The sequence below is a fragment of the Vanacampus margaritifer genome, chromosome 2 (genome assembly GCF_051991255.1).
Source record: "Vanacampus margaritifer isolate UIUO_Vmar chromosome 2, RoL_Vmar_1.0, whole genome shotgun sequence".
In the NCBI taxonomy this organism is placed as follows: domain Eukaryota; kingdom Metazoa; phylum Chordata; class Actinopteri; order Syngnathiformes; family Syngnathidae; genus Vanacampus; species Vanacampus margaritifer.
This window is the reverse complement of record NC_135433.1, coordinates 42600038-42672126: the sequence shown is the minus strand read 5'-3', so window position 1 is coordinate 42672126 and position 72089 is coordinate 42600038. Positions and strand designations below refer to the sequence as shown.

Genomic DNA, 72089 nt, shown 5'->3' with positions numbered 1-72089 from the left:
ACATTCTAAAAGGTAACCATGGAGACACACGCAAGACGCATGAACACTATCATGTAAACTTCTGCAGTAGTAGTGACCGTTTATCTTGCCGAGCAGAAAAGTGTGTTTCATGCTAAATTAATTGCTGTTAACAGTAAGTGAGCTCATTGATGACAAGACCGCCTGAAGGTGCTGCAAGCTACCACACGTTGAAGCACGCACCCGAGACACAAGGTTTAACCTGCCGTGTCTGGTCGGTGCTGGATTTCACTTTCCTTTCTTTTCTTTGGTCCTTCCTCGGGTCTCCTGACGGCCTCACGACTCTGGCTGGAAGTGTTTGGTTTAGGTGAACGGGATGGGATTTTTTAATAGGTTTTAGGTGAACTGATGAATACACACACACTCGCATGCACGCAAGCACATACACATACTCACCCACATTCAAAAAAAAAAAAGGAGCGCAATGATAATGACATGTCAAATCGGTAAAATTACCGAATGAACAATACTGAGCTCTCCAGAAAAAAATAAATAAATAAATAATTGAATTGTCTCCAGTATTTGTGTGTGTGGAACAGTGTGACGCTTAATGCCATAAACATGACGTCACCTCCCCACACCATTGTTGTTCAGTATGGGGTTTTTTAATAGGTTTTAGGTGAACTGATAAATACACGCATGCACGCACGCACATACACATACTCACCCACATTCAAAAAAAAAAGAAAAAAAAAAAGGAGAGCAATGATGATGACATGTGAAATCGGTAAAATTACCGAATGATCAATACTGAGCTCTCCGGAAAGAAAAAAAAAAGGTTTACCTGCCGTTGACAATGACAATGAGAATAAACGACGTGAGATGCACCCACTCCATTTTAGAGGGGTCCCATAATCCCATAATTCAATGTATGAATTATTGTAATGAATACAAAACATTGAATCAGCAGAAACACCTGCTTATTATTCCTTGAGGATTTATATGTTCCACAATTTAAACTTGTTTTTAGAACACAGGTGTCAGACTTAGATATGAGCGTCAATGTCGGTTGCCGCAATCTTTCCTTCACTTCTGTTTAAAACTAGTTCTCCGTCATAAAAATAAGAATCAAATGATAAAAAAAAGAATTAAACACTCAGCTGTAACTTCACTTATTCATGACAATATGTTTTGCAGATGCACCTCAGATGCCTCATTAAATAAAATAAAATTTGTTAAAGTAAATGCGGAAAAACTTTAACCACTGTAAAAATGGAAAAAATGTGGTGAAGCTGGGGTCTTACTATTTTGAATGTGATTGAGCTTACGTCATGTGTAACGATCCTTAAGTTTTCCTGCAGTGTTCGTAATGTTGATTTTCTCAATACAGACTGGAGATCGGTGAACAGGTCCTTCGAAGGATTTATTTTGCAGAAATTTCTGGACACAGACAAGATACAGCCAAAATCGCTGGTTCTCCTTGTGTGTGTCTCTCCCTCCCACTTGTAGTTGCACTTTATACTTTCAGCATCCCAGCCCCCAAACCAAAAAAAAAAGTTCAATTAATTTAACGTATCATTGCATGACTATTATTATTAGGGATGCTTGATACCACATTTTTCAGACCGATACCAGTACCAAGTACTGTTACTACTGGTACTTTTATTTAATGCATAAATTCCCCCCAAAACGATGTCGGATCATTTTAAAGAAAAAACGATATATCTCAATAATGCATTTTTTCTTAAAAATGTGTGAAATTAATGGCAATTTTCTGTTGTTGATTTTAAAATGAGGCTGCTATTGACATCGATACCGTCACTAATTAATATTATTATTATCTCCATTAGTATATTTTCAGGCCTGGCTGCGGCACGGGGGTTACACGTGGACATGAACAATCGGTGTGGAAGTTGGTGTCTAAGTGCCCACTTCACAGCGGTGACCTGTGGTCGCCCTGGCCAACTTGACATCATCCACAAGTCCATTTAAAGGGAATGAGAGAGGCTGCCTACATTGGCCGAAAAGCAGTTTAGCTGAGTTCACATCACGCCCACAACGGTGAGTATAACAAAACTGAGCGCATTTACAAAAATGCCAAAAGAACAAAAACTCCACCCATTAGACTTGCACGAATATCGAATATAGCGCCCTGTAACGTTGTTGGCAAGATGTGTGTTCATGACTAGAGCAGATCTGAATATTGATCAGAAGGCTTCAGTGTGCGTGCAGTTAATCTAATAATGAAATTCATGAACATGAATATGAAGCTCCGAGGATTGGGAAAATTCCTTAAATAAGGCCAGTCATTGACTCATTGTTTAAGCCACAGTTAAAGCTTGGTAAAAAAAAAAAAAACATTATACAGTATATAGACTGGTACGACGGCGTATTAGGGCCACGTATAAATATATTTTTTTCAGAGGGTGGCAATATTCCGAGAAAAAAAACTCGTAAATTTGGAAGATTTGTGAGAAAAAAACTAAGGAACTTACAAAAAATACACATAGTGTACTACTACTGTCAGGTTTTCAAATAAGGAGATAGTATTTGCTTTAGCAGAGATTAGCTCATTCCCTCCCAGCCATTTTCACTAAAGCAACCCCATTCGCTCCCGACTTTTTTTTACTGGATTGTGACTGATCTTGCAAGGCCCACAGAATAATGTATTATTTTGCTCTAAAAAGATGGAACCTGCCAAAAGAAAGATTAGAGTCTCTTCTTTCAGGAAATCAGGAAAAAAAAAAATATTTGTATCTGTTTCAGTTTTGCAGCAATTAGCATTAGAATATAGCTACATCATTAATCACAAACCTGTTGAAACACTGTGGAAAAGAGCTTGTTGCAACATGGCTCTGGCTGATCTCTTATACTTTGCAGCCACCTGCTGGTCATTTTTTGTAATAACTACCATTGCTGTAAGCGACCTCTTCAGGTCAGAAGCTGCATCAAAGCCCTCTGTTTGCCCTAGCATTAAAAAAAACGTAAAAATACGTTTTTGGGTTTGAATGAGTTAACCATATCATATTAAGTATTCGCACTTTGAAGCGTTGGGTACTGCCAGTGACAAAGACGCCTCGCTTTGCCAAGGTCCACACACTGAGGATCAAGTATTTAAGTTAAATTGTTAAAATGGATATTTACCTGTACATTTATGTTTCCAGAATTATTATTTACATGTTAATTCATATATTTATTATTTATTTTGTACAAGTACAGTATAAGTTGATTTTTCGAATCTGCTGTTCTCAACCATTCACTTGCATTTACCCAAAGTATGCTATCTTCTGATTGGTTAGTGTTAGCCAGCTAATAGGGGGTCAGGAAGTGTTATCGCTCTAACTGTCGCGTATGATGAGTAAAGATTAAAAAAAATAAGAAGGAAATCGTCTCCCATCCATCGAGTCCGGGCTTCGGCCTTCCTGGGTGGACTTTGCATGTTCTCCCCGTGCTTGCGTGGGTTTCCTACGGGTACTCCGGTTTCCTCCCACATTCCAAAGACATGCATGGGAGGTTAATTGAACACTCTAAATTGTCCATAGGTGTGATTGTGAGTGTGGATGGTTGTTCGTCTCTGTGTTCCCTGCGATTGGCTGGCAACCAGTTCAGGGTTTTCCCCGCCTACTGCCCGAAGCCAGCTGGGATAGGCTCCCCCCGCGACCCTTGTGAGGAAAAGCGGTTAAGAAAATGGATGGATGGATGGATCGTCTGGATCCTGCCTTTTCATTTTATTTAAAAAAATCCTTACGTTAGCTCCTGGTGGACAAAAGCCAGTACCTCGTCCAGACTATAGCTACGCTATGGATTTCTTGCAAATTGCAGAATTTTTTTTCTTGCAAATCTGCCACTTAATAAAGTGGCAAATTTGCCAGTTTTTTTCTCTTGGAATATTACACCCCCCCCCCCCCCAATAAATTATATATATATATATATATATATATACATGGCACTAATACGCTGTCGTAGAATAGTAAGAATGAATAGTATTTCTTCATTTTTTTATTTTTTAAAGCAATTCATACTTTCCACTATATTGCTGGGGGGTTGTGGGCGGCGGTTTGGCTGTGCGGTGCTTAAACATGTACAAAATTGGAATGATACTCACAGTGCTGAAGAAAAGCCTGATTATGAATGTAAAATAATGCTCATATTTGTTTGCTTTCTTATGAAATTCTTGTGAGAACACGATGCACACAGTGAGCGTTGCCAATGCAGCCGTGTCGATGCCATTTCTCTGAGTCATTCAGCTCTTAGTGTTTTCCTAGTCATGCAAATGTGATTCCAACATGCATCTCCCGCTGCAAATTGATGCTTGTTTGGACTCCCACCCACAACGCATGATTTTATTTTACTACGTTACGCATTCGTCACAAGCCGAGTGCATCAGGGTGGTGGGAATGGGTTTTTACTGTGACGTCAGAGGAAATAAAAACAAAGGTGAAGAATTATTCCAGGTTCAAATCACAACAATATACATATGAGTTACAGCATAATAAAAGCAAGTGTTTGGATGTGAGAAACGGAGAGCGTGCATCCTTGCAGCGTTTACGATCTGGTTAAATGGAAACCGCTTGAACCTAATTTGATGTGGCATTATTATTGTATTCCTACTCGATTTGTCTCTAATGGACAAATTGCACTTCCAATCCTGTCATCAACAAGACTGCTAAGTGTAAAATCCTAGAGTCAATAAATAAATACAGGAAATTACTCTGCACACGGGGCTCGAATAGCCGACTTCATACGGCCGAGTTGGGTTCATTCTTAAAACCTTACGGGAAGCGTTTGATCTGTCGGTGTATATTTCTTTATAATCTATGAATTACATGCAAATTGGTTCGAGTCATGGGAAGCTGCAGATGAAAGATGCTTTCAGTAGAAAAATACTTGTACAATTCGAGTGGGGAAAATGATTGATATGAATATAAAATATTCATTAAATTATCGATATGCTACGGTTTTATGGGAGAGAACAAGTTTAGACTTTTATTATACTTGTTTAGCATTTTGTTGACAGTGCCTTTTGCTACATGTAATAAGCAATCGAGGTTCTTTTTATTTTTTTACTTCATTAATTAAAGTATCACGTGTAAACATACAGTAGTAAATTTCTTAGCTCACCACCCAATGGAAGGTTTATGCCTAAAATAAATAATATTAATAGTAATGCAGAAAAACAGCAAAGCACATTTTAGGCAAGGAAATGACTTTTAGTGAAACGTTTTAAGGGAAAGAAATCTACATTGATTGATGGTATTGACGTGTCATTGGTTAAGCAAATCATTAACTGTGTAGTAAAAAAGCCTTTGTGCATATATGTAATCAATCCTTGAAAACTGCTGTTTTTCCAAGTAAAATGAAAACAGCCAAAGATTGTCACATTCTTTCCAACTATAAACCGGTTTCTTAAATAAATAAATAAATATTTTACATAAGACTATACGACTTCATCAATAAGCATAACATACTTTATGATCAACAATATGGATTCAGGAGAAACAGGACTACCTCAATGGCCTCATGGAATTTGTGGAAGAGATAACTACTGATGTAGAAAAAAGGAAAATATGCAGTGGGAGTGTTCTTCGATTAAAAAAATTAATAATAATTTTTGACACGGTTTGATCACAACTTATTAGTAATGAAAGTACAGAAATATGGGATACGAGGGATAGCACTTGCATGAGTAACAGAAAACAGTATGTACAAATAGGCTTGGGAAAATCACAACTCTTAGGCGTTAAGTGTGGGGTTCCTCAGGGATCAGTGTTGGGGCCATTGTTGTTTATTGCATATATTAATAATATTTGTGAAGTCTCTGGTTCATTAAAATTGACATTATTTGCTGATGACAACAATTTGCTCTGTTGTGGGGACAATTTGGAAAAACTTTTGGATGAAGTTGGTGATGAGCTAAAAAATAATAATAATCAAAGAGTTGATTTGGATTAAATAAACTAACTAGTTTAGCCAAAACAAAATGTATAATATTTGGAAACCGTTGGAAACTTGTTCAACTAAAAAGTTTATGATAAATGATATAGAGATCGGAAGAGTATCTGAAAAGATTTTTTTGGGTGTTATAATATAGATGAGAAACTGGGATGGAAATCTCACATTAACTACATCAAAGGAAAAAATAGCAAAGTGAGCAATAAGAATTATAAATAAATCCACCTACCGGGAACCAACAAACCAACTCTTCATCAAATGAAATACATTCAAAATTAAGGATCTGGTTGACTATAAAGTAATCCAGGTTACGTATAAAGTTAAAAATCAGCAGTTACCAAAATAGCATCCAAAGGTTTTTTTCAACTGAGAGAAAGCAAACATAATGTCAGAGTAATTTTTATTTTTTTAGTTTAAAAAAGCAACCAGTTCCTACTTCACTGTGTCTCAATGAAAGGATTTACACTATGAAGCAGCTGCAGTGATGAACGGAAATCATGTAAAACAATAGGTAGGTTGAAATACATCTTTAAAACTGCAATATCAAACAGATACAGAGAAGAAAAAGAATAGAAAAACAAATAAAATGAACATCAGGAATCCTAAATGATTTGTATCCAGCGATGTGAATTTTTTTATTTTTGCTTAAATTTGGTGTTTTATAATGTTATTTGCCTGATTTTTGTTACTGTATTTGCAATCGAAATGATTTGTTATAACCAAGACAGGGTTTCAGGGTGAATGTGAGTGGTACATTTTTGACTAGGAATAAGGGGTGGAACTAGATAAGTCATTTTACTTCTTCCTACATCTTATTCAAACAGAATATATATTTTTAAATGATTACTGGTAGAACAATGATGGCATAGCAAAAAAAAAATATATATTATGTTGTGTATGTACAATTGTTTACAATACTTGATTCATTTCTGACTTCTCAGTGAGCAAGTCAAATTGGTTATAAAAAGATGTAGGGTTTGAAATTCTTTATTCGGGAAAATGGTCAAATGTTGAGAGATGAATGAAAACAAAAGCGTTCTCATTCAACGACTTTATGATGCTGGGTGGTCTCTGAGACCATTAACCGTGGTGGTCTAATGTGTTAAGTGCTGTCCACCCACTACCTCTGAAAAGGATCTATGTGCCCTCATAATCTCCTTTTGGCGCAAAGCACAGATATTGGTCTTAGCTCAGCAACTTGGTTTGAAAAGCTGCGAAACCTTGGACCACACAATGGAAAACACCAATGATTTGCTGAATAGGAAAAGCATTGGCACAATATGCTACCTGATTAAAAGTATGAAAAAATCAAGTTGGGGTATTTAAAAAAAATCTTATTGACAAGTATGTCATAGTGAATTTGTTTCTTTTATAGGTAACAGGTTCAACTTTGTGGAGTATGAAATCTTTGGTTAGTACTGCAAAGAGATATTTAGTATAAACAGAGAACGACTGGGAACAAAATTCTGCCCGGAAAAAAATTACGTCAGTGGGGGTGAGGCGGGAGGTTAGGGGTTACGCGGGGTTGCGGACAAAACGACAGAGATGGACTATTTATCGTTTGTCGCCGATTAATATTTAAACTCCTATCCCAATAATTAAGCTCAACTTGATTACAATCATCATTCTATTGTGATATTGACAAAGAAAGTCCAATAAGTTTAATTTTCACACGTTTCCTCCCACCGGGGCTGAAATGGTGCAAAAAAAAAAAAAAAAAATCATCCCTGGCTTTTCAACTTTGACCACTCGCCAACCTTCCAATCAAAGCTGACACTGTGTTGCATACCGCAATTAATGGCTCATTCATTCGAATCATATCTAAAAGGTACGATGAAAATCTCATCATATTTCTAAATGCTGCTTCTGTTTTGTTTTTTTTACATTTTTTATTTCTCTTTTTTTTCTACTTCTATTATTAATGTATAGAGCAAGGTTCTGGAGTGCGTGTGTGCATTTTATTTCATGAAATCAATTACTTCTCAGCCATGCTTGCTATGGTGTGAAAATAATGGATATAGGCCTAATTGACATTGACTGCAAGAATCCTATTCTATTCAAAAATATGATTATTATAAAAATTGTATTCAGTTTTGACTCCTAACCACTGCTGGCTACCGCATAGCTCTACCAATATTAATTGGTTTAGTTTTCTGTCTCTATTTTAACTCATTTGCTCCCAAAAATGTATAAACACGTTCTATTTTAAATATTGCCATGGTCCCCAAAATGTATAAATTTATTATGTATTTTTTTATGCTAGAGCATTACAGAAAGCTTTGATGCAGCTTCTGAACTGAAGAGAACGCTTAAAGCAATGGTAGTTATTACAAAAACGACCAGCAGGTGGCAGTAGAGTATAAGAGATCTGGAAAAAGGCTCTTTTTCCCCAGTGTTTTAAACAGATTTGGGAACAGTGATGAAACTTAGCTATATTCTAATGCTAATTGCTGCAAAATTGAAACAGATAGAAATATACTTTTTTTTCCTGATGAAAGAAGAGACTCTTAATATTTATTTCGGTAGGTTCCATGTTTTCATAGCAATGAAACACAATATTCTGTGGTCCTTGCAAAATCAGTCAAAATCCAGTAAAACATCCGGGAGCGAAGGGGGTTGCTTCAGTGAAAATGGCTGGGAGTGAATGAGGTAAATGCAGTGTTGCCAACTTCCTAGTAAGGAAAGTAGCTATTGGCTGTAGCTAAAAGTAGCTAGAAGTTGCTAACTGACGTCATTGCATAAATGGCAATATGAATATAATAGTAATGGACCTTGTAGGAGAGAGGAATAACGTTGTGGGGTAGGCAAAAAGTAAGTTCAAAAAATCCTGAACACCAGAAAAAAAGCTGCTAGATTTGTCACCAGTCACTTTTGACACACACAAAAAAGACGCGATGAAGCTTTAGAAAGTCGACAGACGCCGGCCCACCGGGTATCTCACTGTAGACCAGGCGACCAATCGAACTCTGCCTCCCACATTCCAAAAACATGCATGTTAGGCTGATTCAATCGTGAACACCCATTTGCCATTATGTGCCCTGGATTGATGGAATCATGGAAAGTTTTACCCATAACCTTTGCTTGCTTCATGTTCAGTGAAATAACTTAACACATCACAATAAACCACGTGACATCACACTCTTCTCTTATTAATTACAAGAGTGTATACAGGAAGTAGATTTTCTTTACCAACAAGAGAGTGCACTGTAAAAAAAAAACGATTTTGGAGAGAGGTAAATGTCATGTAAAATGTACCTGATTACTTTAGACAGCAAAGGAATTACCAAATACAGGGTAAATTTAACTCACATTATCTAATATATAACAGTAAAAAGTGTTACTGATAAAAACTGACTAAAACATACACAGAAAAATGTAGTAAAATATACCCAACAGTCTCCCCTCTGAACTGCGGTATGTGCGCATGCGTCGTCACCGAATGAGCTTGTGAACTTCTACTGGCCGACTCCGCCGGACTCGACTTGAGATCAGGTAAGACCAGTGGGTTTACCTGTCTAAGTTATTACATGACGATATATTTGGTGTGAGATTGTGTTAAGTGCCATGCATGCTAAAGTTTGAATTGGCGACTCGTGAGGGTTTGTACAGCTGCTGTTCATCACGAAACACCGGGAAAGTAGCAAGCTAGCTAGCTAGCTAGCTAACTGTTGTTAAAACTCTTGTGTTAATGCCAAAGCACTTGTTCTTTTCACATATCTCACCAACATTTCTTTCTTAGTTATCTTTTGACTTTGTATTTTGGTATTTGGTAGCTACACAATGAAATACTTTGTCAAAGAAACCAAAGCACATCTGAAGTTATGATAGCATCGGTCTGTGTTAGAAAAAAGGGGAAAACCCGGTGATCTGCATTGAAAATGTTGCATATCACTGGTGTCATATAGAAACCTCACATCTCCAAAATTGTTTTTCATGAATTTGACGAATAGATTAGTTAAATTAAATTTTAAAAAATTATAATAAAAAAGCCTGACGAAATTTGAGGAGAAATCAGAGGTGGCAGCCCAACACCAGAGATTCACTTTGTGTACATAATCGTGCGAGTTGTCTTTGATTTTGTATTTTTGTATGTGTACATTTGTTAGATTAAAAAACATTGAAATTCACTTGTTTAAAAGTGAATTTTTGGATCGTTATTACATTTGCTGAATGAGTAAAAGTTAGCAACTAATAGTAATTACTAGGGGAGGGAATCTTTGAATGTCTCAACTCCGATTTTTGGGTGTGTGATTGGATTCAGAATCGATTTTCGATTAAGAACGATTTTTGATTCAAAATGATTTGATTGACAATGATTTTTGCTTCAATTTAAAGATGTTCAAGGAATCATAATGATCTACTCCAGTCTGACTCGCTAATGCTAATTAGTGCTCTACTCGCGGCACTTTTATCACTCAAAAGAATGGCTCCACGCTGCAAAAAAACAACTTTTAATGGAATAACTTGATCATGACTTTTTCCTTCTACTCTCTAATGTGGTCTACAGTGTATCAGACCGCGTGGAACCACACTGCCCCTAAGTGGCCAAATCGGGTACAACATGAACAGCGCTCTAAATAAAGGCACACACAAACAAAGGGAAGACAGTATAAAATAATTTAAATAAAATCGATTTTGGGATATTTAAAATCAATTCTGAATCGTACTAAATGACAATCACGATTCTTATGAGAATCGATTTTTTGCCACACCCCTAGTAATTACTAAGAAATTGTGAGTATATTTTACCCAATTATTATTAGCAATTGGTTGTAGAAAGTAATCAGAAATGTTAGGTACATTCTATCCAGCGTAAGTAAGTATTTCATAATGATCAAATTTATATAATATTTAACCAAAATGTATAATTAAAATTTACCCAGTTAAAGTGGATGTTGTTAACTTACATAAAGATCTTGACAATCTAGCCGGCAAAAACTCTTAACAAATTGTCAGTTGCACTGTGAAACCTTGCTCAAGAGAAGATAAGAAGGTGCAAGCATGTTACTCAACAAAACAGCTTTAAAGTAATACATAACATTTTTAGATTGTTTTCTCATATTATCTTTTAATATGCCACTACAATTTCTACCAGATTTTTTTTAATTCTATGTTGAATTTGTGGTGTTTTCCCCCCGAATTTTTGCCACAAAAGGTTTAAATGAATGCTTTAATATCATGTTATGCATCCTCGTACAAAATGTGCTTATCACAACATTATTTACCTTTATGACTGTACCGGCTTTTCTTCTTTCGAAATTGTTGCAGGGGATTGTGTTTACGTGTGTTTGTGCCATTTGATGGTTTCCTTTCTATTTGGCCGACGAGATGCTTGTGTGAGTCTGAATGCTTTGTGTCCAGGGGGTGTCATTGTTTGTATACACAAAGCATTTCTTTAATTTAGCTTAGTGAAGCATGGGGACTTGTGCCTTGCATCAGTGTTCATTCATGTCATACTGCCATTTGGAACGCACATTCGGAATGCAGATGAGATTTCACAGTACAGTTTTGAACTTGATGTTTGGCTTTGTCCTAATGAGAAATCGCTAAACGGTTCCATTAGGATGGATACAGAGCTTAAAGACTTAAAGACACACGCGCAAGATCCCAGCCGCGATTTCACATTTTAGATCTGCGGATAAAACTCTTGTCGTTAGGTATGAATAGGATACGCGGTATCGATTTTCTTCAGGGGGGCAAAGCTGTTAGTGTGTCACAATGGGGGGGAAAAACTCCTCATCCTTTTGATGACTTCGTTCCATTACTACTCTATTTTGTGGCACTGCAAATGAAGCCGCACCCTGTGGGGCCACCACCGAGGCGCGCGCACTTCAGCGTACGCTCTCATACGTGCACTCTCCTCTCACAAGTCCCCTTTCCACAACTCCCGCGGATTGAGATGAGAGGGATCGATGATGGTTATCTACCCCTCCTGAACTGCACTCAGACTCGCATCCATCTACACTCCAGACTCTTGCGGCTGTAAGGCAAAAAAAATAAAAGATTTGAGATACACACTCCGAAAAATGTTTTGGGCTTTTAGGCACTCTACAAAGTACTTGAAATGTTAGAGTTAAAGGGGAAGTCAACCCCAATTTTTTTTTTACGTGTTCTATGCAGCCCCACTAGTCTAAATATGGTATTCTGGTCAATATTGTGTTAGTGGAATATGAGTTAAGCAGCAAAATTCTGTAGTTTTGATCTATATCAGAAGGCGACCATTTTGCCACTTGCTGTCGACTGAAGACGACATCACAGTTGCTCAGGTCTCAGGTAACAACCAATCACAGTGCAGCTTCAGAAAACAGGTGAGCTGTGATTGGTCGTTTGCTGCCCCCTGAGATAGATAAAAACGGCTGGATTTTGCTGTATAACTCATATTCCACAAATGTAATATTAATCAGAATGTCATGCGAGACTAGTGAGGTCACATATAACATATTATTGTCAAGAAATGTTTAAGGTTGACGCCCACTTTAAATGTTATACGTACATACAAGAGTTCTGTCTTGGACAAAATACTGAAAGACAATTAAAAAAAAAATCTCAAAACACTTCTGTGCTGAACATGCCCGTAACCCTAACCAACCAACCAACCGACCCACCCACCCATCCATCCATCCTACAAACCGCTTATCATGTCAGGGAAAAATTTAAATAGACTTAAGAATAAAAATTAAAATCTCAAAATAATAGAGATTGTTGATGATGCCCAATTCTTTCAGCAGTGTATTGTGTTTTGAATGTATTTGATGTTGCGCATTTGCCTGTGACATTTTAATCTACCACTTAGTAAAGATGATATTTCTCTTTGAGGGACTTTGTTACCTCATCCATGTCCTTTTAACTCTTTGACTGCCAGACGTTTTCAGAAACGGGATGTCGCCAGTGCCAGCCGATTTAAGCATTTTGACTGATCTTTCAAGGTCCACAGAAAATGTTGTGTTTGGACTATGGAAACACACATACTACCAAATGAAAGATTGAACTCTCATCTTTCATCAGAAAAAAATTTGTTCCTACCTTATTCCGTTTTTCAGTAATCAACAATAGAAAATGGTTAGTTTCACCGAAATGCTCTGTTTTGAAACAAAAAGCGGAGGAAAAGAGCTTTTTGTGAAACGATGTTATTTCATGCACTCTAGTGAATTGTACACTTCTTTTTGTCCATGAATGATGCCACAAACACCTAAATAGTGCTTTACTTCTGTAAAACGCTTTCACCAACAATAAAAAAGTGTTTTTTCATAGCAAAATATGTTTATTTCCATTCAACAGTGTAACAATTTGACAAAACAATTTCGCAAACTATTTACAAATGTGTGCAACTGTGGTACTATTTACAATTATGTGGATGTTTCAAATACAGTTTTTCTTTTTGTAACGCTCCCCTGCATGCAAGGAGAGGGAGCAGGATTTGCACAACAGATTCGTTTCACTGCGATTGCCCCTTTCGTGTGCAGACGTTACACTTTCTTGACGGCCTTTTTTTCCGGGGAATAGCAAGTAGCAGACTGTACCCACTCCTCCGATGAATATGCATTGGACTCGGTGTACTCTTCATCGTCCGATTGAACGTCCGCCTGTGCAGAAGTGCTCGGTTGTGCTCCGCGTTTTCCGGTGTTAGCATCGCTAGCCAGTGAGGCTTTATGACGGGGTCATAGCTGCCGCGTCAACGCTTCCAACTTCGGCGTCAACGCTTCCAACTTCGGCGTCAACCTCGGAGCCACCATCATCATCATCATCATCGTCGTCATCACTGTGCTCTTTAGCATTGGTCGATGAGCTGCTTGCAACCGGTCGCCATGTTCTCTTCCCTTCCCCAGCCATTGTCCCCTCTAGCTCCGCCTCACGTCTTCTACTGACGCCTACCCAATCTTGTCAAAAGAGAGTCATCGCTGCCATCTAGGGGCCAAAAATAGTCATTAGGCTAACTAGATCTGCTTGAAACTTTCACCACAGCTGGCCAAGGCTTTCCTCCACCCGTTTCCCCCCAAAAAATTGGAGAAAGTCTTTTAACGTCCTTGGTGGCCCTCCGTAGGTTCTTACTAAACGTCATTTAACGTCCTTGGCAGTAAAAGAGTTAATGTGTGCTATCTAGCTGTCAAATTGTGTTATTGGAAATGTTTCTTGAAATAAATTAACACTGGTACATGGCAGATAAGTTTGTTTTTTCTTGTAATGCATTACTCTTGCTGGTAAAATGCATTATTAAAATAGCAAAGGCACATTTGGCCTCCGAACAGCGTGTACTCACAAACTTGTGCTTAAAAAGTGCTTACGCAATTGCACATGTTTGACGCACAAATATGTGATTCATCAAAATGTACTTTGACTTTGTGTACTCTACCAACAAATTTAGAACTTCTTGTTATGATTAAATTTCTTTTTTGTTTTTTTGTTTGGAATCCAGTGGAATTGGTGCTACTAATTTTGAGATGAGTGCCACCTGTGTGGAGCGGCACACCTGAAGGGGCGGGCTAATCAGTGTCGACATCTATTTAGGCGACACATAATTTGTTAAGTAAAAATTATAACTACTGTGGACTCTCAAATGCATTCTATTTATTCACCTTTCAAGTTGTTCTAATTTCCTCTTTGACATGCAATGTGAAGCCAACTAATTTGTGTCAAACTCAACTATGAATGCTACATATTATTTTGAAAGTATTTTTACAGTAATATTCTTTACTCTTATACATGTTTTGGTGAGAAGGTGACCAGTTTATAATTAAAACTGCCATCCCGTCACCTATTAATGCTGTTGTGTTTTATACAGATGAGACCATGTTTTTAATAGTAGCAATTTCATTTTGACCCCATACAAAAATGTAATTCATGAAAGCCATCAAGTATTTTAAACATGGTCTCTGATCTGTGTGCCGGGCGTTGTTTTAGCAGGAAATGATCTCATAAGTGATAACTAACGGCAAATAATCAAAAGAAGTCTTAATGTGGTCTGACAATACACTTGGAAGATTTCATTTCTGAGTGTATTTAAATCAAAGTATGATGAGGATGCTGTCGCCTCAAAGTGTTTGCCCTTAGGAAAATCTTTGATTTGAGCTCAGTTCAACAGAAACAGAATGTTGTTCATGAAAAAAGAGATTTTTAAACGCCCTTTCCTCTGGGAGAGTAAAAAAAATCATGTTCATAACCTCCGCCCCTGTGAAAACAAAACAGACAGAGACAGGTATCCTTTTTGCAATTTGCTCCACATATGTGATTTGTTTTCCAACTGTGAATTTCTCATTAACATGCAGAGGCTACAAAGCTGACACAGTCCAGCTCAAGTGCATCCAAACTCAGCTGTTGGCGCCATCATGATTCATTAACCCAGAAGTGTGTGGTGCTCACAGGCCTGTTGCCTCTCACACCAAACAACTCCTCACTTCACTTCTGCTTCTGGAGGCTGTTCTTTAAAAAAGAAAATCTTCCCGCTACTTCATTTAACCTTCAAACACTGCCATTGATGGACACTCAACCCGGCAATCAGCAACGTGCATGAGTGGCTAGCAAGAACTCGCTGGAGCGGCTAACAAGAGCGGCTAGTGTGAGAGGCTAGCAAGAGCTAGCGGCAGTGGCGCCGCACGTCTTGCCAGTGCAGCCTCCCATTTTTTTCAACCAGATGCCTACTAATGGCTATGCACCTCCTGCACAGGAGGTGGCGCTAGGTACCACAATATGTTGTACTCCACCTCAATAGGAGTCTGGAGAAGAAGAATCTCCCAAGTCCCATTAAGACACTTCAGATCAGTGCATCAAGATGATGTCATGTTGATTTCCCCGTGAGATGTGAGTGACTATTTAAAATATATTTTATATTCAGATAGATTGTTTTGAACGGACATCAATAAGTTCACGTTGTTTTGCAAAAGCTAAAAAATATATTCATGAACTGAATGACAAACGAAGACGTGAAACAGGAAACAGAAGTACGGAGCGGCCTTCCAAATTAAAAGTGTCGATTTCAAAATAAGAGATTTAAACATCACACACAAAACAGCTTCAAGAATACAGCTTAGCACTTACTCACTTAGTATATATACCCTAATGTTTTTAGTCTATAAGTGTGTGTGTGTGGGGGGGGATTTAATAATTTAAATTAAGAATTTAATAACATTATTATTAAGGGTGTTAGAAAAAATCGATTTGGCAATATATCACGATATTAGCGCATAATTCAATTCAATTTTTGAACATACATTTTTTATGGGAATATTCAACAAAACATGGAAGAATGTTATATTAATGGAACATTAAGCCTTAATATTTTATTTCAGTGCTGTTCAAACATGAAACAGACTGCAACCTGTTAATGCAGTGGTTCAATTATAAGCCTGAATTTTGAGATAAATAAATACATTTTCATACAAATCTTACAGTGTACATGTACAAGTTTACTGATGAGTATTTTCCAAATTTGAGTAAAAAAAAAATTGCAATAATAAATTCATAGATTCGCATCGTGATTAATCGGTATCGAATCGAATCGTGACATATGAATCGTGATACGAATCGAATCGCCAGGTACTAGGCAATTCGCACCCCTAATTATTATTAAATAAAAACATTTGTAACATTATATGGTTGTCAATTATTTTTTGGTTACTACTTTTTTGGGGGGGGGGGGGTTTCTCTCTTTTGGTTAGTTTGACTGCTTTCTTTTTTTGAAAGTTTATTTTGTGTATATAGACTGAAGTAGTAGATTTATAGGTGGGACCGTACATGTGGTGTTAAACGAATGTATTAGGCTATGGGTGTATGTTTTGATTTATATATTGTGTGTATGTAAGAGAAGGACGGCGGTTATGTTATTTACTTGTTAACTAGCTTGTTTCCCACGGTGTCGGCGCTTCCTGGTTTCGTTACATCTGCCTATCCCGCCCCCAAACACAATGTCGCTCTGTGATTGGTGGTTCGGACCGGTGAAAATCAACAGGCTCGGTACAAGATATATTCTTGGGAGTTTGTGAACTCACAAATACAGCGAGAATTCATTCGGAAATAGAGCTCTGAGACTCAAGTGTCCCTATATCTGTTTATTTATCTTATTATTAACTTATTTTATTAATACCCAATTAAGGATTTTATTATTATAACAGCGTGAGTTCAGAATGTATTTTAATTCCTTATATGGGGAAAAATGCTGAAGTTGACCAGCAACCTGGAGCAGATTTTGACCATTGAGGTTCTACTTTTCAATCCATCTATTATAATTGTTGCTCTAATTGGTTTCATGTATCGGCAAATAGATATAATTGAAGAATTTAAATATTTTCATGTCTTGGCAAATTAATTCAACGCTACGTAGCAATTCCTGGTCACAATTCCATCCACTACATGCTCACAGTTTTCTAAAGTTAACATTTAAATGCTGACAGACTATAACGTCTCATTCAGGCTTATCAATGTCACAGGAAAAGCAATTTCATGCCAATTTTCTTCCTCCTCCACTTTCGCGTGTCGCTACTCTTTTGGCCTGGACTTGTGACAGACTCGCCTCCTGGATGTTCGGTTACTAATCAACAGCATAAATGGCCACCATGTGATCGTGACATATATGTGGGGAGTGGACTTTTTTGGGCCTGGATTTAGAATAGGTTGCAATTTTTTTTTGTCTGGTTCTGCTTCATGGCAGGGCAGAGGGAAAAACAAAACATCTTCGTCAGGTAACCGCAGCTCAAAATTGGGCCTCTTCCAAATGTGGATAAAAAAACATGGACCATAAAATGGTCTAAATATGCTATACAGGGAAAATAGGGGTGTGTAGGGAGTAACGCTGAATTTACTTGCATTTAAACCTGGGTTAAATAATGTATTGAATGTTTTTTTATTATTATTATTATTATTATTATTATGGTCTAATCTGTGGCCTCACTGCCATATGATGGCACATGTGTATTCTTAACTTGCATTTGGGGAATGTGCAAGAAGTGTTAAGAAGATGTAAACACACTCAGAAAACTGCTGGGTCGAAAATAACCCAAATTGGGGGAAATAGCTAACCCAGTGCTGGGTGCAAATTCCCGATGGCCAGTCCACCCCTGATCCAAAGTGAGTGGTGTTATGAACTGAACCCATCCAGGCGCCACCAACACGTTCTAACAATGCTGTATTACATTTACTTCAACTTCAGTACACAAACCCGACAGCCAGTGTTCAGCCCGCCCGAATCCAAACTTCAACCCAATCTGCTGGGTCACAATAATTAACACAACCTTAATGTATCCAAAATCTGCTCAAAATCCGCAGCTACTCAGCAAGTAGGCTAGGAAAATCTTCCCTTCCCTTTTTTTCTTTGATGAGAGCACCTTGAACGCTTCCACTTTTTCACTTGCATTCTGGTGGCATGCTAAATACTTTAGCTAACGTTAGCACTATTGCTATCAATAGTTTTAAACAAGTAAACGCTTACCACTATCTCCGGGTCACCATGTGTGCACTTTGCAGTCCGTTCCCAAAGCCGATTGGATGGTGCGAAAAAAAAAAAAATACATTTATTTTAAAACGGGCCAATTTTAAGTGCGTCATCCGCACCACACACATCCGTGCCCAGCGGTGCGAAGTACTGTACATTGACTATAAAGTGCAATTGAACCGCCAGAAAATGCGCAGTTGCTCACCCTGCGTATGGTGTTTAATGTACCATTTGCCAACATGTCTGTGGTGTGGACGCATTTCAATTTATATTGTACTTTGTTAAAATGCCAGTGCTAAATAGGCCTAAATGTTTTATAATAATATGATAATTTTAATTAATTATAATAAATGCAACGATAATTAAAAAAAAAAAGGCATCTTTTTTTTTCTGCCGTTTCGGTTTTCGGTTTCGGCCCAAAATATTGGTCACTTTAACTCATTCACTCCCAGCCATTTTCACTGAAGCAACCCCTTCACTCCCGGCTGCTTTACTGGATTTTGACTGATTTTGCAAGGCCCAGAGAATATTGTGTTCTAAAACATGGAAAGATTAGAGTCTCTTCTTTCATCAGGAAAAAAAGTATATTTCTATCTGTTTCCGTTTTTCAGCAATTAGCATTAGAAGGTTCATCATTATTCATAAATCGATCTAAAATTGTGAGTAATTAAGTTTTTTTTTCAACATGGCCCTCGTTGATCTATTTTGCTCTGCTGCCACCTGCTGGCCGTTTGTGTAATCAATATCATTTCTTCAACCGTTCTTTGCAGTTGAGTGGCTGCATCAAAGCCTTCTGTATGCTCTATCATAAAAATAAAAAAATAAACACAACAACAACCCAAAAACGCATAAATACGTCTTTGGGACACTTGACATTTTTAAAATGAAATAAAAACAAGAACAAAATTGGGAGCAAATAAGTTCAAATAGATCCAACATTAATATAAATAAATACAAATGTAAGTAAATAAATAAATAAATAATCCAGAGTAGTAAATCAGAATTTGCTCTCTTCGCCTGTTATAAATCCATTTTTAATTGTTTAGACTTTTTTTTTTTTAACCGAGGACAGTCTCACCCCAAATCAACACTGTTCATTTTAAAAGCATTAGAGCTTGTGAAATTGGCTGTCATCTTAAATGTGACATCTCTTCAAGTTGAGTCTTGCACTGAACTTTTAGCCAGGCCAAATTCTTGAGTGAAAAATGAACTCCTAATCCCAAATCCTGATCCTCAACTGCTGACTCAGCAGTGTGCAACAATGACTGGCTAAAATGACTGCATTGCCCAAAATAGTCTAAAGCTTAAAATGGCACCAACAAAACAAAAGTATACACTCTCTCACACACACATACATTATATCCTGATCCGTTCCCAGGCAAGGGATTGGACACGCTTCATTCTCCGGACAGCATAAATTTACCCCCGCTGTCGCCGTTGAACTAAGTTTTACATTATAGTGGATGAAAATGTTGCGGGTTTGTGAACTGTGTGTGCTGCTCTGCCAGACATGCAATGACTGCAGCATGGGTTAATGAGGACAACAGGTAGCGATGCGGGAGAGGGACAGGATTTCCATATAATGAGTTGTGCTGCAGACAAGTCGGTGTACTGAGAGACAAAAAAAAAAAAAAAAAAACATTGTTACTGTGTGCTGATGCTCTCAGATTCTTAACTATCTGCTGGGAAGACAAACAGGAGTGTTTACAACATTCCCTCTTAGGCAGGTTTTCAGACAGATTGAAGTAAGAAGAAGAAGCCGCGGCACAGATTAACAGATAACTACACACAAAGCAGAAGCCGAGCACATGAAACAGACGAAGACTTGAAATTCAAGAAAGAGGCTTAGGTTGAGTCAAAAACTATTTTTAGTGTCCTTCGGTTGTTTTGAAAGGCTGGCAGCGGAGATTAACCTGACAGTGTGTGAGGGCCACAACCGATGTGTTTGAGCAACCAAACAGCACCTCATATCAATAACTCCATAGACTCCACTGAAAAGTAGATAACACTAGGAGAGAAAAAATAAAAACAAATCATAGGAATCGTCAGCATTTATCCTTCAAAGTAAAAATTTACAAATCCATTACAAAATTTGCCATTTGCTAATCAGAACTGCTTATGACAGCCTTAAAAGGGTGTTTGGACTTTTGTGCCCGGTTGGTCATATATCAGTTATCTAAACAACTGGTTAACCTCTAAACAAATTCTTAAACCACCGTTTCCTAACCGACGCGATGTTCAAAACATGACGGTTAGGTTAGTCATGTTGTTTGTTAACAACACCGTCAACGTTAACCATTACTGGTTAGCACCAAAAACAACTCACAATTCCTCATTTTATCTACTTTTCATTTTGCAAAAAAAACTGGCAACGACCACGAGCAATCCTAGGGGGAAAAAAATGTATATTTTTTAACAGATATTCTTCACAGATATTTTGTGTATGCATGGATGTATTAATGTAATATGATTCTGTCAATATCTCTCAACCAAACTACTAACTAATCAACTATTCTGAATCAATCTTAGCTAATTATGTTTGTCTTGTTATGTCTCTTTTTACATGTTTATCATTATATCTAATTGAATCAAATTTTAGACACATGAATAAAATATAACAAAATGACCGCTAATGTAAACTGTTGGTTTAAGCAACTTAGCCAGTTGTTAAAAAATCCGTTTTTAACAACCAGGTCCTGACCTAGGATATATCCAAAATGCTGTGGTCTGAATCAACTTATGGATTTTTAATTTTGGTCAGTATTAAAAAAATAATAATAATCATGCGAACCCAAATGCCCAAACCCAAAGTTTGCCTTTATGGCTGACAAGTCGTATCAGCTCCTTATAACTTCTATTGAAGATGTACTTTTCAGAGAGAATTCTCAATGAAAGTCTCAAGTAGTACACAAGCTTCTCAGCAGTGAGCAGCAAGCAGAAACTGTCAGCAATCATCCAGTAAACACAGCAGAGCCTTCGGCATCTTAACTATTTATCTCTCTAGTTGACAGCGACCAAAAGCATAACTCATTCACAGTGAATATTTGACTCTCAATGTACCAAATGGACAAAGAACAACTCCAGAAAAAAAGCTATAATTTTCCCTTTGGGAATGAAATTTAGCACATTTTAATCCTATTATCATAGCAGTTTCCCTCTACATAAAACTCCGCTCTTCAGCTTTCAGATTTTGTTGCGAGCGCAAATGGTTCTGGAATTACGGTGATTTGAAGTCACTCCCCTCTATGACACACAACTTCCTCATCCTCCACACGTGACATTCTGCCAACTACCGTAAGTATGCACGATCGACGTAAGACTCCACTTCTCTGCTTTCAGAATCCATTGGAATTACGTTGCTAGCACTAACGGTTCAGGAGTTACGGTGGTTGAAAAAAAACATACATATTTTCCTGTCAGGGACGACAGGTTGGTTGCAGTCCATTAGTGAATGGGGACGCACCATTGGGACGCCATTTGTAAAACGTCCCATGCTGAAAATAACAGCAACATTTGATCACAGTTTGCTTCAGACAGTGTTTAAAAAACTGGTGTGGCTTTTTGAGAGCCACCTTTCTGCACGTTTACAACAATATTTGTCACCTTAAAATGGGAAATCCAAGTATTAAAAACCATGTTAGAAATAAATGTTCAATATAAATGTTAAATATATATCTAAAAGTTAAGTCAGGAGTGGGCAAATGTTCGCCCGCTGCTAAACTTTGAGTGGTTCCTTGATTAATTCTCCTGTTTCTTATTTATTTTTTGGGGTGGGGCTATTTTTGGGTGTCAAACCACATTTTCCGTTGCAAAGGTTTATCATTATTATTATTATTTTTAAGACTTTGGGGGGATTACAATGACCGTCAACTTTATGCGGATGCTTGCTTTGTTGTATTGTGCGCCGGCCCGCTCACTATCCCCTGTAAAGAGTGATGTTCAACTGTGTAATTTTAAGTTGTAATAGCATTCACCATTAGATGGCAGACAATGCTTAGTTGTTTATGCACCAGTTGTTATACTACCCTGCTGTGTGAGTAGGCCTAATATTTTTTTTTTGCTTTGATTTGGAAGATCATGCACAAACTAAATAATATACAAATTTTGAGTGAGTTAAGTGTGAAAAATGCATAAAATGAGTTTTTATTTATATTTTATTTATTTTTTATTTCGGTATGCTGCCTAGGCCACCAAATTATATTTCCTTCCATATTTCCATCTCATTGGTAAGCAGTTCGATTTCAGCCACTAAATAAATTGTGTTCCTTCCTTCTGTATCGCTTCTGGCCAAGATTTACCTTTCACCTAAACATTTACCAGTGTGGGTCATTTATATACTGTATTTGAATGGTGCTTTGCATTAACCATATATGGTCAATACACTATGACTAAGATTTCCTGCAGGTGTGCGGTTTGATAGTTGTGTGGGTTTTTTAGAATTTTAGCTTGTTAACAGATGGAACTTCAACAAATCAACAGGGTCATTTTAGTCACGTTTGGCTACTTGATGTTAAATTGAATTTATATGGGTCAATCATAGCTCCCCTAAACCAATAACAAAGAAAAAAAAATACTTACTATTCATGTTGACTGGACTGTTTGAATGGCAAACCAGGAGCTGACTTTCTGATGATAGACAGTCGACAGAAACAGGAAGAGACATACGTACTCCAAAATGAGCACAGTGACATATATTTTAAACATAATGTATGTATGTTGTGTATTGTGTATTATCTTATGTATAAGCACTGCACTGTATTAAATATAAATATCAGAAACAAAAAAAAGTAGTGTTCCCTAAGTATTCACTGAATCCATCCATCCATCCATCATCTACCGCTTATCCGGGGTCGGGTCGTGGGGACAGCAGCAGGGAAGCCCAGACTTCCCTCTCCCCAGCCACTTCAACCAGCTCCTCTGACGGGATCCCAAGGCGTTCCCAGGCTAGCCGAGAGACGTAGTCTCTCCAGCGTGTCCTGGGTTGTACCCGGGGCCTCCCGCCGGTGGAACATGCCCGGAAAACCTCCCCAGGGAGGCGTCCAGGAGGCATCCGAACCAGATGACCGAGCCACCTCAACTGGTTCCTCTCAACGCGGAGGAGTAGCGGCTCGACACTGAGTCCCTACCGTTTGACCGAGCTTCTCACCCTATCTCTAAGGGAGAGCCCGAGTCGAGGTCAGCAGCACCCCATCTCCACTATACACAGTGTTAATGTCGCACTTGTTGACAGCTCCGCCCCTCTCTTAACCCGAGTGTCCAACATATACGACCGCAAATCCGATGACACGACTACAAAGTTGATCATTGAACTGCGGCCTAGGGTGTCCTGGTGCCAAGTGCACATATGGACACCCTTGTGTTTGAACATGGTGTTCGTTATGGTCAGTCCGTGGCAAGCACAGAAGTCCAATAACAAAACACCGCTCGGGTTCTGATCGGGGGAGCCCTTCCTCCCAATCACACCCCTCCAGGTCTCACTGTCATTATCCACGTGAGCGTTGAAGTCCCCAGCAGAACGAAAGAGTCCCCAGGGGGAGCGCTCTCCAGCACACCCTCCAAGGACTCCAGGAAGGGTGGGTACTCTGAGCTGCTGTTCGGTGCATAAGCACAAACAACAGTCAGGACCCGTCCCGACACCCGAAGGCGGGGGGAGGCTACCCTCTCATTCACCGGGGTGAACCCCAACGTACAGGCGCCTAGCCGGGGGGCAATGAGTATGCCCACACCTGCTCTGCGCCTCTCATCGTGGGCAACTCCAGAGTGGAAGAGAGTCCAGCCCCTCTCGAGAGGATTGGTACCAGAACCCAAACTGTGTGGAGGCGAGTCCGACTTTATCTAGTAGGAACTTCTCAGACTCGCACACCAGCTCGGGCTCCTTGCCTGCCAGAGAGGTGACATTCCATGTCCCCAGAGCTAGCCTCAGTAGCCGGGGGTCGGACCGCCAAGGCCCCGCCTTTGGCTGCCACCCAACTCACTGCGCAACCGACCCCTTCGGCCCCTCCCATCGGTGGTGAGCCCATGGGAAGGGTGACCCACGTTGCCTTTTCGGTGCCCGGCCACCAGACGCTTGCCTTCGAGCCCCACTTCCAAGCCTGGCTCCAGAGGGGGGACCTGGTGACCCGCGTCCGGGCAAGGGAAACCAAGATCCAAAGTTTGCATTCATCATTGGGGTCTTTTGAGCCATGCTTTGTCTGGTCCCTCACCTAGGATCTGTTTGCCATGGGTGACCCTACCAGGGGCATGAAGCCCCAGACAACATAGCTCCTAGGCTCATTGGGACACGCAAACCCCTCCACCACGATAAGGTGATGACTCACGGAGGGGTTCACTGAATCCATCACAGTAAAAAAATGATCTCAGGGTGAGTAACCGTCTGTAGCAAGCTTTAATAATGTACATATGTTTGTACCTTTATGATAATTCTATTTCGTTGTATGGTATTTCCTTTCACTGTTGTGACTGCTTGAATTAAAAACTCTAATACTATATGTAAATGTGCTTATCGAAGGCAGATTTTCTTTCTTCTGTTTGAGGGCATAAACAAACATAAATCACTCTTTGTGCAGTTTATCAAACATAAAGCCACCGACTATATTTATTTGCATAAATGTATGCTTTGTCGTTGAATACCAACCATCCTTAAGTGCTGCATTAAGGAGATAATTTAATCGCTGGGAAAGCAGTTTTATGTTTCTTATGGTCTTACCACAAATTACCTTTCCTGTGCACAGACATTCATGTCTTGTTTTGTGACAGCCTTTTAGTATTCTAGGTCGGCCCCTGCAATGCCCCAGCGTGACTCAAGAATGAAAGGGCATGCACAGGGATAGAGCAAAAATAGCAGCTGGGCCACAGAAGCCAAAGATTTGACAAAGCCTCGGACATATGTGTTTCCTGACCTGAATAACTAAGAGAGCGGCAGCTCGCTCAACCACGCTGACCCCGTACACGTCGGAGAATGCCACTACTTTTCCTCTTTCATCCATTTGCACTTCCATTAGTTGTTGTTTTTTCCCTCCCTTCCCTCATGAGCTGAGCTAAAAACATTGTCTGGAAGCTTGTTTAGCACGTCAAGAAAGAAAAAAAAAACATTGCATTGTTATACAACACAACAGGGGAACAAATAAATACTATAATTAATTGATTTCAATAACTTCAAGTGCATGTTTAATGTGCTGAAACAGCTGCTCATTTGACAGTCTGTTTGCACATGAAGCAAATTCTGTAGAAATTGCGTGTAAATGCTGAATGAAAAAATACAGAAAAGTGGAATCATATTGAATAAGATGGAATGATGTGAAAGATTAGCCTGTACCAGTACGATTGAGTCTGGTCACAGTCTCATTAGGCACAGGTAAACATGAGCAAACAGACCGTGGATAGAACCAGCGAAGAGCGGATATGAGATCAGAAAAGCGACTTGTGGGCCCTTCCTACATTTTTGGACCTATAGTTTTGTTGACGTAGTCGACAAACAAATATGGCCGACCTACAGCACATGTGCGCCTCAGATCATGTAATCGCATTCTTACCGATGAAGGGTGCATGTAGCGCTTCTTCCAGTTTTATTAGTAGAACCTTATGTCATACATGGTGGCATTTTCGTCCTAGAGACAGAAAATAACATGAAAATGGCGCAGAGAAATCGATCTGTTTAGGTGGCCTTAGCGAGTGGCAACGTAAGATGGCTGCTATTGGCTTCACTTCTACCGAGTAAGCAGCATTGTTATTTTATTCATACATAAATCCAGCATGCCTGGCTGGTGAAAGATATAGAATTATGTCTTATGTGAATGTGAATGTGAAAAGATTTTATATGTGGGTTTAATATATCAGATTGAATGGCAAGGTGAATTAGGTTGAATTAGCTCTCAATTTTGAATAGGAACGAAAATTTGTTTTGAGTAGGAACAATACAAGTTCTAACATACACTCATTCTCTCGAAATTAGTGGGGAATTATGTTGGGGAAAAATATACAATACATAGGTGAAATGTGCAATTTTATGCTATATGAAAATTGATCCCAAGGTGAATTGATTGAGCTGAACATTTTGGATTTTGAAAGGGTGTGAATTGTGAATGTCTCATAAGAAATTAATAGGGATTCATGGGGTGAAAAATGTTCAACTGTGGGAAAACTGTGAATATTTGGAGCTAGAAAAGTAATAGCCCGTAAATTGTGAATTTTTAGAACATGTTGAAGTTGGAATGGTTTGAACCAGTCGAGAAATGCAGAAGTAGTTGAACGATAAAACAATGGCAGAATCAGAAAAAGTAAAATACCATATGAGTGAATGCTTTTAGTATTCACACAATATTCAGTGTGTTACTCCAGTGGTGAATAAAATTATGATTTAATAGACCAAAGCCTCCTCCCTAGCCCCTCTGTCACAACTTGCTAACATATGTTGCATTTCCATTTTGGAATGACTTTCAGTGGGAAAATGGGGGTGCAGCGCAAGTGTGGCTATGGCTCTGCTCAGCACCGCTGTGCTTATCAGCAACAATTTATCCTTTTGCAATAAAAGGTTTCAAGGAAGCAATTACTCAGAAAATCACTCTACGTGTGGGCCAAACAGCACCGTGGTGCCAACAGAAACACAGCTCCAGAGCTCTTGAGCAAACAAAATGAGATGACGCCAAGCGACAAAAGTCACAGCCACAAATAGAGATGTGTGCATTCTGCCAAAGCGGTTTACATCACATAAAGTGCACTTGAATCTGTCACCGTTTCCCACCCACAATCTTTTCTTTCTAACACGGTATGAAATCTCAATGCCATTCCTGGCTTGTCATTACTTTGGCACATTGCATGTTAGTGGGCTCGGCACATTAGTGTTTAGGCAACACTGCTGCCATGTCACATCTCATGTCATGTTCCTGAACTAAACTCGGTTTCTCGCGCCATTTCCTCTCCGCCGACCAAGGTTGATTCGGCTTCATGGTTGGGGCGCGAGTGATCAAACCCATACAGCCATCTTAAAGCTCAGCAGGAAGCCAAGGCGAGAAGAGGAAGAGCACGAGGGAGGGAGGGGGGGCAAGAATGAGTCAAATGAGAGATGACAGAGAATTCAAATAAAGAGGAAAAAGGCGAGAGGCTGAAGGAACACAGTGCGAAAGAGAGAGGGAGGGGATTGCTGGATGGTGGAGAGAGGAAGTTGGGGATGTCAGACAAGGAAATCAGGATATAGAGAGAACGAAGGAAGCAAAATAGTGAGGCGAGAAGAAAGAAACTGGGGGCTGGAACTTTTCAATTACAGCACTCGCAGACAACAAAGACCCAGATTTCAAGAGACTATAACAGTCTGCTGCCCAGAGGGAGACGCTCATTTATCCTCCTTCATTTTTTCTATCTTCTCTCTACACAATTTACAAGTTGGAATATTTAAAGTGCCCCTTTTGTTGCACATGCAAATGCAGGCTTTCCTGTTTTTACTGTTGTCCTGACTGCTAGAACTAGATAACTAGATACCACGGGAGGCAAATGCTATTCATTAAAAAAATAATAATAATAAAAAAAAAGCTTTCTGGATTATGTATTCAGTTCCTGCGTTTTGTTTGTGAGCTGTTGTAGCTAAGTGAGACAGTCCAGGAGTCTGTCAGTAGAACTGACAGGAACTATAGCTATTTAGACTTGGAAGATGTGACCTCTTGATATTGAATTGACTGCGCTAATTTGAGAGAGAGGGTGGGGAAAAAAATCATTCCTTGTCTTCCTGAGGGGTTCCTGCCAAATAACATTAACACTAAAGCAGATCGATGGAAGCAGACTATTGATTGCGCCTCGTCATGGATAACAGACGCGCTTCTCGCAGCCCATTTAACACTGTTTTTCAGGGAAAATGACATGCATAATGACAAGAATGCTGGAAGGATCGAGACAAAGGAGTCTCCTGGCAAACATCAAATTTAAATGGAGCGACAACCGCCGCTTTCGAAATTACCTCTTCTATTGTTGTCAACACTCCGGATCAAACACAAAAGTCTAATTAGAGATTGATTTGCTGTACTTGACACACACACACACACACACACACACACACACACACACACACACACACACACACGCAGGGCTCTAAGCAGCTATGAGTATGAGTCTCCCGCGATCTGGACAGCTGTGATTTATATTCATCTTTGACGTTAAAGTGATGTGTGTTAGAAATTGCACATGCACAGATTAAAATGACACCTGAATAAGTACTAACACAAATTGAATAAAAACAAACAACATAGATTGACAAAAAGAAGAGAAGTAAAGGTGCGGAACTAACTGGCACACTATTTCATGCATGTGTGAAGATTACACCACTAACACCTCAAATTCAATGACATATTTAAAATAATTTTAATTTGAAATGGCTTGGTCAGAACCAACAAAAAGCCCAAAAATGGTCACAATAACGGCTCGGGGTTCAAAAAAATTTGGGGGGGGGGGGGGTTCTGACATAAAATCATGGATTTTGACTAAAATTGAATTTAAGAATATTAATAATTTCTAAGAAGCACCACATAAGGACGTAATACTTCTTGCTCGTGTTTTTTGAGTCAACGAGCAGAACAAGATGGCGCCATGGACCAATGTAACTTGGTCATATACGCGCTTTTAACTGTGTGCTATACTATTTTTTTCTTGTATTATAATTACACACAATATGTTACCTGTAAAAAATAATTCATATGCCAACATGTGCAAAGTTGATTTCAGTGCATACCTCTACTGGACTGGGAATGAAATTCGGCCCAGGAAAATATTCGTCCACGGGATGGGGGGGGATCAGACGACGGACATGTGCTGAATCCTCGTCGTCAATGGTGGAGGGAACGGCGGCCGACATCCAGCGATTACTATTGTGTGTGTTCATGAGTGGGAGTGAGCATGGCGGCGTGCAAAATGCGCCGATTAGTATCTATCGATGGGGGGTCGGGGGGTTGTGGGATCAAGGCACCGGCCCGAAAACGTACTGGCCGTTCAGGAAACTCTTTTTTTTATTTTTAATATTGTGTGTGATTATAATACAAGAAAAAAAAATTGTATACCACACAGTTAAAAGCATATATTCGACTCAGTTACATTGGTCCATGGCGCCATCTTGTTCTGCTCATGTTGACTAAAAAAAACACGAGCAAGAAGTACTACGTCCTTATGTGGTGCTTCTTAGAAATGATTAATATACTTAAATTAAATTTTGGGCAAAATCCATGATTTTATGTCAGAAACGCAAAAAAAAAACTTTTTTTTTTAAATATGTCATTGAATTTAAGGTGTTAGTGGTGTAACCTTCACACACATAAACACACATAAATTCAACTTGTTTTTCAAGTTTGTGCGCATACAGTAAGTTACAGTTACTTACAATAATACTCAATATACTTTTCCGGAATTAAACCACCTTGTTTTTTATTATGGCAGTACACAATTAAAGTTAAAATCAATCCCACCAGCTCCCCCGCTACCCCTTAGCCCCTGCCTGGAGGAGATGGGGGCGTGGATGAGTCAAAACTTGCCCCTACCTATCTCACCAAACTACTCACACCACACACCTCTTCCCGGACCCGGTCAGGCCAACAGCACCGTCTGGTCTCGCCCAGGACGGCTTAAAACGATGGGCGATAGGGCCTTCGAAGCCGCAGCTCCTTGTTTGTGGGACGCCCTCCCGGACTACCTTAGGGCTCCTCAGATGGTGGAGGTTTTTAAGAGAAGAGTTAAAACCTTCCTTTTTTAGAAAGACATATCAATATTATTATATCTTATGTATAGTGTTTTTTTTAATTTGGTTTCGATACATTGGTCTTATTATGTGTTTTATGTTTACTCACTGTAGCACTTTGGGGATTGATGTCAAATATAAAGTGCTTTACAAATAAAATGTATTATTATTATTACTATTACAATTTAAGTATTTTCTGAAGTGGTATTTGGTGTGAAAGGTTTGAGAACCACTGAGTGAGTAAAACAGCCGAGAGGAGTTCAAAGCAAACATGGTGAGGAAGCATTTAACTGTTATGCTGCCTGCAAAAGGAATAAACTGCCAACAGAAATTAAATAAGCCCCGAGTGTATATACTCTTAAATCCAGGTTAAAAACTTTGCCCCCCCCCCCCCCCCCCCCATGTCTTTGACTAAGGTCTTTTAAACACTTTGAAATCAATTTCACAGTATGGCCTTTGAATAATTTTAGAGACCTACTTTATTTCTTTGCTTTAAAATGTTTTATGTTTTTAATTATTCTGTTTAAATGTAGTCAATGTGCGTTCTTTTAGTAATTTTGGCAAGCTACTGTTATTTTCTCTTCCGAATGTTGTTAGCTGTTGTGTATAAATGCTTTTAGGTGTTGTGTCTTGCTTGTGTGAAGCAGTTGCTTTGAGTATGAAATGTGCTATATAAATCAAGCTGCTTGCTTGCCTTGCCTCGAAACCCAACATAGAACAAAACTGTCCTCTGTTGCTAACTGTAATAACAACATGGAAACCTCTACCAAGCTACAGTATATTTACTACACTTAATAAAAACAATGAATGAACAAATCATCCTTCATATGGTGAAATAAGACACGAAGAAGTGTTATTTGGTACTTAAAGTATATCATCAAGCCATTTGGAAGTGTTCCATAACTTTGCCTATTGCATCATATCCTGTTTGGACTCTTTCTCGCCACAACCAAGCATCAGAAGAGTTTGTTTGGAACGCCACAGGGACCAGCTATAGGGCTGCAGTTGATTTGATCCTTGCCAGAGTTTGATTACTGTCTTCACACCTGATCAAACAACTGCACCAAGGAGGAAAATGAACTGCAGTTTGATTAAAACTTACTAAGCACCTATAGGAGGCATTAAAAAAAAAAAAAGCACAGCGATAACAAAATCCTCATAAACAGTTCAGTCACAAAACCTGTAACCCGTAATTAGCGTGTTACAGTGTTTAGATGTCGCCTTAAAAAAAAAAATCTTCATGTGAATTTTTGTTTCCAATTAGCAAACAAACATATTCAGGCATTTGAAATAGCAATTTTAAAATGTTGCAAAGTGTGCGCTTTGTGTGCCCAAGATCTGTGCTTGGGGAGATTATTGGCATTGCAGCTGTAAACACTCTGCCACACAACACTGAAATCAACTTCTCATCAGGCAGGCTGATGGATAAGTCTGACTGACTGGTCAAAATAAGAAAAAGAAAACATACAAGCAGCCTGATTGCAATGTGCCAAATAAATAGTTTGGCGGGGGAAGATTAATGCTTCTGTGAGCCAGGCCCTCTCGGCCAAGGTCCTCAAGGACCTCAAGAGTATTCTTGTGGAATGAATGATAAAAAACTTTAAAAAAAAAAAATCCAAGTTATTGCTTCAAAGGAAGGAGTTGGTTTGGCATTCTTGAATTTGTCTATTCACTGATTTATTTATTTATTTATTTATTTTAATTCACCTGTTTAATGTTCTCATGCCAGGAACTGTTGAAGTGAGTTGAGGAGTGTCATTTAGACAAAAATAGTCCTTTACCACCATATTGTGGTATCAAAAGGTAATTTTAGTGCCTTAAACCTTTTTTGGGGGACATTAATTACTGTAAAACCCTGTGAACAGCACTCACTAAAAAAAAAAAAAAAAAAAACTGTATCTAGGCGAAGGGCAGGGCTGGACTCGCCATCTGCCGTATAGGGTAGATGCCCGGTGGGCCGGTGTCCTTTGTGGTGCTATTCAATTATTATTTTACCCCAAGAGACCGTTTCACAATTTAAGAGCAGCCCATTTATCCATTTACAATATAGAGTTTAAACTGAACCAATAAGCATTAGTGACAGAGCTACAAGGTAGCCAAGAGTGGTCAGGAATCGGGCTAGGCCGGGGGGGGCTAAGTCAAAATGCCAGGGCCAGTCCAGTCCTGGCCAAGGGTGTCAAAACGACGGCCCGCGGGCCAGAACTGGCCCCTCATGGGGTCCAATCTGGCCCATGGGGACAAAGCACAAACTGCAGTTTTTCCAGTAACATTAACTGTTGTTGCCAATCTTGTCCACTGAAAAGTGCACTGACGACCATTTAAATGACATTCAGAAATTTGGCTGCTACTCAGAATCTGCTGCAAATTTTTTTTTACAAATTTTCAGATTATATTGCATTTATATATATATATATATAATTATTATTTAATTTAATATTTAATTATTTTTTTAATTAAGAATAATTTTTAGTTAAAAAATGTATACTTATTAAGAAAATTATTTGCACCCAAATTATAAAATTATCGTTATTTTTACATTATTAGACCATGGACATACTGGTCTGGCCCACTTTAGATCAAATTCGGGTTTAAGTGGCCCCTGCATCAATGTAAGTTTGACAGCCCTGACCTAGGCAGTACGTAGGGGTTGTAAATAAATAAGTAAATCACGTTATAGCGCATTTCGTGCACAACATAACTCAACCCCTTGCTTTGCATACTGTAATTAAAACAAAATAAAAAATCTGAACTACAAAATATCTGACTAAAATGACTAAAAGAGCATACAGTGCAAGAACAAGATTTTTGAAAACATGATTCTAAAAATACTTTGAAGTATTTTTTTTTTTTACTTCGATTTTAAAGCATTCACACTTTACTGGTATGTTTTGAATGTTTATTCATTCAAATTATTCACTCTGATAATACAAAGGATACAAGCAAATCGAGGGACCGTATTATACACAAGTACGGAGAAGAAAGACGTCTTTTTATACACAGGTGTGTATTAAACACGGGATTTTATCGCACATTTTACCGATTTTTGCGATTCGTGGCAGGGCTGGGTTCACTGTATGTGTGTATTCAGAATGTCATAAAAGCTCCTGTCAGTGTAATGTGAAGCCGTCCCAATACTTTTGCCCTGAGTGCATGTCCCAGCTGTCTCTTCCGCCTTCGTTTGCAAGTGTACTTACTTTACTTTATAATATAATATCTTTAAGCTTTCACGCGTCTAAAAGATTTATTAAGTGATGTTGCTGCAAGGAAGGTAGAAAATATAAACACCTGCTCCTACTGCTGTCTCACACATCACCATCTTGGGTGGGAGTACAGTTTGAGTTTTGATAATTTAGAGATTTGACATGTTTCTTAAAAGATGGAGACAAGATGGACATTTTCAAGAAATCATTGAGAAAATCCAAATGTGCTGATTAACTTGAATATATCAAGAAACCCGCTGTTTGATAATGGCCGGTAATTACTCTGAGCGGTGCATGTCATCTTCATATGAGATGTCTTTAGTCATGCAAGCCCTCAGCTGGAAAGCTGTGGCACAGGACAATAAAATGGAAAAATAGGGGAGATAATGAGCCTATTACAGGACTCATTTTAACACATTTATAAGCCCGTGGAACATGCTGTGATCCCAAATAATGAGGATGAATCGTGTGAAGGTGGTGTTGACTGATAGAAGCATTCCTGATGCTTATCATCCTGCTGTCCTTAGAACTGCAATCCACTGAGACTGTACACATCACCCTCTCCCTCACTGGCTCAGAGAGAGGTGGTGTTGGATTGGGGGGGGGGGGGGGGGTAAGGAGAAAAAGCTCTCTGTGTTGAAGCAGCCGCTCATTCACCAAGCAGCTCACACAGCACAGGGAGGAAGAAGAGGAGGAGGAGGAGGAGGAGTAGAACAGCTGCTGCAGCAATGTGCACGCAGAATTTTGCATTAAAATAGGAGGGGGAAAAAAACAAGCGTTTGGACAGCGTTTAATGCTATGTGACATGCATGCGGGGATGAAGACGTCGGATGTTTGGATCTCGTTCGGATGCGCGGATACCCGGGGGTCTGCGTCCTTGTGACAAAGTTGAACAAGAGCAGATTCAAGTTGAAAAGAAAGAACTCACTGCGATTTCAATGCGGGGAACAGGAAGAATTTCATCCGCGGCTTTTATTTCCTAAAGAGTCCATCATTTGGTCTTCTTTGCAAAGTCAGGTGAGTCCTATAAAACACTTCAATTCTTTGTTGTTGTTGTTGTTGTTGATTTTTTTAATTCTCAGCAAAGTCTTGTGCTCAACCCTCCCAGTCCAGAGAGAATGAGGTGTCGTTGGGTGAAGCATGAGCCGTCAGAGAATCAGTCATAAGCGGCTGTCTCTGCTATGGACGAGCGCGGCTGTCGGCCTCTGGCTTTTCTGCTGCTGGACCCCGCGGGCCGCCGCCGTCGCCGCCGCCGGAGACGCAGCCACTGGACCGGCCGGCGGCTCACTCGGCGGCTCGCTAGCATGGCTTCTGTCGGATAAAGGACCCTTCCACCAGTCGTTGGAGTTCACTGAGGCTGCGGAGAGGCACCAGCAGGGTTTTAGCACCAGATACAAGATCTACAGGTGAGAGAGTGTGTGCGTGTGTGTGTGTGTGTGTACGGAGTGTGAAGCATATATAATTGATGCTTTTTTGGGGCAGTGCACTGTGTGTGCATGCGATTTCTCATCTCACCTAACATGGCACTGAAATGCCAGAGTGGAATTAATCAGCGAAGGCAGCTGCTGTCGAAATGTACTGAGAGCTTGCCCACTCTCAGGATTGCCCTCGCAGGTATCACACCTGCCAACATTGAGATATGTGAAATTCAGCCAAGCTGCTTTTACATATTCGGACTGAAAAGGAACAGGAAGAAATATTTGCTCAAGTTACATGCTGGGATCACGATGCACACAACACATTTGAATTCAGGAAGCGGATCGGTTCAATTTCTTACCCAGGTGTTGCTCGGCAATGTTTTTTCATGGAAATCTCGAGTCTGTCCATGCCAAGTGTTTTTAATGTGCATGTTTTGGCCCATTCAGATATTTTTCCATTCCTATTCAAGGCAATCGATTTGTCTTCCAATTGGAAACGGGTGGGTGAGTACTGATACCAGGTATCAGTATCGGGTCAATACCAAGCCATTTTTTAATGTATCGGAAGCCGATACCAAAATTGGTCCCCTTATCGTGGCTGTTTTACAATCAGAACTAAGAAATAAGAAAAATAGAAAATTAAATAGGCATTTATTTCATGGGCTTTCTTTAAAATCACCTGTTATTGTTTTGTTTTTGTTTTTTTCCCGTGGGGATTTTATGTATCCAAAGTAGTAGTGGTATCTACCTAACAGTTGAGTACTGATATCGGTCTGAAAAAAGTGGCATCAAACATCCCTAATGGGAAACTATATCTACTATAGTAGATACTATCATTGACAACTGAAATTGACTGGAAGGTCAGAATTAGCATTATTGGTTCATGCTAATTTTCTTGTGACGCTGTTGCTGGCATGCTGATGGAATAATATGAACATTGCTAACTTTTTTTTAAATTATAAAACAAAAAGTCACCATTTCAAAACAAATTAAAAGCAATGATGTTGCATTTGTGTGTTGCATTAGACACTGTTTAAAATCATTAGGCATATGTAATAATCTACAGTGAATATTTTTCAAATAAATTACAGAACAACACCACAATGACAATAGTATGTTTTTAGTACAGGCAACAAAATACAGTACTCTAAATTATTATTTAACTAAAATGAATAGAGGGGGTAAAACTGACAAAAATCTATAATATTTACAGATAATTAATAACAATTAATGTTGCTCCACAGGTTCTTAATAGGGTTGAGGTCAAGGGATGAAATGAGGACTTGCATGTGGCCACACTATGAGATTTTCTTCCATTCTACCCATAGCAGCTCAAGCGTCAGTGGTAATTTGTGCAGCGTGGCCTGATGCGTTGTCTTGCATGAGAATTATTTTACAGAGGAAGGCTCTGTTCTTTTTTCCTTTACTTCACTGTGACACGAAATGGCGAGTATGAAATTCCACATATTTTGCAGAGGTCATTTTGACACCTTCAGGCATCCTGAAGGCCTACTATATCACTCCCTTTTATTTCAACACGAAAAAAACCACTTTGCAACCTCCAGGGACATTTTTTATGTTGTTGTTGTTGTTTTTTTTAATATACTGATAATGATTTCTTGAGGCAAAATTCAACTTACACACTGCTGTATATAATGTGTGTTGTAGACCGCACACAGAACCAAGCACACACATTTAGGCATGCAAGGAGAGATGTCAGAGTGATAGGGTTATAATAGTTTTGCCATTTTCATTTTAGTTAGCTTTTATTTCGTTTTGAGACTAGTTTTTTAAAAGTAGTTAGTTTAAGATTTGTTTCAAAGCAGGTTTGTCTGTTTTTATTAATTGTATTTTTTTTTTAGAGCTGTCAAACGATTACATTTTTAATCAGATTAAACGCATTTTAGAATTTTGATTAATCACGATTAATCGCTTCGTAAAAAAGCCTTTTTAACAAACAAAAAAAAGTCCCACCAAATTTGAAGAGCACCGGTTATGTGTTCATTCTTTTGGCATTTAATGTTATGAGGACGTCTTCAACATATTTTGATCCACTGCACACGCTCATTCTCCTCTTTTTCTTACTTGCATTAATTTGAAATGGGAAAAAAATGACCCCAATATTTTGAGATGAACAAATATTCAAAATGTTCTAAAAATGATACGCAAACATTTATTAAATGCTTTACATTTAATGCATGTAATTATCATCCGCTGTCATGCTAAAAGATCATCTGTAAAAATTAATAGTGCAATTAATCTGCGTTAATTCATGATTAATGCGCAATTTTTTGTGATTAATTAATCAGTTAATGTTTTAACTTTGACAGCACTATTTTTTGAATACTTAATTTTGCCTTTTTGTTTAATGTTATTACTTTTAGTTTTTAAAGAAAACTTCTGCACTTTAAAAAAAAAATAACTTTTGTTTTTTTATTTTAAGCAGCTTGATCTTTTTATGTGAGACGTATTTTATTCAGTAACTTCAGAAAATGCATATTTTTTATTTTAAAACAATTTTATGAATTGTTATGAACTTACTGTATCAGTGACTAAAAATACAACCTTGTTTCTATTAGGTTAACATTTCTTCCCACTTTTATGTTAACAAGAGTATGAACAATTAGGGGGGAAAAAATGTACATTTAATTTTCAATTTTGGTATAAATTGAGGCATAAAGAGTGAGTTAAATCTGCAATTAATTACAATAAAAATGTAAATAAACTGATACCTCTAATATATATATATATATATATATATATATATATATTAGAGGTGTTAGTCGATTATTGTAATTAACTGCATATTTAACTCACGATTAATCCCAAATGAATCTCACATTTTATATCTCAATTTATATCCAAATTTATAATTAAATGTACATTTATATATTTAATTTTCTTATTTATCCATTATAGTGAAGAGGAAGCAAGGAGCAAGCACGGCTGTCGCTTCAGAGTGACGTCATCTGGGCATGCTTTTTTATTGGCTGCTACCTAAGACTGAAATAAATACAACTGAAATTTAAAATCAACCACAAAGGCTCGTGATGTATTAAATTAATTGCCAATGATGAAAACGAAGGACACTTTTGTAATAGTTTTTTCAAAAGCATTTCTTTTTTAATGTTACTTTGTTAAATACATGTTTTTTTGTTTGTTTGTTTTCAATTTTAGTTTGTTATCTTGCTTGCTAGTTTCCATTGTCTAAAATAACCTTGCAGAGTGAAAGGGATGCACAAACGGTACCTCTTGAGCTGGGGGCTGGGAATGCTGCCCTGCTCAAGGGCAACCCAACCAAAAGTAGCCAGGAAACAGACTAGCATCATAGCATCAAGGACATGTTTGCCAGCCATCAACAATTCAGACCTCTATGCATCTCCAACATCCTAATGGCAGAACAGTCGTCTGTTAAACTCTTAGGAAATTAGTTTTCATGTATCTGGGAGCCCTGCGAACATTTTTTACTTGTGAATTAGGGATTGGAGGTGGCTGAAATACAGCTTTATGTCTTTACATTGAGAGCTTTTTGCGACTCCAGTGACATACCTGCTTCAAATCAATCAGCGGAGTTAAAACGGCTGTTCTCATAACATGATGCCTTTAACCAACAGAAACCGTCCTTAATGCGCTTTCTGAGACACACACAAATTATTTAACAGCAATGTTTTTTTTGAAACGTCCACAATTTTCTGTTCATCAGCAGAGAGATTTTTTTTTGCCATTATGCATAAACTGTGATTTGCCTAATAAAGTGGCACAACAGCCCTAATTCATTTTCTATTAATTAGAGCCAGGGGTTTCAAGCACATTTTTTAAACTGTCAAAATTAATTGATTAATCGTCAAGTAATCAACAACTATTTTTTATAATCGAGTAATCGTTTGCAGACATTTTTTAATTTAAAATTGTCCAAATCCGCTGATTTCAGCACATCAACAATAATTGATCACTGATTTCTGTAGTCCTTCATGAAAGAAGACTGATTTTCTTCTGTGTTTAAACAAAATAAGACATTAGCAAACAACTTGTTTTTACTTTGGAAAACAATGACCGAATCGGCGGTAAACACCCCCCGCCACTTATTTTTTTACTCACTGTACAAATATAAAGTACGAAATAAACAGTGATCACTGCTTAATACACATTACACAGTAATCAGGGGGAAGAATGCTTTTGTAATACACTTTAATACAAAATTAAAATGAACTAATCGAATGAATTGGATTGGTCGATTAATCGACTAAATAATCTATAGATTAATCAATTCTAAATCGATAATCACAGGAGCACTACTCATTTTTGTGGTGGACCACATCGTATTTATGGTGAAGTGATAACTGTTAGGGTTAACCCTAACTAATATAAATGTATGATCACCTTATACTTCTAGATATGCACAACAAATTGATAAATCAGAAGCCAGTACACAATTGTTTATTCAACTGTTTTTCCATTATTTTAAAGGAGGTATCGGGAGCTAAAATGCTTGCAATATCTCACATCTTAGTGTTGTTAAAATGGAAGTCGATTTGCAATGAAATTGATGCACATTATTTGCCTTTGTGGGCCACAAAATGGTGCCGGTGGGCCAGATCAGGCCCATCTGGGCCTTGAGTTTTCCACCTGCGAATTAGACTCACCTGGGAAACTAATTACCCAAACTTTTGTAAGTTTCGTGATCTAAAAAAAATATCAGCACTCCAGTTTATTTGACTTCATAATTTGAAAGAGGGTGTTCATGGTTCATGTAGAAAAATACCTTATATCTCTTTAAACATAAAGCGAGAGAAGCACTACTTTGGCAATCTCCTCAAAGGTCCAGTTTTGCTTCTATTGACACTTGACTTTTACAGTTATACCTGGAAAAGGTACCTCGGAGTCCAAATTATCCTTATGGAGTCCTTCAGTATATATTTTACCCAAAGGGATCGCTATGGATTTCTACTGACTGAATGTCCAATATGAAGCTACCTCGGGGCTAGCATCGCTCTGCTACCTTTCTGACCTCTGTGATGTACAATTTACAGAGCCCAACATGTTGTGCTTGCCATTCATGCGGCAGCATGTGATTACGTTGTATATTTGCTCTTCGGATGTTCCCCCGTTTCACCTTTTCTCTCTCCACTGAGTTGTTTTCATCACAATTGATTGCTCACAGTGCATGTAATAATCTGCCATGTTCAGGATGGAGTACATTCCTTAGCAAACAATCCTCTGCTTGCCTACTGATGGAATTGCTGGCAGCAAAAAAATATTTTTTTAATAAAATCAAATTGGGGATGGGTCTTCAACGCCCATCGGTCCGTCCATCAGACATGGACACTGAGTCCGTCCCCTCGTTATTTTTTTATTTTCTTTTATTCTTTTTTTTTTCTCCTGGAGAGCTCAGTATTGTTCATTCGGTAATTTTACCGATTTGACATGTCATCATCATTGCTCTCTCTTTTTTATTTATTTATTTTTTTTGAATTTTTTTTTTTTGTGGGGGGGGGGGTTAAAAAATAAAATAAAATTGGGGATGGGTCTTCAACGCCCATCGGTCCGTCCATCAGACGTGGATACTGAGTCCGTCCCCTCGTTATTTTTTTTTTATTTGATTTTTTTTCTTCTTTTTTTTCTTCTGGAGAGCTCAGTATTGTTCATTCGGTAATTTTACCGATTTGACATGTCATCATCATTGCTCTCTCTTTTTTATTTATTTATTTTTTTTGAATTTTTGTTTTTGGGGGGGGGGGGGGGGGGGGTTTAAAAAATAAAATAAAATTGGGGATGGGTCTTCAACGCCCATCGGTCCGTCCATCAGACGTGGATACTGAGTCCGTCCCCTCGTTATTTTTTTTTTATTTGATTTTTTTTCTTCTTTTTTTTCTTCTGGAGAGCTCAGTATTGTTCATTCTGTTATTTTACCGATTTGACATGTCATCATCATTGCTCTCTCTTTTTTTTTGGGTTGAAATTATTTATTTATTTATTTATTTATTATTATTATTATTTTATTATTATTATTTTTTTAAATAAAATCAAATTGGGGATGGGTCTTCAACGCCCATCGGTCCGTCCATCAGACATGGACACTGAGTCCGTCCCCTCGTTATTTTTTTATTTTTTTTATTCTTTTTTTTTCTCCTGGAGAGCTCAGTATTGTTCATTCGGTAATTTTACCGATTTGACATGTCATCATCATTGCTCTCTCTTTTTTTTTTTTGTTGAAATAAATTTTTTATTTATTATTATTATTATTATTATTGTTTTATTTTATTTTTTTAATAAAATCAAATTGGGGATGGGTCTTCAACGCCCATCGGTCCATCCATCAGACGTGGACACTGAGTCCGTCCCCTCGTTATAATGATTGGCCGTAATTGCATACTCTACATTGTCCCGGTTGCCCAATTATTTCTCGGCTGAGTAGCTTTTCCTCATGGCAGCGATTGCCTCGCAGAAGGAGTGCGCGTTACACAGCGCAAGCAGCTCGTGGCACTGTGGGAGAGTTATACAGGACAATAACAGATTTCACTGACATTTGTGTCCAAGAAGCGCATAATGAGAGTAGCTTAGTTGCAGCATTATCATATTTTCAAACCTTCCTTACACCCATGGCACTCTGTGTACACGTGGAAATCATGTAGTGAATACAGCAAGGGAAGCAGAAAGACTCCCTACTGGGATGCTTGTGTGTCTCCGGGGGGTGTGTGGGGGGGGGGGTGTACTTGCACAATCTCCAATTACAGCCGACATAGCATGTTCACTGATTTGACTCAATGAGGGGTAGCTGATAGTGAAACACTGACTGAGGGTATGTTTTGACATGATCTTGTAAAATGGGAGTTTTTGTGTCACTGAAGATTGATGTATGGGCAACAACACCGCCGAAGCAATTTCAGCTTACGCGGAGAGGCTAACACGCTAACACGCTAATATGCACCAATTGTTTGTCCTCCTAGCAAAATGGTGTTGTTTTATAGCTGACTCGGTGAATGTTTGGATTGACAATCAGAATTGTGGGATAATGTGTCACTATGAGACACAGTTCTTTGGAGGAGCTTTAGCAAACTCATCAGTCCTGTTCCATGACAGAAGAACTGAATGTGACATATGTTTAAATACGTTTTTTGCAAGCAACCCTTTTGAATTGAGAACAACCCATCCCCCCAAAAAACTTTTTTGATTAGGGTGACTACATTTTCAGAATTAAAAACTCGGACGCGAATCCTCTTCATCGACGAGGATGGGTCGGGGATGTTACTTTAGCTAATGCTAAATGATATTTTGGTTGACAGTTCAGCAGCGTTAAACAAGTCAATACACCCACCATTATCTAAACTTTTTTTGTTCAGTCTCTGCCAAGGTTATTTTAGAATTAACCAAAACTAAAAGTCAAAAAACATTTTTGTTAATGAAATAAAATAAAAACGAAAATACTAACCCTTGGCGTTATTGTGACCATTTTTTGGCTAACTGAAAACGAACTGAAACTAACTATAATTATAACAAAAATGTCCTTTGTTTGAGTTTTTGGTCATTCATTTAACACATGAACCATTGGGGTTATTCTTTAATCTGATTTTAAGTATATGTATTTCGATATTAACCAGAATAAGAAAGTGGGTCACACAGATGTGATATCATCTAGCAACAGCCAATAGAAAAGCACCTTCAGATGACAATAGGTGACAATTTTGCGTGCTTGACTTTTGTCTCCAATGGCTCGGCTCGCCTGCTTTTTCATTTAACTCAGCCGAAATGCAATGCTAGGTAAGAAATTACTTTTTTCATTTTACTATGGTGTTTATTAAATATTGCACACAAGTAATACACTTTTTTTTTTTAATGAAAACTAATACTGAAACTAACAGAACCACCCTGAAAACTAATTAATTAAAACTAAATTTAAAAAACAAAACTTAAAACGAAATAAAAACTAACTAAAATGAAATTTCCAAAACTATAATAACCCTGGTCTCGCCAGTTATTGTCAATTCCGAGCTTACATCACAAGCCAAAATGGCGGCCATACTCAGTAAAATGAAATTTGAATCGCTGTAATTTGATTTCTGAGGATTGTTTTGATTTTAAAATGTGATGAAATGTCGTTTGACTCCTATAACAATCTGCATTGATTGTATGCTAGGCACAGGCAAAAGAAATGCAATGCGCCGTTTGTTTTGTAAAGGAAGCATTTGCATTGCGTTGCATGACGGAAATATCAGAAATGTAATTGGATTGGAAACATGCTGCCTGAAAAGCTCAGCTCGGACCACCCACAACTGCAACAGAAGGACTCCATTTCCCATCATTCTTAGTTATGGAAGCAGGAAGCAGTGCTCGTTCAGTAGGACTAAATTTCCCATCATTCTTAGTTATGGAAGCAGGAAGTAGTGCTAGTTCCGATATGACAACACAAGCGTAAATTTGGAAGTGAATAGGATGTAATTTAACAGTTAAATTCCCTTTTAATGGGTTTGTCGCATTAATCGCTATGGCAACTGTGTGATTGAAATACACATGGCAAAAACGGGATGTTGGGACGGGACCTGTCTAATATCGCAACAAAACAATGAGGTTGGCAAAATCCTCCGTAATGCGGGACCCAAGGTTCAAAAACAGGACTATGGTGAAAGCGGGACATCTGGTCACTCTAACTTTGACACCTGTTTCCAAATGTTTATCATGCACTGGCAAAATTGCCACAAAATTGTGCATTCAGTCTCCAAACTGCTGTTGTTACATTGTTAGCTTAACATCATAATTGCTGCAGTTATCTTTGAATGTTCAGAAGACCAGAAAAACATCCATCCAACAAAGAAGAGTCTTTTTGCCTATAGATTGAGTTTGCGGAATACCTTCACCTGGATGATTGAGAATCTACACCAACAGAAAAAAGCACCGTTTTTGGAGAGCGCATTTATATTGTTTATCGATATTATGCAGTTAAAATGACTTAGACTGCGCAACAATGTTCAGAAACAGTCTATGTGTTTTTTTTTGTTTCTCTCTAAAGACCATCATTTTATTGCAAAAGTTGCCTCTTTGAAAACAGATATATTTTCAATGTCCGCCTATCTCCTTTTGGTTCAATTAACAAATGCTCTTTCGCTGAAATGGGCTAAACTTAACGAGCCGTTTTATTGGGATGATTTCAACAGCCTAAAGTTGTATGCTAAACTGTTAAATGAGGCTGAGGGCTTTGGCTAAGAGATATTCTGTTTTCTTTGGCTTTGATCTACTTTCAGCTGTAGCTTTGAGGTATGTGCCGAAGAATCCTGGTCCACGAAGTAAACAAGTGCGTGTAGCTCGTCTCTGCAGGATTTTTATTTTTTTAATTTAATTGGCATTTTGTTCATTCAGTTGAGGGGCACCTTGCTTCTTGCCTCTCCCATAAATGCCAAACTCGGATTCATCAGTAATTCCGGTGATCTCATTCCAATGCAAGCCTATGGTTTGGCCTTGTTGCCCCTCCAAAGACACATTTTCAAGATATAATTATCCTCTGAGAACACTATTTTAAAGTGTTCTTCTAATGACACGTTCTAATTGGACTAATGTGCTTTTTATCTCGATTGAAGTAGCTTTTATATCTACAACCATGATCTAATAATCATTTCCAAATGTGTCCTTTTGGACCGACTGATACAACTAATCGATTTTCTACAAAGCCTTCCAGAGTGGTCTGCACCGCTCCATTAGAAACGTTCAGTCTAAGCATGATTTGTTGACGAGACAGACTAACAATTTGACTTTGATGCCACGCTCCCACAATCCAGCAGCACTTTGTAATCAACGTTCAGCTGGAAAATGGAGGCAGGGTCTCACTTTTGATGCCGAATGATGACTGCATGCTAATTTACCTGCGTCTCATCAGCCCATGCTCGACTGGAAGAGATCAAACCCAAGAAAATCAATCTTTTTGTTCAAAGGAGTTTAAAGGATTCAAAAATAAGCCTTAAGTTCAAGAAACTGTGCGCTAGCGTAAATGACTTAATTCCATCATTTAGGCTTCATTTTGCACAACATTATATACTTTTGTTTTCTGCAAAGTTTTTAAAGTATAAGCAATATTTTTATTTTTATTCATTTTTTTTTTGCCCACAAAGTTGTGAAGCAATTTTTAAACATTGAAGCCATAATTGACAGAATATTGAATATTGTACACTGGCTATCAAAGAGCTGAGTTAAAAGATGCCTTTCACTTTGAAGTGACTAATAATACTGCAGTAGGAAAACACATGATGTTCGAGTCATTAAAAATTATTTTGAGTTATATTGCAACATAATTCTCTATTTTAACTGAACAGGGTCTTCTGCCCAGATTTAGTCATAACTGTTTTAATTTACTTATTTCCTCAATAGACCATTTGTCTGTGGTTGAAGTCAATGTGTTAGTATGATTTCTTTGTAAATCTTATCTTATGCCGGGTGTCGATTTGTCTGGGGGGCCTCCTCTATTTCCACAACAATAGACCATTTGTCTGTGGTCGAAGTCAATGTGTATTGAATTATGTCTGTAAAAGTTTTTTCTCATGTCTGGTGAACTCTGGGTGGGCTGGGGGTTTTGTGGTACCGCCCTTCAAGATAGTATAAGAATGTTGTGAGTCCACTGTAACTTCGCACTAGTGAGAGGCTGCCATTTTCTGGAAACTCACTTGTGCCCGGAATATTCTGTAGAAATAAAAGCTTCGAAGTGACTGTTCATCGATCTCCAGCCTGCATTCGGATAACCAACATTCTCACTACCCGAAAGAAAAAAAAACACGCGGAGAAAAAATCATTTTCCTCAACATAACACATATTTGAATCCAGCTCTCGCATTTACCGTCATAGGTTAATTTTGTAAATCCAGTAGAGACCAAAGTAAAACACAACCTTTAAAAAATTCAGGCAGTTTTCCCATCTGTTACAATTTAGAGATTGAGTGTATAAAATTAATGCCTAAACATTCTGTGTTTCTTCATTCTCAAAAGTTTTATTTTTATTTTGACAATATTTCATTGCATTGTGACCCAGAAAATCAATTACCGGTAGTTAAGGAAAAAAAGGCCCAAACCTCACAACAATAAAACACCATTGCCATTGATTGAATCAATAGCGGCCCGTCGTTGACGGATGCCCACCTTTTCAGACAAATGTCCGTTTTTTCTGTGAGTTGTGTATGAGGTAAAGCCTTGAAAAAATAAACTCGGCGAAAAGGTGGGCATCTGTCAACGACAGTGAGAGCTAAGTGCCCACCTCTAGATTTAATTATGGGAAAAGAATAGTTTTTTTTTTTTTTTGCATCCACTATCAAATCCAAGTCCTCCAACTCATGCGGGCCAGATTGCCATCCAATGGGTAGATTGCGTCCATTACTGTCACTTTACATTCCTCATCTAGTGTCAGATTTGTGTAAGTTAAACTGATTACATTGCACGGCGGCTTCAACTCATTAGGTTTGAGCAGCAAGCTAATTCCGAAGATACGTAAACTCCTGCGGGGAAAGAATAAGGCACTCAAACCTTACAATTTGTTATTAATTGGATTAGAAAGATGTTGGATGGGAAAAATAGAAGTGGCGATATAATAGAAAGCCCTTCAACCGCCCATTATGACCTCTGTAACATTGACTTCACGGAGTGACTCGGAGGTGACAAATGCCACGAGGCTGCAGCCAAGTAAATGTGGATGTGTGTTCGTGTGTGTGCAGGGAGTTTGGTCGATGGAAGGTCAACAGCCTGGCGGTGGAGAAACGAGACGGTCTCAGTGGCAGTCGTGGTCTGGCTCTGCCCCTCGACCCCGAATTCATGCACACCATCCGCCAGCTGGGAAGACGACCCACCCTGCGCGCAATTACCGAGAGTCTGATCAAAAAATATGGCACTCATCTCCTCCTCTCGGCCACACTGGGAGGTAGGCTAAAACACACGGGCCGGCATCTCTCACTTTTTCAGTACATGGGACGCTGCTTTTCGCCATCTGTCGCTTTTCCAACAACAAAGAATGTATTTATTTTGTTCTTGTTGTTGGCCAGTGAAAACATAACAGAGTAGGAATACGCATGGAAAATAAGTACGTTTCTATTCTTCTCATTATAAAAAGCATGCGACCCTAAATGGATATTCATCCTGCTATTTTCTCTTGTTGAATGTTTTTTCAGAAATGGAACTTCATAAATGGTAAATATTTTGAATAATTGCACCGCAATTACCACCCAATTTTGGCTTACGGAAAATAGTATAGAGAAAACATGCTGTACGAACCAATCCAAGATTACTCTGGCATTTTATATATATATATATATATATATAGAGAGAGAGAGAGAGAGAGAGAGAGAGAGAGAGAGAGAGAGAGAGAGAGAGATACATAGATAGATAGATAGATAGATAGAGTATAGAGTAAAGATAGAGTGTCAAAATGAGTGTGTTCCTTTAATGCCACTATTTTTTTATTTTTTTTATTTTTCATTATTATTTTTTTATTTTTATGCCCGCCCCCTTACTTGGAAAGCCGGTACTCGGGAAACTACAGTCACAATGCAGCAGTAATAAATTTAATAATAATGCACATATTAGTGGAGATTGGGGTCAAGTTGTATTTTACAATTTTAAAAATGTGCCAAATTTCACAAGTTACTTTATGTTAAAGATTAGATAGCTCTTAATATGAAAAGAAAAATGAGCTGTCAGCAACGTCTTACAAATGCAATTATGCCCTGTAGTGGCAGAAAAATGACCTCGACACAAATCAATATCGTTTTTTCTTACAGTATAGTACATCTTTTTAATTTTAACTCAATTTTATGAATTATTATAAAATTACTGTGTCAATGACTAAAAAATGCAGTCACATTTCTATTAGCATCATTTTTTTTCTCCACTTTTATGTCAAGAGGTGTATAAAAATATAGAAAAATATATGTTATTGTAAATTTTATTGTACATTTAGAACAGATATAAAATATGCGATTAATCATGAGTTAACTATAGAAGCCATGTGATTAATTACGATTTAAAAAATGAATCGCCTGATACCCCGAATACATATAATGTCATATTTATGATTAAAAGAAAAGACAGTGCCATTCCTATTAATGATTATTTTTTGCATACACACATCCAATGTACTTTGGGAAGGATCGAATTTGCATTTGGGACCAATGGTACCACTAAATGCGACATTATAATAATAATGAAATGACTGTGATTAATGATGATGAATAAATGATCTGTTGCTTTTCTGTGTCTTTCCCTCAATTCATCCAAACCGCCAGTTCCTCCACAGTACTTAATGACTACTTTTCAATCTAATATGTAGTGATGCTAATGAAAGGTGATTAGTGTTGCTCCGTCAGAGCTAATGAATCCTGCACTCGCTCTGTGTGACTGTCACCAGGGGAAGAGTCCTTAACCATATTTGTGGACAAAAGGAAGCTGGGTCAGGAATCTTCGGTGGTGGGGGCTGACGGCAGTAAAAGCAACAACACGACCGGGGCAATTACGCTGGAGGCGCTCCACCAGCTGGCAGCCTCCTACTTCACCGACAGAGAGAGTACCCTACGCAGGCTTCACCACCTCCAGATCGCCTCCACTGTCATACGGGTGCGTAAAGACATGTAAAAAGACAACAAGTGTGTTGGGAGATGAAGCAGCTCGTCGGCATCGCCTCAAGGCAGCTGGGATGCTTTCCAGTTTAATGGCTACACTGAGGACACTAACTGGTCAACCTTGTTTAAAATGATAAATGCAAACATAACGTAGTGATAAACTTTACATACACTGGTCACACTGAAAAGATGGCAAATGTAGTAATTGAATTGAAAATATGATACACACACACATACTCACCCACATACAAAATACATTTAAAAAAAAAAATAAAAAAAAGAGCATTGATGATGACATGTCAAATCGGTAAAATTACCGAATAAACAATACTGAGCTCTCCAGAAAGAAAAAAAAATGAAAATATGATCACAAAATCCTCCTCAAATCCCATTTTTAGGGCTGATTGTTCAAGTGTCCAAATCCGATCTGGCCCTGTTCAGACTGAGACACATTATTGACCCATCTGACAAGTTGAGACAGTCAGCCTCCAATAAATACGACCACATAGGTCGTTTTGAAAAGGTGCCAAATAACAACCAACTGTTACATATTTTAGTTTCCCGACCTCTATCGGCTATGTTAAATAGCGCAAAAATACAAAAGCGAGATTCAAAGCCGGTGCATAGTGTTTATCTGACTGAGCTATTTGGCCAGTAATTGTTTTATTGTTGACTAAGTTTTCTTAGTGTTGACTACATGTTTTCTAACGGCCTACAACCTCACTGTGCCTTTTCCTAATCTCATTCAATTAGTGTCCCATGTAAAGACGTAACGTGTACTGTACAACCTCACTGAAAACCTTATCCGAACCCAAACCACCAGTCAGACGGCGAATTGACATAATGTCAACACACAAAAAAAACACTAAGATCATTACCGACCTGTTAGGTCAGTAAGATAAACGTTTGTCTTTTGACCAGATAACCTGGATTCGATTCCCATTCCTATTTGTTCGCTATTTAACATGGCTGATAGAACTTGGCCAATAGAGGTTGCTAAACTATAATACGTAACATTTGGTCGTATTTTGGTTCATGGTAAAACGACCAATATGGTCGTTAATGTTGGAGGACTTGTTGGACAGGTTGCTGTAACAGTTTGATGTTATTGTGACGCCGTTGACCGCTCCGTAGTTCCTGTTCCTCGCAAGCGCGTTGAGCGGTTTTCTTTTATTTTTCTTCCTTTTTTTTTTAACGACCATATGTCTATGGCTACAGCCGGGCATTATTTCACTATTTCCGGTTGCTCATGTGGAGTAACGTAACGTAAACTGTCAGTGTATTTCCGGAGGAGCATGTGCGGAGTCGACGGGGCAGTGGAGCCGTCAAGGCATTTGACTACCGAACATGCGAGGAACCAGCCGGGCAGAGATATTGACAGCGCAGGTGCATTTGTTTTTTGCACGCGTAGAGGGACGTCACGGACAGTCAAATCAGTTCTGAGTGTTTCGAGCTGATCAGACTGAGAAGCATCCTGTCCAAATTAGATATGAAACTACCTCCCGCATGTGGTTTCAATCTGTCCCGCAAAATTCTGATTTCATGTTCTTTGTGACTGCTCAAGCTAAAAAAAAAAAGCCACCCACTTTCAATCTGGATGGGCTAAAAATCGGATTTGGGCTGTTTTCTGGGTTGGGTAAGCAAACTGAACCATGATTTGTCGTTACCTATTTCCTCAGCACATGTGACGTCATCTTCAGTCAACAGCAATAATGAAGTTATCAAATTCTGGACAAAATATTACGTTTTTACTACCGAAAATGGCTCAATGAGTCAAGTGTCCCTTTTAAAGGCAAAATATGACATTTTGGGGGGAAATAATTTAAGACATTTAAAAACAAATTAGAAAAATAAAATCGGGTTTACTAAGATTACTAGAAAATTGTACACAAGCAAGAAAATGATTTTGGAAAAATTGATTATCCTAAAAAACGTTATCATAGATATGGGGGGGGCGGGGGAAGCATAGGTTTTAACCTGGATTTAAGAACATTTAAACTTGGGGCTATCTCTAGTTCTATTCACAGCTTATTCCATTTGCATGCAGCATAACAGCTAAATGCTGATGCACCATTAATTGACCCGATTCCATCAGCATTTCATTCATGTAGTCGGGACGTAAACCATTCAGTGATTTATAGACCGGTAGCATACATTTAAAATCCATTCTACACCTGACTGCGAATCGGTGTAAAATCTTTAGGACTGGAGTAAAATGTTACGATCTCTTTGTTCTGGTCAGAAACCGAACAAAGACCTCCTAAATGATGCCTACATTAAAAATTCTCAAATTCTCTGAAAAGAACCTTCGGTTGATTGAGTCATTTTACCACTTAAGTGTAACTTTGTATGTGAAATCAAGTAGGACGAATACTGTTAGACACGTATATGTTGACTGAGTGTGCCTGACATGAGGCAGTTACACTATTAAACCGTGTGCGCCTTTGTGATTTATACTATATTTCAGGTAACAAAGTTTGTCAGCTTAATCCCATAAACTTATAGCAAAATAGTTAACTGTAACACTGCAAACAATACTTCACTGTATAATTGAAATGAATATATACGGGCTTGCCAACCCCAAAGGAACGCTTAAGAGGAGTGGACGAGTGCAGCAGTTCCAAGGCTTCACAATAAAACACCAATCATCCGTTTTAACATCTAAAGTAGCTATTAGAGAGAACGCACACATCAGCCTGAGGGTAAAACGTAAATGCTAAAGTGAGTAGCCGCTGATGAAGACAAGTGCCACCCCACAAACATCTTCTTATGGTTATCTGTCGGCTTGATCGATTAGTGATACCATCCCATTAATTCCCGGCCAGGCTGTTTTCCATTCAACGAAGAGCCGAGGAGGAGGACGGGAGGTGGCGCGGAAATGAATATCACTCTTTATGAGGGATGTCAAAACAGCAGCTTCCATTGATATCCTTTCATTAAAATCATACAATGTTGGAAATGCCAGGAAGGATTTGTGACTTAAGCCCCTGCAGATTTGTGCTTTCAAATGTCTAGATTCAACAGCAGGGTCAATTACTGGAGGGATGAAGTTAGGAGTGAATCCGTCTGATGTGAGGTGGTCAAAGCAAAGTAGATTTCCTCCCTCTAATGGTTCACTCTGAGGAGAAGAAGTTTGTAAATTGAAGACCTTTCCGGGGTTTCTTCACAGTGTACTTGCATCCAAATGTGATTTGAGGTCTAAAATACTTTTCATGGGTTGTTTAGGTTATTTAGATACACAAGTAAAATGAATCAACATTTGGATTTCAAGGTGGCTAGTAACGCTAACTATCTACACAAGAGTGTGCACTTTACGCCTTCAGTTGCACTTCACTTACTCATCTCTACTCAATATTGGCGCGTTTCCATAAGTAAAGGTAGGTACCAGGTACAGAAGACACAAATAAAACACTTGCTAACGTTAGCTTACCCTGTTGATGTTGTTTCTTAGCCCTGGAAGTGGCAGTATTTGACTTTTGCTTTGCAGTTGTTTGTTAGAAAAGAAAAGAAAAAAAGAAAATCTGTATACAGACATGTATTTATTATTTTTTTATAGTTTACTGTAACTTTATTTCAAAGTGGAAAACCCAAACCAAATTGAATCGAGCTGAGCAGTAAGCTACTGTACCGTGGAAATTTAGCATTGATACTGCTAGCAAAACAGCAACTCTTTGTACAGGAAGTACATGAAATGTGCACACATGACAACAGCTTCTATTTTTTTCTTTCTTTTTTTTCTTCTTTTCTTAATGTATGCAGGTAACAGAAACCAGGACTGGGCCACTTGGATGCAGCAACTATGACAATCTGGACACCGTCAGCTCTGTTCTCGTTCACAGTCCAGAGAACAAAGTTCAGCTACAAGGTAAGAAAATGGTCCATTTTATAATATAATAAATATTTTGGCACCTATGTATAAATATATTATTTGTATGAGGCCGCGTTATACTATATTACAATGTCATTCATAATCCAAATTAGTCACGCTTTAGCTTTCGTTAGTTAGCGACACACAGCTATACTCCTAGCATAGCTCATGTTAGCTTGTCTTTATAAGGCTGTGTCTGAATATGCACAGTACTCCCCATATAGTGCACTATTAAGGGGCCACACTATTTTGAGAGGGTGTCCAAATGGCCGAAAGAAAAAAATGTAGTGCACTCAAAATTACCCACAATGCACTTTGAAAAGTAGTGAACATCGATGGTCACCCAGCCGCTTGATATAGACCACAATACATTGTGAATATGAAAAAAATCCAATCAAATGGCGCAAGACACAGCGCATATGTTATTTTATTTAATGTCTGTTTTTGGCCATGGCAATAAGCCCCATTTCTGTTGCGCGGAGAATGTCAGCAATGTTGGCTTTTCTGTGATGATATGGCTGTTACGAGTAGGATCACGGCGAGCTATGTGGAGCCAAATTTATGCCAGCAGAGATATGGACAACATGAGTGACAGAGTGAGGACTAGATTTTGACCCAATCTTTCGGTGTGCATGTTACTAGCCAGCAAACAAACTATCAGCTATTAGAAAACGGCATTTTCTTGCTTACTTTCAAACCTAGCCGGTAGCAAAGCGTGAGTGACATCATACATGCTGTGATCACAACATTTATGAACCCGGCGCCCTCAGACTGGTGAAAGGAGACTTCAATCTTTTGCTCCTCTGTCATCTAATAAGAGCTCAGCTTCAAACATGTGACACAAGAGGGAATACAAGATTGCAGTTCCTGTATGAGAGAAGTCAGTGTGAAGGAAGCAATGATGTATTTTGATTATAGACTGGTTACTTATAATTGTGTTATTAATGTTATCATGTTTTGTGATTGTTTTGCTTCATGTACAGTTTTTCTGTGTGATTTCTTCATACCTCCAAAATAATCTTTTCAGGAAACCCAAAGAAGGGCATGTTTGCTTTAAATATTAACTTTACCAAATTGTGACCTGTTCCGACCCGTTTCTAGCAATATGAATTTATTAAGGGTGTACCGATTCCGATATCGACCATTAATGAATGAGATTGGCCAATATCGATTTCAATACACATTGATTAGTTGCATAATTTTCCATTTTAGAGCTTCTCACTAACAATTATTTTAATAATTGATTATTAAAATTCAAATCGCTATACTGCACACAAGCTGGTCCCTAGTTGGCTGCAGGCTGCTAAGTACAAGCTATGGATGATGTTTCTTTTTTTTTATGATCGTTAGCCGATCGATTAGAGCACCATTTGTTTTTATTTCTTAGCTTTTATTTGGCCTTGTTTCACTCTGCTGTTTGCAGTCTAGTTGGCATTGCAATTACCTTACCTGCATAAATAAAGGTTCAATAAAATCAAATAAAAAAATATATATATACATTACCTATTATAGGGCTTGTTTATTGGATGGAATATGCTGGAGTCATTTTTAGTGCAGTGACTCACATTCAGAAATGATGGGAATGCTGAAAATTGTTGAACCTGAATACCAAAGAAAAAAATGAATGGAGTTTGTAAATCCATGCATGCCAGCATGTCACAGCAATTCCATAGCAAATATGCTACCAATGTATTGTAAGCAACACTGGGATTGGATTATTTTATCTCGGGCGATACTGAGCACTGTCTTGCTTCGCAAAACATAAAGTCAGAAGTGGTTAGTGAGTGGCGTGTAGTATTAAAAACAATCATAGGCTACATCTTATGCAAAGATTACAACTTGTCCGACTATCAGTGTTCTAGTTGCCTGTAATTGCTATGTTAATTAATTGTATATCTTTTAATACATCAGTATATCAATTAACAAGCTGATTAATCGGTTATCAGAATTTTATTGTGCCAAATATCAGAATCAGCCATAAAAAAATATATATATATATATATATATATATATATATATTTTTTTTTTTTATTATTATTAGGGTCCCAACAATATTGATTGATGAGGATCAGCACCTCCAAATCCGAGACCATGGGTCGGGGAGGAGATCCTGCCCCAAGTGGAGGAGTTCAAGTATATTGGGGTGTTGTTCACAAGTGAAGGCAGGAGGGTGCGATAGATCGACAGGCGGATCGGTGCAGTGTCTGCAGTGATGCGGGCTCTGTATCGGTCCGTTGTGGTAAAGAAGGAGCTGAGCCGAAAGGCGAAGCTCTCGATTTACCGGTCGATCAACGTTCCTACCCTCACCTATGGTCGCGAGCCGTGGGTCGTAACCGAAGGAATAAGATCCCAGATACAAGCGGCCAAAATGAGTGTCCGGGCCCTCCCTTAGAGATAGGGTAAGAAGCTCGGTCATCCGGGAGGGACTCAAGGTTGAGCCGCTGCTCCTCCGTGTGGAGAAGAGCCAGTTGAGGTGGCTCGGGCATCTGGTTCGGATGCCTCCTGGACGCCTCATTGGAGAAGTGTTCCGGGCATGTCCCACCGACGGACACAGGCCCCAGGGACGACCCAGGACATGCTGGAGAGATTACGTCTCTCGGCTGGCCTGGGAACGCCTTGGGATCCCGTCGGACGAACTGGTTGAAGTGGCTGGGGAGAGGGAAGTCTGGGCTTCCCTACTAAAGCTGCTGCCCCAGCTAATACTAGACACAGGTTCCTGTCTGCGATAAAGAAACCTCTCCAACCACTACATGAAAAAAAATGGTGTTGCTGCTGCTTTTCGGGTCAACTCTCTCCTTGTACTGTGCTCAAGAGATTTTGAGTACTCTGCTAAAATCACATTGATGTATTTAATGGACCCTTAATGTATAATTTTCCTTTTAGAAAGCCAATTCAAGTACATTTGCTAACATAAGCGTAGGTAATTACTCATAGATCCATTTTGTGAAGGAGAACATTCCGTCCCTTTTAGTAAAAAAAATTCTGGCAGCAGGATGGTGTAAAAGGGATGGTGTCTAAATAAACAGTTTGGCCCATGTTACATCTAATGAGGGAACATTGTGTGAAATTGATATTGGACCTAAATAGACTGAAATACATCAGGCCTGGCTGTAACCATACAATTAGTTTGTCACAGTTGTCATGCGTTTTGTTGGTGATAATTATAAGCGGCCTCATTTTCTCATCTTTCACGGGGGCAGTCTAATAATTGCCTTGGTCCTGTCTTTCACGCTCCGCAGGGCTGCAGGTCGTCCTCCCGAGCTACTTGCAGAGCCGCTTCATCCAGGCGGCCCTCAACTTCATCGGCTGTAAATCCGAGGGTCATTTTATGTGCCAAAACAGTGAATGCTGGTGTGGCTGCGGTGTGGAGTACCCACAGTGTAACTGTCCTCACGCTGATTTGGACACTCTGGAAAACAACCTTGTGCGCACTAAAGAGGCCTGGGGGCGGACCAACGAGGAGTTTGAGGCATCCGGTGAGTCAGGGGTCGTGATTTATTGCTGCCCTTAGAAATTATTTGAAAATGTCAGCGTGACAAGTGCAAACAAAAAGCTGCAGTGGGAGCGCCACTGCTTGAAACGGTTGTGAACTTTAGACTCTTGTTCTCTGAAAGTAGCAGATTTATGCTGAGATTTCAGCGCTAACATGAACAGAAAAGCCACGTCTTGTTCCCGTTCTAAACTCTTGCTTGGCTGTCAAAGTGTTGCCAGTCTGAATCACAAGATCTGCCACTCAAAGTGTCAGATCTCAGCACGCGGATCTCTATACCTCAGCCTGGACTGGGTGGAAAACAAGGCCACTTATAAGTCCATTTTCTCTCACAAAAGTCCTGCTATGAGTCACTAAGCAAAACATTTCATGAATGGACTACTGTAATTCAATCGGAAAATCTTGAATAAAGTCATGGCCGTATCACTGCAGTTAGAACATGACACTTATCACCACGGGTTGCTAATGCACCTGTAACAGTGCCGAGCTCACTAATTGATTGCGCGACCTCCACTAAGAAGCCCGGTTGTCCTCATTTTGCGCCCCTCTCGTAATTTCCCGCATCTTTGCTTCAAGCTAATTGTCTGGCGCACAAATAAATGCTCCACCAATCAAACAAAGCACGGCTTGCGTCCTAGGACCTAATAATGTAATATTGCATCATTTTGAAACAAAGCTATCATTACCATAAACACAACATACCCCTCGTCCCTGATTGGATTAGCAGCCTCAACTGGCATTTAGCGAGCAATTTACCCCGAGGTTTGCAGAAAATCGGATCTAATCTGTTCTGAGGCGTGAATAAAAAGGCAGAACCTAAAATTCAAGGTTATCCGATCCCTTGAGTATGGTGGAAGAACACTTGAAAGCATTTGTTAGGATTTTAGGCACAGTGATGCTTTGCAAATCCAGCTCACAATTCTGAGGTTGAGGGTTCCAATCCGGGTTTTGGCCTTAATGTGTCGTCATTATTATTATTATTACATTTATTAGAGTCAAAGTTAACTCTTTTGTGTGCAGTCCACTCAGTCCACTGTTTTGTTGGATCCTGTCATATTTCTATTAAAGGGAAAGTCAACCATAAACATTTCTTGACAATAATATGTTATTTCCAACCTCACTAGTCTAAACATGACATTCTGATTAATATTACATTTGAGGAAAAATAATCCAGACATTTTTATCCATCTACGGGGGCGGCCATTTTGCCACTTGCTGTCGACTGAAGATGACATCACAGTTGCTCAGGGCTCAGGCAACGACCAATCAGAGCTCACCTCTTTTCTGAAGCTGAGCTGTGATAGGTTGTTACCTGAGCCCTGAGCAGCTGTGAAGTCATCGTTAGTCGACCAATCACAGCTCGCCTGTTTTCTGAGGCTGAGCTGTGATTGGTTGTTACCTGAGAACTGAGCAACATTGATGTCATCTTCACTCAACAGCAAGTGGCAAAATGGACGCCTTCTGATATTAATAAAAACTGCTAGATTTTTCTGCTTAACTTATATTCCACTAACGCAATATTAACCAGAATGCCATATTTAGACTTGTGGGGCTGCATAGAACATATTGCCCAGAATTTTGGGGGGGTTGACTTCCCCTTTAATGTTCCTTTTCAGCTGTTTGCTTTTCTGGCACAAACAATGAGAAGTAGTCAGTATTTTAGTTCACATTGTTATTTCTCTGAATAATAAGTTTGCACCTTGATGCTCTGCTCTGCTTCCAGAGGAATTCCAAAGCTTTGTTGGGAAGCTGCCAACGCATTACGCTGTAAACACATCTGTTGTGGAACACTTATGGAGGACAGATGCCAGCCTGCTCCAGCGCTACAGGCAACTGGAGACCAGCAGCCAGCAGCTCTTCACCAAAGCTCGACGCACCGTCAACAAGCTCTTCAGCCTCAGCAAGAGGTGCCGTAAACAGCCCAAAATCGTCCTGCAGAGGCCGAGGTGAGATGCAAAATAGATACAAGTGGAATTTTTTTAACCAGCATCCTAAAAAACAAGGTGCTGCCAAGGTGTATGATGGCTGTTTTTACATAATGAAGTGGGGTAATTCTTTTGTTTTATTGTACTTTTGAAAGGTTGAACATATGCTTGATAAATTTGCCACAACCATCCCTGTTCATAGGCAGCTGCAGTAATGACTGAATCACTGTGAATGTACAGGCAAGACCAGATACCACATTTACATGCATGTTCTTTTAGGAAACATCCAATTTGCGGTCAAAAAGAAGCCTGCGCATCGTCGATGTTTGAATGCATTCCCGTGATTTACATTATGTGTTTATTTGTCATAACATAATGTCAAGTGATATTTCATTCCATATTGAACTAGCTCTATCAAGCACTGTTTTTGTCGTTGTTTTTTTTTTAAAGTTTCTAATTAGAAGAGCATGTATAATACCTCTGTTAATATTTTGATGATGGACAGATTAATTTCTCAGGAACTCAGGTCTATGTTTGAAAATGTGACCATGCTTAAAACTAGCCTCTTCCCTACATTAAGCCATGATAGCACTTGATAGACTTTACTGCAGATTGCAGAAGACATGACTCTTCCTTTTATGTCATGCCAAAAACAGTCAGTTAAAAGCACATTTGCCAGAGGTCACATTGACACCTTCAGGCAGCTTTAAAATAGCCGACCATCTCGCTCTCCATTATGCCATCTTACATCTCACTCTACCACCTCCTTGCATATGTCACAGCCTTCTTGGGGCAGTTGATGTTAGCCATCCTGCACTCTCACAGTCATTTCTGTAGAGTAAATTTTGCCCTAAACAGAGTCTATTTGGTCCCACTGAGTAAACTTTACACTTGGAAGAGAGTAAAATAAATAAATAAATAAATAAATAGATACATAAATAAATAAAAGTCACTCAAGGGTTGAGGAATAAACCCACAACATCAGGTGGGGAGACAGCCAATCTACTCACTGTGTGTTAGTATATGGCTTGTGTCAGCTGGAATCTTTCTCTCAAAATACTTTGAGTAAAAAATTACTCTGAATATTTTACTCTCTTCCGAGGGTAAATTTTAAAGTGGGACCAAATAGACCAGTGGTTCTCAACCCCTGTCCACGAGTACCCCTATCCAGCCTGTTTTCCACGTGTCCAACGGCCAACACAGGTGATTCAAATGATCAGTTAATCAATATGCTCTGCATGACACTGATAACGATCCTCACCTGTGTTGGCTGAGGGAGACATGAAAAACAAGCTGGATAGGGGTACTCGAGGACTGGGGTTGAGTACCGCTGAAATAGACTCTGTTTAGAGTCAAATTTACTCTACATTTTAGACCACCCAAAGTAGCATGGCATTCATCAGTAAACAAATTCCGTTTGAAAATTAGTCCTCATCAGCCCACTGCAAACATTTCTCCTTAGAGGCTCCTGCATTGAGAGTTTCTCGGGACTCCAGAGACACCAGAAGCTTCAAATATCTGCTTGCTGCTCATCAGTGACTTTTTTGCAGCTGCTCTCAGCTTAAAATCTTAATATGATATATTAGCCTGACAAAAACTTGCCTTGACTTGCCTTTATCAGAAGCCTTGCTTTACATGGATTTTTTTCTGTCTGGATTTACATTCCTTTTGTAATCAGCAGTAAGAGCCTTCTTTTTCTACGTTATGCATTTTACAAACTGTGACTTTCTAAGTTTCTTCATAATGTGGGGCAACAGCCTTAAGTTATTTTTCCTTTAATCAGACTCATCTGGGAAAATAATTAGATTTTTTTTTTCTGAGATTTATATCCTTAAGCTAAACAGAGGAGTAACAAAAACCCAATTGTTTTCAAACTTAAATCCTGTATGTGTTATTGAAACCATAAAAACAGCACTGCCAATATGCAACGTTTGAAGGTATTATCAGAGCTTGAACAGACTGGGATGACGGTTGTGTAAATGGTAAATGCCGAAGTTTCACTTTTTTTTTCTCCCACACTGTTGTATCCGAAGAAATGACATACTTCACAGCAGATGCTGTTTCAAGCGTCATTCATTGCACGTCTTATTTCCTGATTAGGTGAAGCTGTGTCCCTGTGAAAAAGGCAATATCCTGTCTTTATTGGTTTCCAACCAACAGGAGCAAAAAAAAAAAAAAACGTGTAGAAGAAACTTGAAAACTCTCCAACCAGAAGTTGTATTAAATACTTTGCAAAGACATTCAATCACGTGCTTCACTCTTAGCCCTAAATTCTAACAATATTATTCCGATTACTTTATTGATCCCTAAATAGGCAATTCCTCCAGTCACTACCTCTCTAAGAAACATGAAATCAACAATAAGAAACAAAGGGAAGCGGAACAGGTAGTCTGGCGGGTCACCTTTCAGCGCCCCGTGTTCCTGAGAAGAAGAAAAAGAAAACATAGGGAAGGAGGGAAGATAAAAATGAGGCTCAAGCTCTGCACCTTTAAGGGGGGGACAGTAAGTAACCTGGGAAAAAAAACTTAGCCCATACAGCAAAATCATAGAAGACATTACAACAGAGATCTAATACTCGACGTGGTTCAATTGTGTGGTTCAATTCCCAGTTCCTCTCTATATTTTGTCAAAGTAACCCAAAGCCAGATACGATGGTGACAGTTGCAGTTGAAGCTGCGACAAGAGTGTTTAAATGAGCCAAATACTTTATTTCCATGCCAACATTCACCATTACTGCGTGAACAAGTCTACACTGTAAAAGCACTCAAAGAGTACTTTCAAGTCAGAAAGGTGTTCTATAAATGCGGTCCATTTACTGTTAATCATTTTCCAAGAATTTCAGCCGTGTTATTACGACCCATTACTGCTCGGTCTCTTCGTTTATCCTGCGTTTAACAGCGGCTGTTTCAGCATCGATCTCACCCGGATGCTCAACTTTAGCGGCTGAAGTAAGATGAATTCTCACTTTTCCCGCGTTCATGATGTTGATTATCAAAACAGACAATGAGATCGGTGAATTCAGGCTTTTCCTTAAGGATTTATTATCACAGGCTTGTGGACAGAGAGGATGGAGCCAAGCGGCTCCATCTCATTTCTCATCTGTCACGACCCTCCCTCTGCTCGTCCCTAATATTCTTTTGTCCTTCCAAATCCCTCCCAGATAGTCACATGGTACCGCAATACAAATCACCAAATGGTTTCAGGAATGTGAAAAGCGAAAGCCACCCCCTGACAACATTTGAATTCTCACACAGAACTATACTAAGTAAATCAAAGCAATTATGTCCAATTCTAAATAGTTATAACTAAATCAAAACAGTTATAATTAAATTGAAACAGAAGATGCACTTCACGGCTTATCACGGCCACTGTGGTCATGGGTGCGATCTTTTGGTTGCTTCTTCCAGGAGGGAAATTAATGAAATTGCACAACCCGCCATGTTACTAGTCAAATTTAGACACTGCCTCTCAGTCTGAAATCCAATTATACTTGTTTATTACACACTCGCTGCTTGTAAAATTAAATAAAGACAATATTGGTATTGGGTCAGTAGGTACATCTGTTTCTTTTATTGTCTGTGTCCCTGTGAAACATACATTTTATGGGTTTATTAAATTTTCCATGTGTTTACAAGTCATATTATAAATGTAAAATCCAATAGATTTTTTTATGTGAAGCATGTATCATGTAGTAATACATAACTAGCAGTTATTAGACAAGCGTATGAAGCGGATCTGTGTGTTTGTGTGTGTGTGTGACTATCTCTCTAATCTGACTCAGTCATTGAAAAACTTTTGTCTTTATTTGTAAAATGCTAGATAGTATGTCAACTGTGTGATTTAAATCAGATTAAAATGAAATACACACCAATTATCCTTCTATTGTGCACATTTATAAGACAACCTGACAAGTGGCCCTTGTATTTTTGAGGCATTGGAATGTCTTAATGATTCTCTTGTACCAAAATGTATTTAAAAAGAAAATTCCTCAATGTTGACCTTCATATGGTGTTCGGTTCTGTGAGACCTGCTTTTAGTATGTTAACGTGGGTCTTACAGACCCCGAACACCATACAAGGGTTAAACTAATTTATATTATAAAAGGCAAGGCAAAGCCATTAAAAGGGAAGCCAACCTTAAACATTTTTTGACAATAATATCTTATATGTGACCTCACTAGTCTAAACATAACATTCTGATTAATATTACATTTGTGAAATATGAGTTGTTAAAATCTTGCTCTCGAGGCGGCCATTTTGCCACTTGCTGTCGACTAAAAATGACATCAGTGTTGCTCAGGTCTCAGGCAACTACCAATCACAGCTCACCTGTTTTCTGAAGCAGAGCTGTGATTGGTTGTTACCTGAGACCTGAGTGGCAAAATGGCCGCCTTCTGATATTGATAAAAAACTGCTGGATTTTGCTGCTTAACTCATATTCCATCCATCCATTTTCATAGCCGCTTATTCCCCACAAGGGTCACAGGGGTGCTGGAGCCTATCCCAGCTGGCTTCGGGCAGTAGGCGGGGTACACCCTGAACTGGTTGCCAGCCAATCACAGGGCACACTGAGACGAACAACCGTAAACACTCACAATCAGAGCGCTCAATTAACCTGCCATGCATGTCTTTGGAATGTGGTAGGAGACCGGAGCACCCGGAAAAAACCTACTCAGGCACGGGGAGATCATGACTCATAATCTAATCCAATCAAACAATTAAAAGATGTGATTCTCTCCTAGGTCTCTGCACTTCTGGTTGAGCTACACCCTCTCCATCTTGTACTGCAGTGAGAACAACCAAGTGGGTGTCTACAATGATGAGAGTCGCAGATGTTCCTGCCCGTATCTTCATCCGCCTTGCCAAGGCCTCGTCCCGTGCTCCACGGGCGACGGACCTCGCTGTTCATCTTGCTCCGGTGAGAACCGCACGCGATGCGCCAGCTGCAATCCGGGCTTCACCCTGAACCAGGGAACCTGCAGGCACGCCGTGCCCGACCCTACGGACCCTTACCTGGGTTTGGAAAGCGATCAAGACTTGCACGACATGGAGCTCCGCTACCTTCTCCAGAGACGCGACCCACGCATCACTCTGCATGCGGTGTTTGTAAGCAACGACATGCGAATAAACACTTGGTTTGACCCGTCATGGAGGAAGCGAATGCTACTGACCCTGAAGAGCAACCGGGTTAAATCCAACCGAGTTCACATGCTCCTCGGACTAGCCTTGCAGTTTTGCCTCACCAGGAACAGCACCCTTGAGCCAGCTTTTTCGCTCTTCGTGAATCCTTTTGGAGGCAGCCATTCCGAGAGCTGGACGATGCCTATAGGCCAACATGGCTATCCCGACTGGGAGCGGACCAAATTGGACATCCCCTTGGACTGCTATAACTGGACGTTGTCACTCGGAAACAGATGGAAGAGCTTTTTCGAGACGGTGCATTTTTACTTGAGAAGCCGCATCAAGGACGGCATGTCAATGGGATCCAAGAACACTTCAGTGGACTATGAGCCTCTGGAGGCGACAGAACCGCCCAACAGCATCGGTTATATGAAAGTGAACAGCATGCAGCTGTTTGGATATAGCATCCATTTTGACCCTGAGGCAATCCAGGACTTGATTCTGCAGATCGACTACCCGTACACTCAGGGATCACAGGACTCGGCTCTGTTGCAGCTGGTGGAGCTGCGCTACAGGGTAAACCGCCTCTCGCCTCCAGGGGGCCCCCACGTGGATCTTTTTGCCTGTCTGCTCCGCCATAGACTTAAACTGTCCAGCGCAGACGTGACCAGGATTGTCACTGCCCTGCAGGCTTTCAGTGCCAGACAACCAAGCCACGTGGAATACGAGGCGACCAAACTATGTAGCTAATGGCTCCCGTGTTATGTTTTCTATTTTCTTGCCACATACAGTACAGGCTTACAACCTCTTTCAGCTGGATCCATTTGTTGTCAAGTGAATGGTACAATGTTCAAGGCTTTGTTGTACATAAGCTGTGTGCAATTAAAATCAATGCTAATGTCAATGTAGTTTTATGAATAAAAGATGTTTAAATCTTCGGTTTCAAATATATGCTTCTCATTGGTTTTAAATAGCTGCAGACTCAATCAATTCCATGCACATCATGTGGGAGGGATTCGATCCATTTCGGACCAAAACATAATTTACAACAGGAAGGTCTAATCGTTTATGAAAGTTTCTACTACAGTCTTGATGTAAAATATAAATCAAGTGTGTATTTGTTGACAAACTGACCATCCATGGCAGGCATAATAAACATATGCAAAATCCAACGTCATACTTCCAAATTAACGCTATCTCATCAATTCAGCTCATTTCATTTATTAATCATGAAAGGCAATTGGACATAAACACAAATCAAAGGAAATGAGCAGAAATGAAAGAAAACTGTTAAATAGGTTAGAAATGCAAACTGCAGATAAATCCTTCTGATTACAGAAATAATAAACAATTCAGGGAACATAATTTATTTTTTGCCAGCCAAGAAGCCACATTCAATTTCAATAAAAAAACAAGTCTGATCTGGATTCTCTAATTTCTGACTTGTTCTGTGACGTTTAATTTCACCATTTTGGTTCTTAGTTTCCTCATCTTTGTGGTGAACTTGTATGCACACATTGACACAATATTAGGGCTGCCTGATATGGTTCACCATTACTGGAGACCACTAAGGAAGGTGATCCGTAGTTGCCATGGCAATGACAAAGATACTATTCCTTCTGTTACAGGCCAGTGTCTCATTAAAATTATTGTGAAGCTGTTTAATTGTATTTAAATCAGAGCACAAGGCTGTCTTGTAAAAAAAATAAAAAAAATACACAAAAAAACATATTTGTGGATAATTTTTGGGGAGAATTGGATCAAAAGAAGTTATAACCATTTTTAACGCAACATTACAGCATATGAAAATTGTTGCACTGTTAATAGCTTCCCCACTGGAAAGCTGCAGATGTGCGCTGTTGTTGTTGTTTTTTAAATCCCATCTGGAGCCTCAAAACACAAGGTCTCCATTCTCCTTTTAGGGGGTAGCCTTGGCACAGATTACTAAGTATATCGTTGGAGAGAGGGGGGGGGGGTGGAAACAGCCCTCCTCTGATCCTCTGCCGTCCCTGACTGCCATTCACACTTACTGTGATAGATGAGCTTGGTAGGCAGTGAGACATGACCGGCATCAAACAGCAGTAAGTTAGCTATCAGCGACGAGGATAGTACCCTCGCATAGCACTGGAGGGACAAGAGAGCCTTGGACCAAAAGAAAAATTTGCTTCAATTCCCCAGGGACTGTCTCTACAGGAGCCGGCGGCATACAGCACGGCTTTGATTCAGATCTTTGCATCAGAAGACAAAGACAAAGCTTCATCAAGATTCCCCCAACATGCTTCTCCGCAGATTAAAGCCCTTGTGGTATTACTCTCATAGTATACAAATAAGTTTGTATGTATTTTGAGATGAGATGTGAGGTTGAGTATGCTTTACTGATGAAAAGAGTTCATGTACTGGCTTCACGGAAGAAATGTGGTTGAGCTACATTTGTCCTGAAACATTGATAAGTATTGACCGCTTTTAAGAAAAGCTGAAATATTGGCTACCGTGGTCATGATTTGGAAACCATATTTTGGAATGCTACTCCAAAAATGTTTGTGGTGGAAGTCACAAGTAACTTGGCAAAACATGACCTCCTTGGATGAGTTGTAATACTTTTTCAAGAGAGTATAAGAATGATATGAGTCCGCTGAAAAGACACACTTGCGAGGAGCAGCTGTGCTTCTGTAAACCCGCTTGTGTCCGGAATATTCTGTAAAATAAATCCTTCAAAGGACCTGTTCACCGATCTCCATTCTGTATTCAGAAAATCAACATTCTCTCTACCCGAACAACAACGAACACGCGGAAGACAAAGATAGTCTTCTAACACTAGTTAGCAACCTGAGTCATAAAGCCACGACGTATCCTGGAGTCTATCTGAGTCGCCAAAGAGTCAAGGTAAATTCAAATGTTCGATTTCTTTCAGCAACATTTGGTAGACTTTTTGCGACTGGCGAGACATCTCCACGATGTGTCTGCGACATCTCCGAGACCTGCTGGATTGCAGGGAGACCGAGGAGACGTTACTGAGACTACTTTGGGGCGACCTCTACGCAACAACGCTTGACTGAGCTTGCAGTCAGCGTTAAGACCAAGGCTTTCTTCCACAATCCGCACCTTGTGCAAAGAACGAAAGAATGTCTCTAAACTAAACTAAAACTAAACTGAAATTAATAAGGTCCAAAAATCAACAAGCTACAAAGTAACAATGTAAAACAATTGACAGACTTCCCACCACAGACAACAGGCAATAAGGGGAGACACTTGGACAGGAGACATTTGACTTTGTACACATGACATAGAACAATGAACTGAGGCTGACTGAAAGAAAATAACTAATTACTGACTGACGAGACGAGGCACACCTGGACAAGTCACACTGGCTGATGGGATCTGAATGGTAGACACAAGGAGCAGGACTGATGAGAACCGGCGGAGATGAAAACATTTAGAGCAGACTTAGAAAGCATTAACAAAGGACATGTGAAAACAAGACGTAAAACGAAATTAAGTTAAAACCGGTCGAAACAATGCAGAAACGCGGACCATGAAACATAAGCAGATTTGAGCGCCATATTTTTAAGTAAAATAAAACATCTGATAATTGATTTGCTAATTCTACAACCCAAGTTTTAAATTGTGATCCTCGATGGCCGGAGTCTTGCATGTTTTAGGCTCCGTCCACACGAAAGCCAGTTTCAATGTATCCTCACAAGTTTCTTACCGTTTAAACCGTTCGTCCACATGACGGCGCGGTTTCGGAGCTTGAAACCGATCACTTTTGAAACCGGCCTCCAGAGTGGAAAGATTTCAATACGCGTACCCGTACGCGTCCGTCTGGACACCATATGCAGGATACTCCTCCAGTGATGACGTAATGGTCGCAGCTCAACAACAATGGCTGATAGCCGTGTCGTAGTCGTTTTGCGCAGCCTCCTTAGCTTGCTTATGCTTTTGCAGCAAAATATTTTGTTTCTTTATTCCCACGTTCAACAAGCGGTGTTGTACTTGAATCACCCGCCATTGTCACTTCTCCTGTCTTCGTCTTTTTCATGTTGTTTTGATACATGTAAAGCCATGTTTGTTCTGTAGATTGCAAAAAAGTTAGAAAAAAAAGGTGTTCGTCTTCTTCACTGATTCTTCTTCTACGCTTTCCGTTAACTCGCTGTGGCTGCGCTACAGCGCCACTCCAGACTTGGCATATACATTACAGCCGTTAAACGTCCTCAGCGTCTTCTTTTGGACACACGCAAGTCTTGAAAAGCTTCTGTGTGTACGAGATTTGTTTGAGGAATGAAGCGCTTTGATGTTTTCCTCCTCCAACACACCTGATTCGAATGATCACCTCATCAGCAAGTTCTGCGTGAGCCTGATAACGATCATGATCATTTCAATCAGGTGGGTTAGAGGAGGGATTCATGAATTGCTCAAGAAATTTCCACAAAACTTTAGTGAGTGTAATGGGCTCGACACACGGGAGGCGACAAACGAACAGCGAAATACGTGCCTGGTCGCCTCAACACACGGGACGCGATAAGCAGTAGCGACGGTAGCAGCAATAACTCTCTTGTTACAATTACTTCTTACATTTGATTGTCCATTAAAATTGGAGGAAAACTAAACAATTTCTTTGTATACAGAAGTTTCACAACAGTACCTAATTCCAGTATAAAGATCCATCTATTATTATTATTATTATTATTATTATTATTATTATTATTAACTGTTACAAAAACTGTAAAGAAAACTTATCGGACAAATTAAAGCTTTCATGCACCAACCTTTTTGTTGACGTCACGGAAATTATTGCGTGAAGTAAAAAAAAATATATATATATATAATTGATACACTGCTAAAATTATCTGATCCATTTTGCTGGATAGCCCACTGTGTAGCATGCCGTGCGTTCATTGGCTCATCAATGAATACTTCGCTGATTCGTTGAAGCCTCGGCAACAGCGACAAAAGTTGAACATGTTTCAACTTTCTAGTATGGCGTCGCGGGCCTACGCGTGTATATCTACGTGTATGAACGCAAATTTTCACATGCACGAATGTCGCGGGTAGCCCAGGGGAGGGGAGAAGGCGATTTTCGCCTTGTCGCCCTGCTTCCATAGGAAATGAATTGAGAGTGAGCGATGTCGCCTCCCGTGTGCCGAGCCCTTAAGAGAAGAAACTATTACTTCCTGATGCAGACTAGAAATGTTATCAGTTATGTGCGGAAACTCGAATCCATTAAAGATAACAATCTTTCTTGATGGAGTTGATGTCATTGTTGTAACTGTTGTTCCCTAAGCTGTCTGGTCGAACAACACTGTCTCCCGTAGGGAGGCCGTTGACGTCACAGGGTTTTCCCACAGGGCACACAGATATTTTGGTGTGTGTGTGTTTGTGTGCAGTGCGGTCTTCAATCAAGTATGTGTCTTATGCTGTGGGTTGAAGTTTTGCATCCTGGACAGGTGTCTGCTACGCTGTCATCCAATCTTTTCTGGTAGGACTGAAGGGCTGGATGGTGGCCTGGCCAGGTGGACTGTGTCATCTCGAGGGAGAGACAACTCGTCAAAAGGGCGAGCATGCAGCAGTGCGGGTTTATCTTTTTTTTGGGGGAGTGATGGATGGGCGAGTGATATGATTATAGATGGTGCCAATCAAATAGGACCGCCACTGATGGGAAGAGAGTATTTATGTGTGGTAGCGGGGCTTGGGTGTTGTTTTGATGTTTCCTGCCATAGCTGCCATGTAGTGTAGTGGGTGGGCGATGTTTGTAGGGGCTGTCGCACATGTCAAGATGGTCTTTGACTTTGAGGACTTTTTTTCAAAGTGTAGGTGGTCTGTAGGTGTGTGATTATCCTCAAAGGTTTGTTCTGTATAATTAGCATAATTAGCATGGTATTGTGGTGCGTCTCCAAACAAGCAGTCAATCACTGAGTATGTTATTTGTTTGTACGCTGTGGTATCTTTGTTGTATCCAAATGTTGGACCGGCAAATATGATCTGAGCGAATTTAATAATTGAGTGGCCGAAATTCCATGAGTATTTAAAAAAGGAAGTAAACCATAAAAAATAAATAATACAAATGTATTTTCTTGGCCTGAACTCTCCCCCGCTAGCCACCATTGTTTAAAATAAAGGCAACCCTGATGCATACCAAATTTGTATCCACATTTGGAAGAGGCCTAATTCCTATCTGAGAATATCCGAGTTCATGTTTATTGTGTCACTTAAACCCTGTAGTGTAAATCCGGCCTGATTGTTTAATTATACATGCATTTTAGTTTTAACATACACACTCTTAAAATGGGCAAATAACAGCTGCAAACCAATTAGAGTTACTTTTAAATAATGCACACTTTTTGTTACAACTGGACAGAAACGAGACTATAAAGATTAAATCATTAAGCAAAGTACCAAAGCTTTAATTGGAACACAAATGTTTTTTCTTCACAAATTGCTGCATAATGGCTCAAGTCCTGGTGTGTACACGGGGCACGGACTCATCCTGAAGGAACTGACTTTTTTTTACATGGTATTGGCATGACGTCATGTGCCACACATTGCGTGGTGTTCACAGGTGCAGGGAATGTCGGACGTCGAATGTAAACTAACAAAGGAGCATCCGAAGAGAATTTGCAAGGATAAATTGAAAAGATTTCTAACCGACGAAGTCTACCAATGTGTGTTCTGACCATTTTGATTAAGGTAAGTGTTATTGTAAGATGGTTAAAATGTTTTTTTACCGTAATGAGATTGTGATATATGTGCCCCGCTAGCTATGGCTAGCTTTGGCTAAAAATAGATCTAAAAATGTATACAGTGCTCAAAAGTTTTGATTTTATTATTTCTCCAAATACCCTATTTAAGGTCTCTATTTTTCTTTCCCAGCAGCCCCAAACCTGAAATTGTAGTGTATGAAAATAAGAAGTGATGAGTCAACAATTAAGTTGTTGTGGTAAACATGCTAGTGCTAGTAGCTTGCGCGGCCGGGGAACTAGCTAACTTGATTTCAAAATAACCCGAAATTCTTCACCTCTAATTCACAAATGACAAATGCACAGAGCAACCAATAAAAGCCAAAAGTACAGAAGACATAAGAATGTCCGTGTTTTGGAAATGAGCCATCCTACTCAGAGTTTACGTGAATGTCGCCATGGAGAATGTTTGGAATCCAATCGATTCCATTAATCAAATGTTTCAATGTGTACCGCTCCAATTTAAGGAGTGTTGATCTAAACCTTCTGCATACGTCGTCTTAACACAAGTAGCGTTAGACGAAGCTGGGGATGACATTCATCCATAACAAAATAACATTTAATGTAAACTAGTGCTGTCAAAGTTAAAGCGTTAATTGATTAATTAATCACAAAAAATGATCGCATTAATCATGAATTAACGCAGATTAATCGCACTATTAATTTTTACCATAGATTAGCCTTTAGCGTGACAGCGGATGGCTACGTTTAAGGTAGCACGGGTTGTGTTTGAGCAATAAACATAATTTCATGCATTAAAGTAAAGCATTTAATGAATGTTTGCGTATCACATTTAGAATATTTGTTCATGTCAAACTATCAAGGTAATTTTTTTCTATTTTTAATTATGCAAGTAATTGGAAATTGGAATTTAAAAGGAAAAATGTTGATAAAAAAAAGCCTATTTTATTAGGCGATTAATCGTGATTAATCAGAATTCTAAGATGTGATTAATCTGACTAAAAAAAAATTAATTGGTTGACAGCTCTAGTGTAAACACAATGGGAACACAGCTGAGTACGCTGAACACCAGATGGAACCGACTCGCGATACCATGAATAGTGTTGGGAAACAGAACCACCCCGCTAGATGCTGTGCCGTGTCCTGCTTACATTCCAAGTCTGCACTTCATAGTATGGATGGTTTCAACACATCCGGCAGATTTGTTCTCCATTTGAAGTGCTTGACCTCAACCCTATGAGGAAAAGATGTTACCTGTGGAGAAGTGCACATCAAACACCACCTTCATAACACTTCATGTGCTGAAGTCTACATCTGCCTTATGCGCCAATAAATCTTCTATCACCTGAAGAATTTGCATGTGCCTGCAAGAGCTAATGGATTCTAGTTGCAGTCCTTAACTGTTTCAAACACGCAATCCACTGGAGAAGAAAAATGTTGCAATTTGGTAAAAGGTAGACACGCACATGGGGGGATATTTGAGTTATAAACGCGTGCAAGCAGCTATGCATACATGCTCGCTTTGACACTCAAACACGGGGCAGAGGCTGAGTGATAAGCGGTTGCTTTGGCTTGGCAGTTGTGGGGCTCTTGGAGGAAACATGAGCTCAGCTAATGTGAGTGTCTGTTTAACAAGCATGCTGGTGAGGGGAGGCAGAGGCTCAATGAAGGGGGAAGAGTTTGTGGAGAGGACGAGCCCATGGGAGGCATCCCAAATAATAGCTGATGATATGTCAGAGCCACCCAGATAACCGGCTTTAAGGGTGGGGGGGTTACAATTTAGCATTTTAAGTGTACATGACATGTGGATGACCAGTGTATGGAGGACCAAAACGATCGATAGATAGATAGATAGATAGATAGATAGATAGATAGATAGATAGATAGATAGATAGATAGATAGATAGATAGATAGATAGATAGATAGATAGATAGATAGATAGATAGATAGATAGATAGATAGATAGATAGATAGATAGATCAAAGAGTGAATTTATGAGAGGAAGATTTGTTTGGAAAGTGTAACTCACATTATGGTTGTAGGCTAGCGGGCTAGCTAGCAAGTAGCTACAGCGCGTAGCATGCCGCTGGACTCTCAGCTCAAACTTTCGCTCCGAGTAAATTCCAGTGAATAGATAGATTAATAGTATCAAAAGCTTTTTTTAAGATCTATGAATAAGCCCATTGCATATTTATTGTTTTCTTAAGATGTACTGATTTCCTTAAGTTACAAGAACAGTGGATCTGTTTGGTCTAAAACCATACTGACTATCTGATAGTAAATTGTGTTCGTCTATACATTTTTCTAATCTGATATGAAAAAAAAATTCAAGAATTTTTGAAAATTTATGTAGTAATAAAATTGGTCTATAATTAGTAAATAAATGTTACATTTTCTCTCTCTCTCTCTCTCTCTCTCTCTCCCTATATATATATATATATAGCTCAGAAATAATTATATTAGCATCTATAATAATTACTATTACTATTATCATTTATTTCCCATTATACTTGTCCAGCTGTCGCCAGTCAATCACAGGGCCATAATTGGAATTTCATTGAACAAAACCAGGGGTTTGTTGTAGCACATAAAATGTGTGCAATAAAATCAATGCTAATGTCACTGTAGTTTTATGAATCAACGAGGTTTAAATCTTCTTTTTCAGTTCAATGCTTCTCAAAGGTATTAAATAGCACATAATCAATTCCGCACATCATATGGGAGGGATTTGAACAATAGCAGAGGAATTTTA

General features: G+C 39.2%; 1 protein-coding gene across 1 annotated transcript; it reads left to right on the top strand.

The window, feature by feature from the left end:
- Positions 1-33893: 33893 nt before the first annotated feature.
- On the top strand, positions 33894-63897 carry LOC144044766 (BMP/retinoic acid-inducible neural-specific protein 3-like). Its single transcript, XM_077559372.1, has 8 exons — positions 33894-34258; positions 34350-34647; positions 46343-46545; positions 48028-48233; positions 51998-52103; positions 55346-55582; positions 57320-57542; positions 62263-63897. The coding sequence occupies exons 2-8, from the start codon at positions 34382-34384 to the stop codon at positions 63389-63391; spliced, it is 2370 nt and encodes a 789-aa protein (XP_077415498.1). The 5' UTR covers positions 33894-34258; positions 34350-34381; the 3' UTR covers positions 63392-63897.
- The last annotated feature ends 8192 nt before the right edge of the window (positions 63898-72089 follow it).

Bases quoted from the DNA above. Each gene is read 5' to 3' on its own strand.
- LOC144044766 (XM_077559372.1), top strand. From the start codon at position 34,382: ATGAGCCGTCAGAGAATCAGTCATAAGCGGCTGTCTCTGCTATGGACG. The intron at 34,648-46,342 runs GTGAGAGAGTGT...GTGTGTGTGCAG, and splicing joins ACCAGATACAAGATCTACAG to GGAGTTTGGTCGATGGAAGG. The intron at 55,583-57,319 runs GTGAGTCAGGGG...CTCTGCTTCCAG, and splicing joins CGAGGAGTTTGAGGCATCCG to AGGAATTCCAAAGCTTTGTT.